This window comes from Zophobas morio, unplaced genomic scaffold, assembly GCF_036711695.1.
Source record: "Zophobas morio isolate AGI-343-1 ecotype UQ-CSIRO unplaced genomic scaffold, CSIRO_AGI_Zmor_V1 ptg000021l, whole genome shotgun sequence".
Classification (NCBI taxonomy): Eukaryota; Metazoa; Arthropoda; class Insecta; order Coleoptera; family Tenebrionidae; genus Zophobas; species Zophobas morio.
The window spans coordinates 14617071-14689159 of NW_026972126.1; the positions used below are offsets into that span (position 1 = coordinate 14617071).

The 72089-nt window shown below is 32.2% G+C and overlaps 1 protein-coding gene across 3 annotated transcripts; it reads left to right on the forward strand.

The window, feature by feature from the left end:
* The first annotated feature begins 2813 nt into the window (after positions 1-2813).
* Positions 2814-31122, forward strand: LOC135132294 (protein 5NUC-like). 3 transcript variants are annotated; one of them, XM_064060341.1, is made up of 3 exons: positions 2814-3294; positions 29573-30936; positions 30993-31122. In XM_064060341.1, exons 1-3 carry the CDS (start codon positions 2932-2934, stop codon positions 30994-30996), a joined length of 1731 nt encoding a protein of 576 aa, XP_063916411.1. In that variant the 5' UTR covers positions 2814-2931; the 3' UTR covers positions 30997-31122. The 3 variants fall into 3 exon arrangements, with proteins under 3 accessions (XP_063916411.1, XP_063916410.1, XP_063916409.1); XM_064060340.1 differs by having other exon boundaries at positions 30978-31017; XM_064060339.1 differs by having other exon boundaries at positions 29573-31017.
* Positions 31123-72089: the final 40967 nt, after the last annotated feature.

The following is a 72089-nucleotide window of genomic DNA, read 5'->3' on the forward strand; positions in this document are numbered from 1 at the left end:
TAAAAATCGAAACAACCAAAAGTTGGAAAATCGATAGACTGAAAAATCTAAAATTGCAAAAGAAAAAAATTAAATAACTCAAAAGTTAAAAAAACCGAAAATTTGCAAATCGAAAAATTGAATAATCGAAAATTGAAAAATTTGGCATTGAAAAAAAAAAGAAAAACTGTAAAATCAGAACATTCAAAAACCGAAAAATTGAAGAAAATAAAAAACAAATGAAAATTACAAATGGAAAATTGAAGATATGATAAATTGAAAAATTAAAAATTGAAAACTCATAAAATTACAAATTTAAAAATCGAAACAACCAAAAGTTGGAAAATCGAGAAACTGAGAAATCTAAAATTGAAGAAAGAAAAATTAAATAATCCAAAAGTTGAAAAATCGTAATAACCAAAAGTTGGAAAATCGCGAAACGGAAAAATTAAAAAGTCTAAAAGTTGAAAGATCAAAAACTTGAAAACAGAAAATTGCAAATTGAAAAATTGAAAAACTGAAAAGCTTGGCATTGAAAAAAAAAGAAAAACTGTAAAATCAGAACATTCAAAACCCGAAAAATTGAAAACATGAAGAAAATAAAAAACCGAATTAAAAAATTGTAAATGGAAAATCGAAGATACGATAAATTGAAAAATTAAAAACTGAAAGTCATGAAATTACAAATCTAAAAATCCAAACAACCAAAAGTTGGAAAATCGCGAAAATGAAAACTCTAAAATTGAAAAAAAAAGAAAAATTAAATAATCCAAAACTTGAAAAATCGAAAAATTGAAAACTCATGAAAAAATCGAAAATTGAAAAATCTGGCATTGAAAAAAAAAAGAAAAACTATAAAATTAGAACATTCAAAAACGGAAAATTTGAAAAATTGAAAAAATGAGGAAAATGGAAAAACGAAATGAATAATTGCAAATGGAAAATTGAAGATATGACAAATTGAAAAATTAAAAATTGAAAACTCATGAAATTACAAATCTAAAAATCGAAACAACCAAAAGTTGGAAAATCGAGAAACTGAAAAATATAAAATTGAAAAGAAGAAAAATTATATAACCCAAACGGTGAAAAATCGAAAAATTGAAAACCGAAAATTTGCAAATTGAAAAATTGACGAATTTGACATTGAAAAAAAGAGATAAACTATAAATTCAGAACATTCATAAACCGAAAAATTGAAAAAAAACAAGAAAATAAAAAACCGAAATGAAAAATTGCAAATGGAAGATTGAAGACACGAAAAATGGAAAAATTAAAAATTGAAAACTCCGGAAACTACAAATCTAAAAATCGGAACAACCAAAAGTTGTTAAATCGGGAAACTCTAAAAAATTTAAAATAAAATCTAGAAGAATTGCATATCGTTCAATTCAAGACCCTTGAAAAACGAAAAACAGAAAAATTGCATACGAAGCATTGAAAAATCGGATAACTGAAAAATAAAGAAAATAAAAAACCAAAACAGAGATTACAAATCGAAAAATGTTTCAAAGAAACGGGAATCTTCGACCAATTTTTTTAAATATTTTTCTCTTTTTCAACACGAAAAACTCCATTCAAAATACCAGATAGTTAGATTCCAGATAATTTGTCAATCGCAGACCTATGTAATTAATAATGATCCAGTTGATAATTATATGGTAATTAAATTGATAATAATTAATAGAATTTAAAAGAAAGCGCAAGTGTAGTTAGCGTTGACCTTCACCACTGCCGGCCTTACTAATAACAAAAAATGTGTCTAAGTTTGTTTAAACAGAACTTTTTTATGACATAAGTTAAAAAATGCCGAATTTGAATATTTTTCCAAAATCTGGATGTTTATGGTGAAAACTCAAAGCGGATTCATAAACCACAAGTACAGGACTGTGTTATTTTGTAAAATGTCAACAACAGTTACTATGCACAATTTTGAGGTGGCGCGATCAAGAGACGATTAGACCAATTTTGGTTAGCGTTTAACGTGTACACGATATTCCTAACGAAGTAGGGAAGCAGATGAATATCGTGACAACGGTTTGTTGAATCTTTTTTTCTATTTAAATAAAAAAATTACATTATTGAAAAAAGATCAAATTTACATTTAAAAAACAATTATTTTACAACAAATGTTCGAAATGTTATCCATTTACTTCCTGGCAAGAGTAAATAGTCGCACAAAGTTTACAAATGAATTTGTCAGCATATTAGGAGGAAATGAGTAATCACATTTAATATTCTTTCTTGGAGTTCTTCGATGCTTTGTGGTCTATTAAGATAAACTCGATTTTTTACATAACCCCATAGAATAAAGTCAAGTGGGGTTAAATCGGGTGACCTAGCTGGTCACTCAACTGCGCCCCTTCGTCCTATCCACCTTCTAGAAAAAAGTAATGCCGCAGATGGATTCTGCAGGTAAATTTGGGTTTCCATAGTTGGGGAATATTTGCCTAAGTCGAGGAATAATACTTTGTTGCAAAAATTTGAGGTATTTGTTAAAGTATAGAGCCTGAGTATTTTTACATATAGCCCAAATTTCATGAAGATCCAGTTAAACGTTCCCGAGATATTCAACTGCTTCCATTCTTTTTAGCCACTCTGTATAAAATTTGATAACAACCGGTCTACTAGTTTCGGATATTATTTTACTGCAACTTTTTGTCACAGTAGGACAAGTGTTGACATTTTCTTCTGAAATTATTTGACACTGACAATCCACCAAATGCACAACAAAAGCTACACCGCCTCTCGGTCGACTTATATTTAGCCCGAAATCCGCACCTCTCGCCGTCACCGCTCGTAATGAACTTGCGGCATAACGATGCAGGCCAATCTAAAAATCCATCAGTCATTCAATTGTGAGCACCAGGTCGTGGTGGCATCGCAGTTCCAGCGAGCAGTCCGCTCGAAGGCTGCGGTACGACCGGTCGCACGCGACCGCAAACCGCCGACATGCGGCCGCTTTACCTGCTCCTGACAGTGCTCCTAGTGGTCGGCGCGTCCGCCGAAGACGCCTTCCGCCTCGTCATCTTGCACAACAACGACATCCACGGCCGCTTCGAGGAGACGGCCCGGAACTCGGGCACCTGCAAGGACAAAACGCCCGCCGGAGGGGCGAAGGATGCGGACGGGTGCGTCGGAGGATTCGCGAGGACGGCGCACGAGATCCGGAAGTACCGGGAGGCGGCGAAGACCGGGGGCAGTCCGGTGCTGTTCCTGAACGCCGGGGACACGTACGTCGGCACCCCCTGGTTTGCGGTGCACAAGTGGAAGATCAGTGCGGAGTTTCTGAATGCTCTTAAGCCTGATGCTGCGGTAAGGGAGTTTTGATTGCGGATTAGGGGTTGAAAGTTCGAGTCATTTTCACGCGGTTGTGGGGTTTTATGATGAAATGGATAATAATTAATTATTATGGGGACCTTGTCGGTTCGACAATTTGGGTTATTTTGTAAGATTTCGAAAAAAAAAAAACGATTAACCGCAACAATATTACGTGACGCTAGAAGATGACTTTGTAAGTACTTAAACTAGTTTTTTCTGAGTTGGTTGCACGACACACACAGGATTAAAAAATATTTAGGAACGCTATATTTGGTTAAATATCAAGGTAATCCGTATTCTTCTTACGTTGAATAAATTTAGCTTGGAAACTATAGATGTTTCAACGACCTTGACACAACTATGGAAAAACGGTCAATCATATGGAAATCATTAGGGAAATCATTAGACGCTTGTATTTTATTCCACTTATTTATTAACAACGCCATAAAAATTTATACATCCCGTATATACGAGGGGAATTTAATAAAAAAATGTGTCGAAGATTACTTCCATAGAACCTCTCTCGCTCCTGACGTGCAGCCCAACAAATCCCGTTTCTTCGAAAAATTGCTTTTTTTGCGATTTTTGTTTACTGATAATAATCTCTATAAAGGAAAAACCAGTGGCGTAAATACCACTTTCGCAGCTTTTTTGACTTGGATTTTCAAGTCTAAATTTTTCAGTTTTCCGATTTTCCAAATTTTGAATCTTCCAATTTTTTTGACTTTGCAATTTTTCGATTTTTGCATTTTTCGATTTACAATATTCGGTTCGGTTTTTTATTTTCTTTATTTTTCCAATTTTTCGGTTTTTCAATATTCTGATTTTTCAGTTTAATGAATTTTATATTTTTTCTTTCTTCAATTTTTGATTTGCAATTTTTGTACATAGTTTGATATAATATTTTTAAAAATGTTGCACTTTTCCAATTTTACGATTTTAGAATGTTTCCATTTTTTATTGTTCGATTTTTGAACTTTTTCCTGTATTGGATTTTTCAATTTTTAAATTTTTCGATGTTTCCATTTTTTCTGCAGCCAATTTTTTGTTTCAGTTTTTTATTTTCTTTATTTCCAATTTTTCGGTTTTTCAATATCCTGATTTTATATATTTTTTTCAAAGTGAATTTTTTCGGTTTTTGGATTTTTCAGTTTTTCGATTTGGAATTTTTCGGTTTTCAATTTTTCGATTTTTCAACTTTTAGATCTTTTAATCTTTCGTTTTTTTCAGTTTTTTGTTCTTTCAATTTGTGATTTGCGTCATTTTTCCAATTTTTCGGTCTTTCAATATTCTGATTTTTCAGTTTAATGATTTTTATATGTTTTTTTCCTTCAATTTTTGATTTGCAATTTTTCTACATAGTTAGGTATAATAATTTTAAAAATGTTGCACTTTTCCAATTTTATGATTTTAGAATGCTTCCATTTTTTATTATTCGATTTTTGAACTTTTTCCTTTATTGGATTTTCCAATTTTTAAATTTTTCGATTTTTCCATTTTTCATTTCGTCAATTTTTCGTTTCAGTTTTTTATTTTCTTTATTTTTCCAATTTTTCGGCTTCCAATATTCTGATTTTATATATTTTTTTCAAAGTGAATTTATTCAGTTTTTGGATTTTTCAGTTTTTCGATTTGGAATTTTTCGCATTTCAATGTGTCGATTTCTCAACTTTTAGATCTTTTAATCTTTCGTCTTTTTCAGTTTTTTGTTCCTTCAATTTTTGATTTGCAATGTTTCTAGCTTAATGTAATAGTTTTAAGAATTTTTGCAGTTTTCCAATTTTACGATTTTAGAATTTTTCCATTTTTTTCGTTACTCGATTTTTAAACTTTTTCCTTTATTGGATTTTTCAATTTTTAGATTTTTCGATTCTTCAGTTTTTCATTTCTTCAAATTTTCGATTTTAATTTTTGCTTTCGGGTTTTTCTTTTTCAATTTGCGTTTTCCAACTTTCTATTTTTTTGTTTTTTTTTTCATTTTACGACATGCAATTCTTCGAGTTTTTATTTTAAAAGTTTTCAGTGTTTCTGTTTTTCAACTTTTGAATTTTTCAATTTTTAGACTTTCAGTTTTTCGTTTCAGCTTTTCATTTTCGTTATTTTTCCAATGTTTCGGTTTTTCAGTATTCTGATTTTTCAGTTTAATGATTTTTATATTTTTTCTTCCTTCAATTTTTTATTTGCAATTTTTCTACATAGTTTGGTATAATAATTTTAAAAATGTTGCACTTTTCCAATTTTATGATTTTAGAATGCTTCCATTTTTTATTATTCGATTTTTGAACTTTTTCCTTTATTGGATTTCCCAATTTTTAAATTTTCGATTTTTTCATTTTTCATTTCGTCAATTTTTTGTTTCAGTTTTTTATTTTCTTTATTTTTCCAATTTTTCGGTTTTTCAATTTTCTGATTTTATATATTTTTTTCAAAGTGAATTTTTTCTGTTTTTGGATTATTCAGTTTTTCGATTTGGAATTTTTCGGTTTTCAATTTTTCGATTTTTCAACTTTTAGATCTTTTAATCTTTCGTTTTTTTCAGTTTTTTGTTCCTTCAATTTGTGATTTGCAATTTTTCTAGTTTAATGTGATAATTTTAAGAATTTTGCAGTTTTTCAATTTTACGATTTTAGAATTTTTCCATTTTTTCGTTACTCAATTTTTAAACTTTTTCCTTTTCTACATTTTTCGATTCTTCAGTTTTTCATTTCGTCAAATTTTCGATTTTAATTTTTGCTTTCGGGTTTTTCTTTTTCGATTTGCGTTTTCCAATTTTGTATTTTTTTGTTTTTTTCATTTTACGACCTGCAATTTTTCGAGTTTTCATTTTAAAATTTTTCAGTTTTTCTGTTTTTCAACTTTAGAATTTTTCAATTTTTAGACTTTCAATTTTTCGTTTCAGCTTTTTATTTTCTTTATTTTTCCAATTTTCGGTGTTTCAACATTCTGATTTTATTGTTTTTTTCAGTTTTTGGATTTGGAATTCTCCGTTTTTTAATTTTTAGAACTTTTCAACTTTTAGATCTTGTAGTCTTTCGTTTTTTTTTCAGTTTTTTGTTCCTTCAGTTTTTGATTTGCAATTTTTTTAGTTTAATGTAATAATTTTAAGAATGTTGCAGTTTTCCGATTTTACGATTTTAGAATTTTTCATTTTTTAAACTTTTTCCTTTATTGGATTTTTCAATTTTTAGATTTTTCGATTCTTCAGTTTTTCATTACTTCAAATTTTCGATTTGTAATTTTTCCTTTCGGTTTTTTCAGCTTTTTATTTTCTTTACTTTTCCAATTTTCGGTTTTACAATATTCTGATTTTATAATTTTTTTCATTTTTCGGATTCTTCAATTTTTGGATTTGGAATTTTTCGTTTTTTAATTTTTCGATTTTTCAACTTTTAGATCTTTTAATGTAATTCTTCCAGTTTTCATTTTAAATTTTTTCAGGTTTTCTGTTTTCCAATTTTTGCAGGTTTCAGTTTTTAGATTTTTTAATTTTAAAAGTTTCAATTTCACAATTTTTCAATTTCAATTTTTCAATGTGCAATTTCGTTTCGGTTTTTTATTTTCTTTAATTTTTCCATTTTTCGGTTTTGCAATGTTTTGATTCTATGATTTTTCAATTTTCAATTTGAAAATAACTTTTAACTTTTTAATTGTTCTTTTTTCAATTTTCGATTTTTTCAATTTTTCGTTTCTTCAATTTTTGATTTGCAATTTTTCTAGTTTTAAATGATAATAATTTTTAACTTTTTCAATTTTACGATTTTAAAATCTTTCCATTTTTCAATAATTGAATTTTAAAACTTTTTCATTTAGTCGACTTTTCAATTCTTCGATTTTTCAACTTTTAGACCTTTTAGTCTTTCGTTTTTTTCAGTTTTTTGTTCCTTCAATTTTTGATTTGCAATTTTTTTAGTTTAATGTAATGATTTTAAGAATTTTGGAGTTTTCCAATTTTACGATTTTAGAATTCGTTACTCGGTTTTTAAACTTTTTCCTTTATTGGATTTTTCCATTTTTAGATTTTTGATTCTTCAGTTTTCATTTCTTCAAATTTTCGATTTGTAATTTTACCTTTCGGTTTTTTATTTTTTCAATTTTTCTTTCTCGATTTGCATTTCTAATTTTCTATTTTTTTATTTCTTCAGTTTTACGACATGCAATTCTTCGAGTTCTCATTTTAAAATTTTTCAGTTTGTCTGTTTTCCAACTTTTGAATTTTTCAATTTTAAGGATTTCAATTTTTCGTTTCAGCTTTTTATTTTCTTTATTTTTCCAATTTTCGGTTTTTCAATATTCTGATTTTATAATTTTTTTCAGTTTTTGGATTTTTCAATTTTTGGATTTCGAATTCTCCGTTTTTTAATTTTTTGACTTTTCAACTTTTAGATCTTTCAATGCAATTCTTCCAGGTTTCATTTTTAAATTTTTCTGTTTTCTGTTTTCCACTTTTTGGATGTTTCAGCAAAACTTTCAACTTTTTAAATTTTTTTTCAAGTTTCGATTTTTTCAATTTTTCGTTTCTTCAATTTTTGATTTGTAATTTTTCTAATTTTCAGTTTAAATATGCAATAATAATAATTTGTAACTTTTTCAATTTTACGATTTTAGAATTGTTCCATTTTTCAATTATAGAATTTTAAAACTTTTTCATTTAGTCAAGTTTTCAATTTTTCGATTTTTAATTTTTCAATTATTCGATTCTTCAATTCTTCATTTCACATAATTTTTTATTTCCACTGTTCGTTTCGGTTTTTTAGTTTCATTACTTTTTCAATTTTTCATTTCTTCAGTTTTACGGTTTGCAATTTTTCAATTTTTTTTGTTTCTTCAGTTTTACGTTTTCATTTATAAATCTTAGTTTTTTTATTTTCCAATTTTTTGATGATTCAATTTTTAGATTTTGCAATTTCATGAATTTTCAATTTTTAATTTTTACATTTTCACATTTTTTATGTTTCAATTTTTCGATTTTTCAAGTTTTTCATTCTCAATGTTTCGTTTTGGCACTTTCATTTTCTTTATTTTTTCAATTTTTGGATTTTTCAATTTTTTGATATGCAATTTTTTGGGTTTTCATTTTTTTCAATTCTTAAACTTTCAGTTGTTTTTAATTTTTTCTTTTTTTCAATTTTAGATTTTTCAGTTCCTCGATTTTTCAATTTTTCGTTTCTTCAATTTTTGATTTGCAGTTTTTCTAGTTTTTAATAATAATAATCATTTTTTACTTTTTCAATTTTACGATTTTAGAATTTTTTCATTTTTCAGTTATTGGATTTTAAAACTTTTTCATTTATTCGATTCCTCAAATCTTCGTTTCTTAAAATTCTCGATTTGTACTGTTTCGTTTCGGTTTTTTAAGTTCTTTGCTTTTTCAATTTTTCACTTCTCCAATTTTACGATAAAAAATAATCGAGCTTTCATTTATAAATCTTACAGTTTTTCTATTTTCCAATTTTTGGTTGTTTTAGTTTTTATATTTTGCAACTCTTCGATATGCAATTTCACGAGTTTTCAGTTTTTATTTTTTCTTTTTTTCGTTTTTAAAATTTTTCAATTTTTAGATTTTTCAATTTTTTTATTTCGTTTTGGCTTTTTATTTTTTCTTTTTATAATTTTTCGGTTTTTTAATGATCAGGTTTTATAATTTTTCTTTTTTTTTAATGTAAAATTTTTAAGTTTTTGGATTTTTCAATTTTTCGATTTTCATTTTTTCGATTTTTCAACTTTTAGATGTTTGTAATTTTTTTTTCAATTTTGGGTTTTTCAGTTCCTCGATTTTTAAATTTTTCGTTTGTTCAATTTTTTATTTGCAATTTTTTAGTTTTCATTTTAAATATATGTGTAACTGTAATTTTTCACTTTTTCACTTTTTCATTTATTCGATTTTTAATTTTTTGTTTTTTAATTTTTTTATTTCTCGACATTTAATTTTTCATTTTTTCTATCACTGTTACAGTTTCTTGATTTTATAGTTTCGAAAATTCTAAAATTTTCCGATTTTACAGTTTTTGGGTTTTCCAGTTTTTCAGTTCGATTCGTTTTTTCATCTTTCCAATTTTTCATTTTGATTAATCTTTTTCAATTCTAAGTTTTTCGGTTTTTAGTTTTTCAATGTTTCAATTTTTGGTTTTTTCAGTCCTTGCAGTTTTTTTTCAATTTTCGATTTTTCCGTTTTTTGCGATTTTTTAGTTTTTCAATTTTTCATTTTGCGTTTTTTCAATTTTTCTGATATTCAACTTTACGATTGGGAAAATTACAAATCATGAATGGAGAAACGAAAATATATAAAATGAAAACTTCGAAAAATCTAAAATCTGGAAATCAAGAAGTTGAAATCAAAAATTTGAAAAGTGAAAAATTGGCACTTGAAATCGAAACATTGAAAATTAAAGAAATCGAAAAATCGGATAATTGAACATCGAAGATTGAAAATTTGAAGAATTTAAAAAACAAACAATTATATATGAAATCGAAAGAAACATTGAGAAAATAAAGGAAATAAAAAAACAAAAATTGTGGTACAAAATCGGGAAAATGAAAAATAAGAATCAAGAACTTGTAAAATTGAGGAACCGAAAAATTAAAAAATGGAAAAACATAAGAATTGTAAAATTGAAAATTTTCAAACGAAAAATTATAGAACCGAAACACTGAAATATTTTTAAAATAATATACAGTAAGATTCAAAATATTTCACATGAGGAACAGGCAGAGAAAACAAATTTTCATGTATTTGTCTCACACCAAAATAACGTTCTGAGTATAGTACAACTTCCAAGAACGTTTTTTTGGGGAAATTTTATTTCCCTGTGAAGTTAAAAACTGTAATAACTGGGTAAATAAATGACACTGTATATGCTCCGTTTACCGAACAGATGGAGTATCACGTGCACTTCACGTGCCTACAAAGTAAGCGTTCCAAACTTACACAATATCACGAGATAAGGATAAAAATATAAACATTCACATAATAAAATTTTAATGGACACTAAAATAACGTTCGGAATATACAACTTCAAAGAACTTTTGTTTGGGGTTCCATAGGTCCTAGGGTGCCGAATCACATAATAAAGGTGAGAAAACCGTTGCATAGAGAACGAGAACAGCCGACGAAGGGTCGATCATAAATAACTTTCGGGGTGCATTCCTGTAAATTGGGGTTGATGATGGACTCTGCCGGTGATTATTGTGGATATATTTTTTTCTAAAACACCGAATTTGTTTGGTTGTGTTTCAGGTGCGAGGAAAGTTCTAACTGGTAACGAATCAAAATTGATTTTTATGTCATGTGTCATGTCTAAAAAAATGACCCTATAAAAATACTGAACTTGGCATTGTATTGTGGTAGAGTGAATGGTTAATTAAGTATTTTGAATGGATAAATTTACAAATATTCGAAGGCAATAACCATAACACCAATTTCGTTTGTTTAATAAAACAGTGTATAAAAATGAGCGCAGGGGTTTTAATTTTTCAGCGCTAATTATTTTTAAGGTTATGTTTAATCTATTCTTTTCATTTTGTTTTTATTATCGATTTGAAACTTACCTCGGAATATAAACATAAAATTGTTTGTTTTTTCAACGCAGTAAGGCACACTTACTTATCAGTTTTACAAAAAAAAAGTAATAATGCAACACCTAGCTGAAATAAAAATATTTTCGTTTTGTCAAAAAGAACTTGATTGTTGGAGGGCTCATTAACTACATAAATAATACATATGGGGTTAAATTATTTGTCTATGAAAATATCGAATTTTGTCCTCTTCACCAAAAATTTCTCCTCATGGTTACGGATTATGACATTTTGATATATTTTTTTCTTTATAAGGAGTTTTTAGATAAGTCTTCAGTGCTAATCTTTGTTAACACATAGTAATAAAACTGCGATAAATGTTCTTAAACGATTATTATTTTGTTTTTCGAATGTGAGTCAGACAAATCTGATTATCTCCAAAATGCAAATTTGCGTAATCTTCCACAATTTTAAGGTCAGATTAAAAAAGAGCGTGACAGATATCATTATGTAATTGTGTAACTGAATCCATGATTATGAATTTTAAATAAATTTTCAAAATATGTGTCTTAACATATCTAAAATGGTTAGATTTTTCAATACTTTGACAGATAATGGGATAGAACAGGAAATAAGATTTAGTTAAAGGGAGACTCTTTTTTTTTGAGTACAGTATTTGCTGTTTGATAATAGTTATTTACATTATAAATGCGGTAGGTTACATTTTACAATGCGAAGATTTAATATTGAAACACGAGGCAAAGCCGAGTGTTTTAATAAATCTGAGCGTTGGAAAATGCCTACCGCATGAATAATGTATACAACTTTTTGGCCGATGACCTAGTGGTGCTTGTTTTCGTCAATTTTTACATTTTTACTTCCCGAGCATAAGCAAAGGAAGTATTGTAATCGAGTCCGTCGGCCGACTCTCTACTTTTACGTTTTCTCGATCTTTCATGACCCCTAGAAGACGAAGAAATAGGTCTCCCATTTCCGTCTGTCTGTCCGTCTGTCCGTCTGTCCGTCTGTCCGTCTGTCCGTCCGTCTGTCCGTCCGTCTGTCCGTCCGTCTGTCCGTCTGTCCGTCCGTCTGTCCGTCTGTCCGTCTGCCGTCCCGGATTTTTATTAGACAGATAATCTCCGAAAGTACTCGACCGATTGTTGTGAAGTTTTGTACTTATATTAAGAATATCATGTAGATGGTAAAACGCTAACCAAAATTTGTCTAATCATCCCCACCACTAATGCGATGATGTCACTTCAAAATTGTACATAGTAAATGGGTTTTCAATTGTATAAAATAACATAGTCCTACACATGTAGTTTACAACTCTGAATCGACTTTTCACCCGAAACGTCCAGATTTTTGGAAAAAAAATCAAAATTATAAAACAACATTTTGAAATTTAATTTTTAATCTGCTAACCAGAATGCTTTGAAATGTTGCAGATGTTTTAAGGCTATAAAGAGCATCATAAATCTTTAGTCAAAAAATATTTGCTTATCCCCTCCAATAACTTGATGACGTCAGCTCAAAAGTTTGTGGAATAAATCATATCTAAAATGTACAAAATATGATGAGTCTGTACTTGTGATCTATCACTCCATTCATATTTTTTGGATTTGCATATACAGGGTGACTCAAAAAAATTAATGAATGCGTAAATTTATTTTACTGATTTACTCAGAAACTACAAAACCGAATGCTTTGAAATCTTGCAGATGTTTTAAGGTTATAAAGAGCATAATAAATGTTTAGTCAAAATATATTTGCTTATCCCCTCCAAAAACTTGATGACGTCAGCTCGAAAGTTTGCCGAATAAATCCTATCTAAACTGTAAAAATATGATGAGTCTGTACTTGTAATTTATCACTCCATTCATATTTTTTGGATTTGCATATACAGGGTGACTCAAAAAAATTAATGAATGCGTAAATATATTTTATTGATTTAATCCGAATGCTCTGAAATCTTGCAGATGTTTTAAGGTCATAAAGAGCATAATAAATGTTTAGTCAAAATATATTTGGTTATCTTCTACAAAAAACTGATGACGTCAGCTCAAAAGTTTGCCGAATAAATCGTATCTAAAATGTACAAAATATGATGAGTCTGTACTTGTGATTTATCATTCCATTCATATTTTTGAATTTGCATATGCAGGGTGACTCAAAAAAATTAATGAATGCGTGAATTTATTTTATCGATTTAATCAGGAATTACAAAACCGAATGCTTTGAAATCTTGGGAATATTTTAAAGTTATTATAATCATGGTAAACTTTTGTTCAAAATGTATTTGTTCATCCCTCCTAAAAAAATTGATGACGTCACCCTTAAATTTTGCTGAATAAATCCTATCTAAAATGCAAACAAAGTTTGTACTTGTGATTTATCATTCCATTCATATTTTTTAGATTTTCTTAAGAGGTGGTTCAAAAAAATTAATGAAGTCAATTTATTTTATTGATTAAATTAAAGGCAACACTTATTATTAGTATTACACCCCAACGAACCCAATTTGGTAGACACAAAATTTGTTAAAGGAAAAATTCGGTTGAAACATAAGGATAGCACGCTTATTTACATCGACTTTAACATTACAGACCTGCATTTGTTTTATGCGCTCACTTGGTTCCGCGAATGTGAAATAGACATGTTTATAATCAACCAATTGTGAATTTCACCGTCAAGAATTAAAATAAAACCCAATGTTTTATATAATAAGCGGAAGTCGAAGCAATAAAACCGATGGTCGTTTTGTTTACAGTTTCTCTGTTTGACTCTCACGTATGCTGTTACGCCTGTCATCTTAAATTAAGAATGTTTATACATACACGATTTTCAGTTGCCTCTGATACGTATACGTGAGTAAATTGTTTCGTTATTTTATTGATTATTACAAATCAATATTCAAAACGACCCATTTCATTTTCCCGAAAATTTGAGAATATAATAATTTTATTCTTAGTATTACACTACATCTATCCCAACTGATATACGTGTCCTTGCAAAAATGTTGATGACGTCATCGCAATTTTTTTTTAAATTCCCACTACAAAAATGTAATGAGAAAAAAAACACAATAGGCATGCAGTCGTTTCCGACAGCGAGGGAAGTACTGTCTAAACTCTTTAGACCAATTTTTACTTCCCGAGCGTAAGCAAAGGAAGTATTGTAATCGAGTCCGTCGGCCGACTCTCTACTTTTACGTTTTCTCGATCTTTCATGACCCCTAGAAGACGAAGAAATAGGTCTCCCATTTCCGTCTGTCTGTCCGTCTGTCCGTCTGTCCGTCTGTCCGTCTGTCCGTCCGTCTGTCCGTCTGTCCGTCTGTTGTCACGGATTTTTATTAGACAGATAATCTCCGAAAGTACTCGACCGATTGTTGTGAAATTTTGTACTTATATTAAGAATATCATGTAGATGGTAAAACGCTAACCAAAATTTGTCGAATCATCCCCACCACTAAAGCGATGACGTCACTTCAAAATTGTACATAGTAAATGGGTTTTCAATAGTATAAAATAACATAGTCCTACACATGTAGTTTACAACTCTGAATCGACTTTTCACCCGAAACGTCCAGATTTTTGGAAAAAAAATCAAAATTATAAAACAACATTTTGAAATTTAATTTTTAATCTGCTAACCAGAATGCTTTGAAATGTTGCAGATGTTTTAAGGCTATAAAGAGCATCATAAATCTTTAGTCAAAAAATATTTGCTTATCCCCTCCAAAAACTTGATGACGTCAGCTCAAAAGTTTGTGGAATAAATCATATCTAAAATGTACAAAATATGATGAGTCTGTACTTGTGAACTATCACTCCATTCATATTTTTTGGATTTGCATATACAGGGTGACTCAAAAAAATTAATGAATGCGTAAATATATTTTATTGATTTAATCAGGAACTACAAAACCGAATGCTCTGAAATCTTGCAGATGTTTTAAGGTCATAAAGAGCATAATAAATGTTTAGTCAAAATATATTTGCTTATCCCCTCCAAAAACTTGATGACGTCAGCTCGAAAGTTTGCCGAATAAATCATATCTAAAATGTACAAAATATGATGAGCCTGTACTTGTCATTTATCACTCCATTCATATTTTTTGGATTTGCATATACAGAGTGACTCAAAAAAATTAATGAATGCGTAAATTTATTTTATTGATTTAATCAGGAACTACAAAACCGAATGCTTTGAAATCTTGCAGATGTTTTAAGGTTATAAAGAGCATAATAAATTTTTAGTCAAAATATATTTGGTTATCTTCTACAAAAAACTGATGACGTCAGCTCAAAAGTTTTCCGAATAAATCGTATCTAAAATGTACAAAATATGATGAGTCTGTACTTGTGATTTATCATTCCATTCATATTTTTGGATTTGCATATGCAGGGTGACTCAAAAAAATTAATGAAGGCGTGAATTTATTTTATCGATTTAATCAGGAATTACAAAACCGAATGCTTTGAAATCTTGGGAATATTTTAAAGTTATTATAAGCATGGTAAACTTTTGTTCAAAATGTATTTGTTCATCCCTCCTAAAAAAATTGATGACGTCACCCTTAAATTTTGCTGAATAAATCCTATCTAAAATGCAAAAAATACGATGAGTTTGTACTTGTGATTTATCATTCCATTCATATTTTTTAGATTTTCTTAAGAGGTGGTTCAAAAAAATTAATGAAGTCAATTTATTTTATTGATTAAATTAAAGGCAACACTTATTATTAGTATACACCCCAACCAACCCAATTTGGTAGACACAAAATTTGTTAAAGGAAAAACTCGGTTGAAACATAAGGGTAGCACGCTTATTTACATCGACTTTAACATTACAGACCTGCATTTGTTTTATGCGTTCACTTGATTCCGCGAATGTGAAATAGACATGTTTATAATCAACCAATTGTGAATTTCACCGTCAAGAATTAAAATAAAACCCAATGTTTTATATAATAAGCGGAAGTCGAAGCAATAAAACCGACGGTCGTTTTGTTTACAGTTTCTGTGTTTGGCTCTCACGTATGCTGTTACGCCTGTCATCTTAAATTAACAATGTTTATACATACACGATTTTCAGTTGCCTCTGATACGTAGGTATACGTGAGTAAATTGTTTCGTTATTTTATTGATTATTACAAATCAATATTCAAACGACCCAATTCATTTTCCCGAAAATTTGAGAATATAATAATTTTATTCTTAGTATTACACTACATCTATCCCAACTGATATACGTGTCCTTGCAAAAATGTTGATGACGTCATCGCAATTTTTTTTTAAATTCCCACTACAAAAATGTAATGAGAAAAAAAACACAATAGGCATGCAGTCGTCAAGTTTCCGACAGCGAGGGAAGTACTGTCTAAACTCTTTAGACCAATTTTTTTAAATTGTGTGGAATTTGTAAGGAGGCTTTCCCTGCGTCAAACGTCAGATAAAATTAAAATCGTGACAGATAGTTCTATATGACTGCTGCTTATGCCACCAGATGGCGCTCTCCAAACTCAATAAAAAAATCAATTGCTATTATTTTAAAACATTTAATAGATGCATTTATGCGGTATCTTATTTTGGTGAACACAAGCTTTGTTAATGATGAGGTGTCTATTTTTTTATAGGTTTTATAACTCTGAAAATTTCTGTGTTTATTACCGCACTTAATTTGGTAAATGACAGTTCAATGTGTAAAAATCAAAATACCATGGCTATCTACGATACGTAAATGTCAGTTTTACAGTTGTCGAGGCCAAAAAAGCTCCTACAACACCGGAAACTTAAAAAATTCTCAAAATTAAGTAAACTAACGTGAAATTACAACTAACCGTTATTTATATCCTAACTAAATAACAGTGGCGTAGAGGGACGATTACAAAAATTCATTATATTTTATTTTCAAAAATATTCTAGACTTTCGTGTATGTCTAGAAATTTACAAATATTATTTCATGTGCGAACATTTAATTTCTCATTTCGCACACCTCATTTTTCATTTTGCACATCTTATTTCTGATATCTTCTCATTCCTACATTCATGTTCTCGTTTTTCATTCCTCACATCTCATAGATGTAATGAATCACATTACATTACTCATATTTCCTATTTCCCATTTGTCATTTTTCCCACTTCGCTTTTCTGATTTCTCATTTCATAATTCCTACTGCGCATCTTCTACTTCTCATTTCCCATTTCACTTATCTCATTTCACATTTCTCACATTTAATTACCTCAAGTCTCAGATTTCACTTCTCGTGATTTATAAAACGAAATCAAAAATGGGGACCGAGAAATGGGTACTGAGAAATAGGCAGGGGATTGTTAATCGAGAATCGGGAAATGGGAAATCAGAAAATCGGGAAAAATTAAAAACGAAGAATGGGAAATGAACTCTTATGAGAAATCAAAACGAAATGTGAAGATTGAAAAATGAGATGTGAGAAATGAGCAGTGAGAAATCAAGTATGTGAAATGAGAAATGAACTGTGAGAAATGACAATGAAACGAGTTATGAGAAATGATGTGTAACGTGTGGGGTGTGAGAATGAGAAATAAGAAATTGAGATATAGGAAACGAAATGAGATGTGAGAAGGAATGAGCAGTGAGAAATGAGATATGAGATGAGAATTCAGATATGCAAATGAAAATGAGATGTGAGAATGAAAAGTGAGAAATGAGAAATGAAGTGTGAGAAATGAGATGTATGATAAATGGGAAATGGGAAACGGGAAATAAGAAATGCGAAAATGAGAAATGAGAAATTATATGTGGGAAATGAAAAATGAAAAGTGCCGATTGCGGGCTGCGGAATGGCAAATGTGAAATGGGTAATTAAAAGTGACAAATAAAAAATGAGATGCGATCAGAGAAATGAGATGCGAGAAATTAAATGTAACATGAGAGGAGTGACAACTGAGAAATGCAAAATGAGAAAAGGAAAATGGAAAATAGTAAGATGAGGTACGAGAAATGATAAATGAAGTATGGAAAATGAGATGTGAGAAATGAGAACTGAGATGTGAGAATGGGAAATGGGAAATGGGAAGTGGGAAATGAGAAATTTGAAATGAGATATGATAAATAAGAAAAGAGAAATGAGGAGTAGGAAACAGGAAATGAGGAACGGGACATAGGAAATGGCAAATCGGACATTGAAAATCGTAAAATAGTGTGCGAAATGAAAAATGAGATGTGATAAATGAGAAATAAAATGTGAAAAAAAAATGTGATGTGCGAAATCAGAATTAGGATTTATGAAATGAAATGTGAGAATGAAGAATGAGAAATTTAAAATGAAAAATGAGATGTTAGCAATGAGAAATGAGATATGCGAAATGGGAAATGAGAAGTAAGAGATGTGAGAAATGAAATATGAGAAAGTAAGAGATGTGAGAAATGAAATATGAGATGTGAGAAATTAAATGTGACATGTGGGGAATGATAAATTAGACATGGGAAAGAGGAAATGGAAAGTAGGAGATGATAAATTTCAAGTGGGACATGAGAAATGCTAAAGCAGATGTGGGAAACGAAAAATAAGATCTGGGAAATAAAAATTGAGATGTAAGAAACGAAATGTGTGAATGAGAAATGGGGAAGAGGAAACTTAAAATGAGAAATGTAGTGTTAGAAATGAGATATGCGAAATGGGAAATGGAAAATGCGAAATTAGATGTGAGAAATTAAATGTGACATGTGAAGAATGAAAGATGAGAAAAGGGAAATGGAAAGTAGGACATGAAAAATTGAAAGTGGTACATGGGAAAAGCCAAATTAGATGTGGCAAATGAAAAATGAGATCTGGGAAATGAGAACTGAGATGTGAGAAATGAGAAATGGAGTGTGAAGAATGAAAGATGAGAAACGAGAAATAATAAATGAAGTATGGGAAATGAGAAGTGAGAAATGGGAACTGAGATGTGAGAATGGGAAATGGGAAGTGGGAAATGAGAAACCGGCCATGGGAAATGGCAAATGGGACATTGAAAATCGCAAATTAGTGTGTGTAATAAAAAATGAGATATGATAAATGAGAAATTAATTGTGAAAAATAAAAAATGTAATATGAGAAATGAAAATTGAGATGTAAAAAATGAAATGTGAGAATGAGATACACAAAATGGGAAATGAGAAATGAGAAATGTGAAATTAGATGTGAGAAATAAAATATGAGATGTGAGAAGAGAAATGTGATATGAGAAATTAAATGTGACATGTGATTGACATGTAAGAATGGGAAATGGGAAATGAGAAATTTGGAATGAGAAATGTTAAATGATAAATAAGAAAAGAGAAATGGGAAATAGGAAATGGGAATCAGAAAGGGAATATGGAAAATGGCAAATGGGACATTGAAAATCGCAAATTAGAGTGAGAAATGAAACATGAGATGTGAGAAGTGAAATGAAATATGAGAAATGAGATATGCCAAGTGTGAAATGGGAAATGTGAATTGCGACATGAGAAATGGGAAATGAGAAATGAGATGTGATAAATGAGAAATAAAATGTGAAAAAAAATGTGATGTGCGAAATCAGAATTGAGATTTATGAAATGAAATGTGAGAATGAAGAATAGGGAATTTAAAATGAGAAATGAGATGTTAGAAATGAGAAATGAGAAGTAAGTGATGTGAGAAATGAAATATGAAATGTGAGAAATTAAATGTAACATGTGGGAAATGAAAAATGAGACATGAGAAACGGGAAATGGAAAGTAGGAGAATGATAAATTTGAAATTTGAAATGAGAAATAGTAGATAAGAAAAGGGAAATGGGAAACGCGAAATGAGAAACGGTAAATGAGTAATGGGAAATAAGAAACGGGAAATGAGAAACGGGAAATTCTCAACAACAAGCAATCAATTTTTGATTCTGATCACATAATAGGCGTTAACTGTTTAAAATTATTTGAGACTGCCAAAAAATATAAATTTCACGAAAATTAAAAAAAAAAAAAATAACACAAAACTGTTTGAATGAGCTCAAATCATGGACCCATTCCTAAACGCGTCGCGCAAAATTTTGAGATTTTTTTTTATGTTTTCGGTGTTGTAGTGAACAAACTTTATTGGGTCATCATGTACAGAATAATCAAACAGATTGGTTTAAACATTCATTAGATTACCCATTTATCAATGCTAAAATAAAAAAATTTAAACAAAATTAGAGAATTTGTCAAAACTAATTTCAGAGTCAAAATGTTAACGACAAACGATTTAGATTGTCGTCGGAAGATTACAAATATTGCATCATGCAATTATCTTTCTCATTATCATTACAAATGATACAACATAATTTTTGTTTTTATTTTATAATTATTTGTCACAAAAAAGTGGAATATTAGAATTATTGTAAATAGTGCTGACATCACTTTTCTCAAGACAAATATTTTATGTTTGGACAACGATTTCAAGATTAATCAATTTTACCACGTGCTAATGCGGTGCTTTTAACTTTATTGATCTACAATTTTTTTATCAATAACGATGTTTTGTGTATTCTTTGAGGGTTCACAAGGTAACAACAAGCGGATCGTGGCACTCTTGAACGCCGATATTTACCTTTTTTGAACAAATAGATAAGAGAATTTTGTCGATCCACAACAACAACAAAAAAAAACACTGAGAGTTGAGCACTTGTATTATAAGAATTATTTTTATTTTTTATTTAATTGATGAAAAACAGGAAACAATACACCTTTGTAGTTTTTATCATAGGATTATTGCTGAATTTAGTCAACTAATCCAGATAAGTTACAATAGAGACACTCTAACAAAGAGGACGTGTTTGTGTCCAGCTGTTTTATTTTTCTTTTTAACTGTTTGTTTTTCGTTTCCACTCTTTTAGGTGAGACATACATTTTACAAGTCAACCATTTTCTTTATTGCGAAAACATCAGCAACTCGAAGGTTTTTTTTAATCTTTTAACAAAATTATCTTAATAGCAGGAATTAAGTGCTTTTATTGTTTCTTTGTTACCTTTTAGTATTTTCAGTCTGGGTCTTGTCGTAAACAAACGCATACGTTGAGTAGATAAAAACGTGCAACCATACGTCACTTGTATATAAATAGATAGTTTATTATAAACTTTTGTGTTTTTAAAAGGCAAATGTCACACCTAAAATACATTACCTATATTTTAAAAATATCAAGTACAAACTTTACAAATAAAAAAAAAACTACTCGGACAACTTTATAAGCGAATTTCGTTTCCATTTGTCATATAAGTTATCTCAATCAAGCTGTGTTATACCACATGTTTTCAAATTGAAGATGTTTTGCACTAATCTATCTATATGAATTTAATTAAATGTCAAGTTCCACACTAATTACTGTCGGCGGGAACTGAAAAGGCACGTCATCGTACAATTCGGTCGATTAAAAAAATATAAAAAAATGTTCTTTTAACGAGAAAAGTTACATCATAATTTCGGCTATTGAAAATTATTGCGTTTAAACGGCGTAAAGTATTTTAGACACAATGTTGTTAATTTCCGGTTGATGATAATAGATTTTGTGTAGAGTATAATAGTTTGTGAATTTGAAAGGTGCCCGACATTTTCTTCTTATTAAGAAAGTGGAAAGCTATTTACAATTAAAAAAAGTATCCATAACGAATTCAGTTGTGATTGGAGAAAGAAGGCGAAAATAACATTGAAAATAACCATTTAAAAATACCATTGGTGATGAAAGTTGGTCCTTCGTGTTCGTACTAATCAACGAGAGTGATGATTTTTTCTAATTAAAGAGGAACTGTTAAAATCAGTATTTGTTTTGATGATCGTATCTACGTGTGCAGAATTTAATGAAGAACAGGTGTTGGTTAATTCCTTTTAAATGCTCATTATCATAGTAATGACGATATTATTTTTGTCCGTGGAATTCTGGATTTTAATATGCATAAGATAACCTATTTAGCGCATAGCTACAATTTTATAATTGTGTTATCATTGCCTCGTTACAAACTTCGAAGACATATGATTTCATTTATGGTGAAAGGGTGAAGGTTACAAATAACATTTTTGTTATCATTTGCATATAATAATTAAAAATGCAGATAATAATTTAAAATATTACGTTTTTTCGGAAATCGCACTACTTTTTTATTTTTATTCTTTTAATATTTTCTTCTTTTTTAGTTTTTTTAGTGTTACGATTAACGGACTTAAATAATGTACTATTCTTAACAGTATAAATGTCATTTTCAGCAAACTTTGCACCATATGGTGTACATGTTTTGTACTAATCTATTTGGATTTAATTAAGTGTCCAGCCGGACTAATTGCTGTCGGCGAGACCGAAAAAGTACATGTCATCGTACAATTTGGCCAATTTAAAAAATACAGAAAAATGTTCTTGATGGCTAAAGTTGCATCATAATTTCGGATTAAAAATTATTGCGTTTAAATGGCGTAACTTATTTTAAACCTACATTAAAGTCAACTTCCGCTTTACATTAGAAGTTTTTGTGTTTTCTTAGTAATGTTTATTGTTGTCACAAGCTGTGTTCTTATCTGGAGAGCGCCAAAAATACTGTGTTTAATTTCTAAACTATCAAAGACACCTAGAAATATTTCTATAATTATTTGAAAGAGTTTACATATTTTCAAAAATTAGTTGGATAATCATTTTGTTTAAACATTTTCAAATGGCATTATCATAGTTATAAAGGTGACTATTGTCTTTTAAAGACTTTATTTGCCTTTGCGATAGTTTGTGTGTTTACCTTATCAAAGTACAGGTGTTACTTACTTCTTATAAATGCTCACTATCGTAATAATGACGATGTTGTGGAATTATTATGCCACGATAACCTATGCTATGGCAATTTTGTTATCATATCGGACATTCTTTTGATCACGAGTTCGTGTAAAGATATTACCAGAATTTTTTCTGCATAGAGGTGAATAAATGTAGAAGTCATTGTCAAAAATCGCAGTTATTTAATTAAATTGGTTTACAAATATACAAAAGGCAATTATTGATTATTGATTGATATTGATTGTTAGTTTGTTGTTGCTATTCTCTGAATGAGTCAAAGTATAATTAACCTTGTACCGATTCATTAAATTTATTTGCATGAACATATTGGAACATTACGATATAAAATTAAAAAGTAGCAGGTAATAGTAGCACTTCGTGTGCTATTTATGAGGAAAATTTTTGCCACTCGAACCGCAGTCGAGTGTGGCAAATCATTAAAATGTAATCACTGCTTATTCAGTAATTGTACATTATGAACTAGCCCCAAGGAAACATAATTGTTTTGACATTTGCGGCTTCCAAAGCTGTCTTATTGTCACAGTAAGACGTATTTAAAAATGAATACATTACACAATAGGTGCAAAAAAAGCTATTATGGTTATATTTTGCACAGAGCGGGTATAATTTAACCTTTAATTATAAAATTCGCAGAAGCGTGTGGGTGGGGAAATTGATATAATATGTAAAGTTGTTTGTAGAAACATTATGACATTGTTGGGTATTGTTTACAAGGTATTTTGTTCCAGGTGTGGAATTTATTAATATTAGTTATGAAACTTGGCATTGGAATGAATTTATAATATGTAATAATTAACAGACAAAGGAACAAAAAACCACGAAGAGCTGAAGAAAATGTTTATTAACGTAGGAACTGTATGGACAAAATTAAGTTCACACGATCTTGAAAGCTTTTTTTTTCTAATTTTCCAAATCACTTATTTTTTATTTTTTATTGTTTAAAAAAAAATTAGATGTTAAAATCCAGTGTTTTTTGAGTGTATGAAAAAATAAAAAAAAACGGAAAATTTTTTATATGCACAAGTCAAATATAAGCAATCTGCAGCCTCGCGGGATGGGGATAAGTGCGTCGCTCAAGGCAGTCTTCTCGTCACCAGTTGCGGAATTGCGGTTCTCTACGGGATCCGCTCGTCGTAGAAGGAATTGCGTCAGTCGGCGTAATCGTGATAATGACCGTAGGTGCAATTCGTACAGGGGAGGATTACCTAATCCGCTATAACATGTTTTTTCAAAAATAAATAAATAAAAAATAAATAAAAATGCGTTTTTCAAAATATATGTTCCAAATGGACACGATCCTATTGTCACAACACAATTAATTACCGAAATATAAACAATTTATATGCGAAGGTGTCATGACTTTTGGACTAAAGTGACGCTGCATTTCTTAAAAAAATTAACCAAAAAGGTTTTTGAATTACCCTTCACTGATGGAAGTGTATATGTATAATACAAATTAAAAACACAGTTCAAAGTTAATTTTAATTTATTGATTTCATATGGAATAACTCGATTTTTGTTTTTTCATTTTAAAGATTTGGTCGCATACATTTGTTTACTGTGACAGAAGCAGCAAAAATATTGTCTATTGTCTATTGTTACTGTCTAAAATTTTCAGTACCCCCCCTTTACCCAAAGACATTTTTTTTCTGATTTGGACTTTGTTTCATTTTTTGCAACATTTCTTAGAAAATTCCAACCACTTTTCCAGAATTATCAAAATGAAATAGGTATGAGAATTTTTGGAATATTTTAAAAATTTGGTTTTGAAGCCAAAAATTTCGAAAATCTTATTCTTGTCATCAGGCTATGTTTTTTAAATCACCTCGTCCATGGCCATATTCAAGAATTTTTTGTGGATATTTTTTTGACTTTGAAAAATTACCTGAAAAGAGTTTTTGTTGATTTCTACTTACAGAAGGTATTTTCGTCTTCATTTCTTCGAAAATTTCAATCACTTGTCCAGACTCGCTAAGATGAAATATGGCAATTTTTGGATATTTTAAAAATTTGATTTTGAAACCGAAAATGACGAAAATCTTGACCTGGATCCATCAACATGTTATGTTTTTCGAATTCGTTCGTCGAGAGGCATTTCTTAGAATTCTTTGTGTATTTTTAGGCAATTTTGCCACAAGCTAAAATTTTCAACCTTCTGAAATTTTTTGTCTTTTCCGAAAATTTCCAGAAGATATTTTTTTTTATTTTCACTTGGGGAAATATTTTTTGGCACCAATTCATCGAAAATTCCAACTACTTTTCTAAAATCATCAAAATGAAATATTGCCATTTTTGGAATAAGTATTTTAAAAATTTGATTTGGAAAGCGAAATTTTAGAAAAAAATTATGATTTAAAAACCTTAATCACTCTAAGTTTTTTAATTACCTTATCGATATCTGTTTCCAAGAATTTTTTGTGGATTGGATTTTTTTGGCACTATACAAGTTCACTTTTTCGAAATTTCCGAGCACTCTCAAAATTTACCTGAAGAGAGATTTTGTTGGTTTCGGCTTGCATAAAGTATTTTTGTCTTCAGGTCTTCGAAAATTCCAACCACTTGTCCAGAGTCGCCAAGATCAAATATGTCAATTTTTGGATTTTTTAAAAATTTGATTTTGGAAAATTTCGAAAATCTTGGCCTGGATCCATCAACATGCTATGTTTTCGAGCTAGGTCGTCGAGATATATTTCCGGGAATTCTTTGTGTATTTTTAGCTAACTTCGCAAAAAGCTAAAATTTTCCCCCTTTTGAAATGTTTGATCCATTTCTGAAAACTTTCAAAAGTTTCTTAAAGATATTTTTTTGGTGATTTCCACTTGAAGAAGTCATTTTTGGCAAGAATTCATCGAAAATTCCAACCTCTTTTCCAAGAAGATCAAAATGAGATAATGCCATTTTTGGAAAATGTATTTTAAAAATTTGATTTTGAAGCTGAAATTTTATAAATCTTGATCGGAAACCATAATCACGCTATGTTTTTTAATAACCTCGTCAATAGCTATGTGCAAGGTATTTTCGTCTTCATTTCGAAAATTTCAGCCACTTTTCCAGAATCGCCAAGATCAAATATGTCAATTTTTGGATTTTTAAAAAATTTTATTTTGGGAACCACAAATTTCGAAAATCTTGGCCTGGATCCATCAACATGCTATATTTTTCGAGTTAACTCGTCGAAATGAATTTCCTAGAATTCTTTGTGTATTTTTAGACAACTTTGCAAAAAGCTAAAATTTTCCTTCTTCTGAAATTTTTTATCTATTTCCGAGCATCTTGAAAATTTTCTAAAGATATTTTTTTCTTAATTTACACTTCTAGAAGCCATTTTTGGCAAAAATTCATCGAAAATTCCAGCGACTTTTCTAAGATCACCAAAGTGAAATATTATCTTTTTTGAAATATTTTAAAAATTTGATTTTGAAACCGAAATTTTAGAAATCTTGGGTTGGAACTACAATTACAATCACCCTACGTTTTTAAATCGCCTTGTCGATATCTATTTCCAAGAATTTTTTCTTCCGAGCACTCTTAAAAATTACCTGAAGAGAGTTTTTTGTTGATTTCGACTTGTAGAAGGTATTTTCGTTTTCAGTTTTTCGAAAATTTTAACCACTTGTCCAGAATCACCAAAATGAAATATGGGAATTTTTGGGTTTTCTAAAAATTTGATTTTGAAACTGAAAAATTCCAAAATATTGCTTTGGATACATCAACATGCTTTTTTTTGAGTTAGCTCGTCGAGATGTTTACCTATTCCAGAGTTTTTTGTGTATTTTTAATCAACTTTACAAAAAAATAAAATTTTCAATACTTCCTCAAATTTTTTATCTATTTCCGAGCACTTTCAAAATTTACCTAAAAATATTGTTTTGTTGATTTCCACTTGGAGAAGTCATTTTTGGCACCAATTCATCGAATTGCAATCACTTTTCTAAGATCATCAAATTGAAATATTGCAGTTTTTGGAATATCTATTTTAAAAAATTTGATTTTGAAACTGAAATTTTAGTAATCTAGGTCTGGAACCATAATCCGCTGTTTTTTTAAATCACCTTGTCAATATCCATCTCCAAGAATTTTTGTGGATTTTTTGGCACTTTACAAGCTTATTTTTTCGAAATTTTTGAACCTTGTCCGAGCACTCTCAAAAATTACCTCAAACGAGTTTTTGTTGATTTCGACTTGTAGAAAGTATTTTCGTCTTCATTTCTTCTACAATTTAAACCATTTGTCCAGAATCGCGAAGATGAAATATGGCAACTTTTGGATTTTTTAAAAATTTGAATTTGAAACTGAAAATTTCGAAAATCTTGGAACCATCAAGATGCCATGTTTTTCGACTTTGGTTGTCGAGATGTATTTCCTCGAATTCTTTTTGTATTTTTAGGAAATTTTAAAGATATTTTTTTGATTTCCACTTGGAGAAGTCATTTTCGGCAACAATTCATCGAAAATTCCAACCTCTTTTCCAAGAAGATCAAAATGAGATAATGCCATTTTTGGAAAATGTATTTTAAAAATTTGATTTTGAAGCTGAAATTTTATAAATCTTGGTCGGAAACCATAATCACGCTATGTTTTTTAATAACCTCGTCAATAGCTATTTTCAAGTATTTTTTGTGTATTTTTATTGGTACCTACTTTACAAACTCACTTTTTCGAAATTTTTGAGCCTTTTCCGGGCACTCTCAAAAATTATCTGAAAAGATTTTTTGTTGATTTCGACTTGTAGAAGGTATTTTCGTCTTCATTTCGAAAATTTCAACCACTTGTCCAGAATCATCAAGATCAAATATGTCAATTTTTGGATTTTTTAAAAATTGTATTTTGGAACCACAAATTTCGAAAATCTTGCCCTGGATCCATCAACATGCCATATTTTTCGAGCTAACTCGTCGAAATGAATTTCCTAGAATTCTTTGTGTATTTTTAGACAACTTTGCAAAAAGCTAAAATTTTCCCCCTTCTCAAATTTTTGATCTATTTCCGAGTATCTTGAAAATTTTCTAAAGATATTTTTTTGTTAATTTACACTTAGAGAAGCCACTTTTGGCAACAATTCATCGAAAATTCCGGCCACTTTCCTATGATCATCAAAATGAAATACATATTTTCTTTTTTGAAATATTTTAAAAATATTATTTTGAAACCGAAATTTTAGAAATCTTGGGTTGGAACTACAATCACCCTACGTTTTTTAACTCGCCTCGTCGATATCTATGTCCAGAATTTTTTGTCGATTTTTTTGGCACTTTCCAAGCTCAATTTTTCGAAATTTTTGAGCTTTTTCCGAGCACTCTTAAAAATTATCTGAAGAGAATTTTTTGTTTGTATTCGACTTACAGAAGGTATTTTCGTTTTCATTTTTTCGAAAATTTTTACCACTGGTCCAGAATCACCAAGATGAAATATGGCAATTTTTGGGTTTTCTAAAAACTTGATTTTGAAACTGAAATTTTAGTAATCTTAGTCTGGCACCATAATGTATTTTTTAAATCGCCTCGTCAATATCCATTTACAAGAACTTTTTGTGATTTTTTTTTGTCATTTTACAAGCTTATTTTTTCGAAATTTTTGAACCTTGTTCGAGCACTCTCAAAAATTTCCTCGAACGAGTTTTTGTTGATTTCGACTTGTAGAAAGTATTTTCGTCTTCATTTCTTCTAAAATTTCAACTATTTGTCCCGAATCGCCAAAATGAAATATGGCAACTTTTGGATTTTTTAAAAATTTGATTTTGAAACTGAAAATTTCGAAAATTTTGGATCCATCAAGATGCTACGTTTTTCGACTTAGGTTGTCGAGATGTATTTCCTCGAATTCTTAGTGTATTTTTAGGAAATTTTAAAGATATTTTTTTGACTTCCACTTGGAGAAGTCATTTTTGGCAACAATTCATAGAAAATTCCAACCTTCTTTCTAAGATCATCAAAATGAAACATTGATATTTTTGGAATATTTTAAAAACTTGATTTTGAAACCGAAATTTTAGAAATGTTGGTCTGGAACCATAATCGCGCTGTTATTTTTTAAATCACCTTGTCGATATCTGTTTCCAAGAATTTTTGGATATTTTTTTTGACACATTGCAAGCTCAATTTTTCGAATTTTTTCAGTCTTTTCCGATCATTCTCAAAATTTACCTAAATTATCTGAAGAGAGTTTTTGGTGATTTAGAAGTGCAAAAGTTATTTTCGTCTTCATTTCTTCGAAAATTTCAACCATTTATCTAAAATCGCAAAAAAAACTATATACTTTAATTTATTTTTTTGCAGACAAACAAGTTCACAAATTAGGGGAGATTTTGGAACAAAATTACTTTAGTTAATTACTACTAAAGTTAATTTTTAGCATATACATATCGGAGGCACCGAGATTTTTTTATAACAATATTTGTCAAATAAATATTTTAGCTTAGAGTAGAATTAATTCAAGAACGAACTACTTTATATTTCCAGTTTTTATATCTTTAAATATTACTTATATTTATCATGGGAATTACAAGATTTAGAAGACTGATAAGTAATAATTTAGTGGAATAAACTGATAAGTGGTAAAAATACAGGTGTATGTTCTAAAATAAGGTGGAATGAACTTCCTAAAACCATTTGGAAAATAGCCAAGCATTTGTCATCTTAAAATCGTAGATGCCTCTGCTGTTCACTTAAATTATTATGGTGTGAGAACTGATGAGAGATTAAGTTACTACAAAAATCCATTAAAGCAAAAAGGGTGTTAATTACCTAGGAAATTGCCTCATTTAGTTAGACTCACTAAAGACAAGAAGTGGCAAAGTGCTTGATTTTATAGCAACAGTTTGAACAAAGGTATGCGGCACAATTGTAACGAAATTTTCAAGCCATTAAGATTTGACTTAACTTAACAACATTACACCATAATAGTTTTAAAATTCTGCTTGTTAGTTTAGAATCATAGTACAACTTTTTTATATTTCTTGTAGTCACTGGGCAACCACGAATTCGACTTTGGCGTGTCAGCCCTCGCTCCCTTCGTCGAAGCCGCCGAATTTCCCCTAGTAGCCGCCAATCTCAACTTCGAAAAAGAGCCTTCACTCAACAAAGTCAACAAATCAGTGGTACTGGAAGTAACAGGCCGAAAAGTAGGCATCGTGGGCCACCTCACCCCCGACACTACCCTCATGTCGTCACCCGGAGGCGTCATATTCCTCGACGTTGTCGACTCCGTGAAAAAAGAAACCGAACAACTGGCCAAAGCAGGCGTCAACATAATCATAATTTTGGGGCATTCGGGGTACGAAATGGACAAAAAAATCGCCGCGGAAGTACCTCTAGCTGACGTGGTTGTTGGAGGCCACACTAACACGTTTCTGTGGAATGGGGCGCAGCCAGACACCGAAAAACCCGAAGATTTGTACCCAAAGGTTGTGGTACAACCAAACGGGAAAAAAATACCGGTGGTGCAAGCGTACGCCTACACGAAATATTTGGGGCTTTTGAACACCACGTTCGACAAAAACGGCGACTTGGTGGACTTTAAAGGTCAACCAATTTTTCTGGACACTGATATCCCTCAAGAAACAGATTTTTTGAATTTGTTGGAAAAGTACCGACCGGAAGTTATCGCGTTAGACAAAATGGTGGTGGGAAAATCTACAGTACTGCTGGATGCTACTTCCAACAAGTGCAGACATGTTGAATGTAATTTAGGTAACATGATTGCGGATGCTTTTGTGTACTATATGGCTGCACAATACGCCGGTCCCGGATGGACTGATACCCCCATAGCGTTGGTAAATGGTGGTAGTGTTCGAACAACCATCGACCCTTCAGTTAGGGGCGGCAATATCACCAGGGGAGAACTCATGGGCACTTTACCCTTCGAAAACCAAGTGATTACCATAACTTTGAACGGCTCCTCCTTAATTAAAACTTTAGAAATAGGTGCAAGAAGTAACGGAGAGACTTCTAAAGGAGAGTTTTTGCAAGTTTCTGGTCTTCGCGTGGTGTATGATTATAGTAAACCGAGCTATTCTCGAGTAGTGTCGGTGAAAGCAAGGTGTGGAACTTGCAGAGTTCCAATTTATGAACCTGTTGTTGCAGATAAATTGTATAACATTGTGACTCTTAGTTTCCTGGTGGGCGGCGGCGATGATCACTATATTATAAGAGATGCAGATAATAAGAAAACTCAAGATTTGGCAGACGTTGACACCGTGGTTTGGTATCTCAGTAAACAGTCGCCGGTTTACCCTGAAGAACAGGGTAGGATCGAGTTTATTGAACACAAGGAGAGTGACAAATCTTTGGGTAGCCGGAGGATAGGTCCCACGGTTTTGTCCTTAATGTTAGTTCAATTATTATTTCGTTTTTTTATAAATTAAATAGTACTTAATATTTTAGGTAATAAAAGAATTTGAAGGAAGAACAGTTTTAATTTTCTCTTGCTGTGATAAATAAAGCTAGAGAATTGAGTGAAGCAGGTTATGCAACCAGTTATACAGTTTCCAGTAAACTATTTTTTATCTTTGTATTTGCTTGTTTTTTATTTATAGATAAACCACGATTGTTAAAGTTAAATGTATTTAAAAACAATACGCGTTATTCGGCTGTTGATTCTCATTTGGAGTTCTACAGTTAAACTTGGTGGAAGATTCGTATTTAAAAAAATTTCCAATAAAACCGGCGACGTTCAGCAACAAAAAACCTTTTTGTTGCGATTTCATTCTGAAAAGCTTGTTAATCAGTTAAGTCGAGCGTGAGTTGCTGAAATTAAAAAAAAATAGGATTATTAGATTTTCCAGGTTCCTATGTATACACCGGTCGTGGCTTCCCACGCATCCCTGCCACGTTAGTTGTCTGAACAGCCAAATGTTATTTTCTTTTATTTTCAACATCGTCAGACAGGTTTCACAAGTCAGTAACAGTTAAAAAAACGTATCTACAGTACGACAGACAGGTAATATTGCGAAAAATCAATAAACTTGGAAACATCAAGAGTATAATAAGAAATATCACCTCAGAAAATACGGTAGATTTAATGAAATGTTTTCGTAAAGCGAGACGTCAACACATAAATTTCGAGTGATTTGTTTGTTTTTTTTAACTCATTTAAAACTTGAAATGCACTTAACGAAAATGCTTTTAGGGAGGTAAGATTTTGCATTATTTATGACTAAAGTTTCGGGTTGACCCGCCTCTGGTGGGTAAATGCGTTAAATTTACAGGTCGTTCTAAAAATATGTAGTATTTTTACGTAAATGTAGTTTTTATTTGCGTAAATGTAGGTGAACCACCGGGATGTAATGTCGTTACAGATTTTTACAGTCAAAGAAGTTTTGCGAGCTGTGAATATAAGTCTCGACTGGTAGGGGGCACCACCTTCGCGTATAGTGGATTTAATTTTTAATCAACTTGACATTTCTACAATCTCCCTGTTTTTTTCTCTAGGGTTACAAAAAAGTTTCTTAATTAATTAGTTGTATGATTTTTTCCAAACTTTCAGAATTTGTAATTAGATTTTTTCAATAACAAGACCCTAAACACGCGAGATTTCGAAGATTCTTTCAGATTCTTCCTAAAAGAAGGCGCCAAGGGCTCCCAAGATTATTATTTCAAAGTTTATTTAAAGACGAAACACCAACAGCTCCCAAGATTTTGGAAAAAAAAAAACATTAGGGATTAACAAAATACTGTATCCATTGTTCTCAAATCAAGACACTAAAGATTCTCAAGATTCTTTCAAAAGCAAAATATTAGGGGCTCTTAAGATTCTATAATTTTTTCTTAACAAAATATCAACAAGTTCCAACACTTTTTCTAAAACAAAACATCTAATAGGTTCAAGATTTTTTTCAAATTCTTTAAAAAACAAAACATTACAGGCCTTCAAACTACTGTTCAATTTTTTCAAAAACAGGACACCAAGGGCACCGAAGATTCTTTCAGATTCTTTCTTTGTTTCAAAAACAAAATACCAGAGGTCCACAAAATCGCACAATTTTTTTTCAAAAAGTAGAAACCCAAAATTGTTTCTAAAATGAAACATCTAGGGCTTCCGAGGTAATTTGAAGTTTTTAAAAACGAAACATCACGACCTTCTAAGATTTTCCAGAAAAACAAAACATCAGGGGCTCCCAAAATACCTACTATCCATTGTTTTCAAGAACAAGTCACCAACTCTTCTCAAGATTCTTTCAAAAATGAAACACCATGTGCTCCCAAGGTTTTATGTTTTTTTTTTTTCACAAAACAAGGAAAAATTAAGAGTTAGTTTTCAACCATCATAGGTGATAGGTGCGTGATTGTGCGATCCCCGCTTTCACCTGGTATTTGGTGAGCCCTTTCCAATTGTTAATTTGCGAATTGGATTATTGTTATTCCTGTTTGATGGTGTTCATATTTTTGTATTGATATTGGTGCATCTTTGGTTGTTTTCTGGGAATTCAGTACTTGTTTTCCCAGTAACAAAGTTTGGATATCAATTCGAGTTTTATCGTAATTTTTTTGCGCTGATAACGGATATTTTTGCGGAGGTGAAGTACTGTGGCATTATACTCGCCCCAAGGGCGAGTATAATTTATTGAATCTAAACAACATACGCCCAGTCGAAATGGAGACGCCTACGACTTCATTTCCGGCAAGGGATCAGGCTATAGTTCTAAATGCAATTAAAGATTTAAAACTTATTGATTATGTCGTGGCTGTAGGGGATATAGTTGCGCCTAAAAATGTCATATTCGCGTCCCATATGTCGAACGATAGAGTATGCATATATTTAAAAGAAAAATCATATGTTGACTTAATCATTTCAGATCATCAAAATATTGTCGTTAAGGAAAATGCAGTCAGTGTGCGCCGGCTTATAAACCCCGCTAAACGTATTATCTTTTCTAATGTGTGTCCTTCGATCCCTCACAAGATTGTTGAGGATCTCATCAAAAGATTGGGTTTTACCTTAGTATCTAATATATCCTTTTTGAGAGCTGGCATACAAAACAGTGAATATAATCATGTTTTGAGTTTTCGTCGTCATGTTTATGTCCAGCCTAATGATTCAGTTGAACTTCCATCTTCGTTGATATTGAAGTATGATGACACGAACTATCGTATTTTTCTAAATTACGACGACGTTTGCTTTAAATGTAAGCAGGTTGGTCATTTCGCACAAGAATGTCCCTCAACCTCAGGTACTTCAGATACTTCTTCTTCCCCTATTTTACAGGCAAATGACACTTCACTTGAGAAGTCGAATAAGAGATCTAATAGGGATGTGGACAAGGACCGTCCCGATGACGAAGAGGAAATGGAAGGTTTTCAGCCGCTAGATCTGAGTAAAGAGTTATCTTGTGAGGTGGAAAATGTTTTAAGCTCTAGACAAACCAAAAAAATTAAAACTAGTCACTCCACTGAGAGTTTAACTCCGACCTCTGATTTGATCCAGCCCGCTAAAGATTTAATAGATAACGCCCAGTACCCGCTAAATTTTGAAGAGCTAACCCGATTTGTGGAGAAAGCTGTTGGTGAATTGGATATCTTAGAGTTAATACGAAAATACACGACTGACGTAGAAGGGGTCTCTGCTATGCTATTCGATATTTTTCCGCTGCTTACTCATAATAGCGTCCGCAATCGTATTAAAAAAATTAGACTTAAAATTAAAAAGGCGCTTGCTAGGCTTGCAGATAAAACATGTAATAAAGCTACGGATACTGTGGCTGGCCCCTCAGGCGGTTCCTAATAGGGATTCGATTTCGTTTCTTTTCTTTTTCCTTTCAAATTCAATTTTCAAAATAATTCATCTGTTAAATATTTTGTTGGCAATTTAGTATACACTAATATAGCTTCCCTGATGGCAAAATATGACGACTTCTCTGTGCTGGTGCAATCTTTGAAACCGACTTTTATAATGTTGTCAGAGTCGTGGTTAAGCCCTGCGATTCCTGATACATTAGTGGCTATAAACGGTTACACTCTTTTTAGGAACGACCGGGACGGCAGAAGGGGTGGCGGTGTGTGTATCTTTGTAGCGGACTTGATTTGTTCCAGTTTCACAATTAATATCTTAAGCTCGGAAGTCGGCAATAATGAAGCACTATTTCTCAAATTATCGAACAGTAGTATCTCATTTGTGTTAGGATGTATATACAGACCCCCAGACTCTGCAATTGGTGATGATAGAAAACTCTTTACGTTTGTGTCAAAAATTGCCGATAGCTGCGACAGACTGATTATAGCGGGAGACTTTAATTTACCTGACATAACCTGTCCTCTTGATCATAATGCTAATTTTGACGCTCCTTCCCAGTTGTTGCGTGATGTACTGATAAACAGTCATCTAGAGCAAATTATTACTAAACCGACCCGTTATAGAACGAACCAAACACCGTCAACCCTCGATCTAATTATCACCTCGGACGATAAGTTACTAGCAAACTTGGATTATCTGGATCCTGTTGGTAAATCTGATCACGTGGTGTTAAAGGTAGAAGTGCAAATCTGTTTTGAAAGACGAAGGAAGATTACCTCTACTTGTAGGGTTATTACGAATTATGAGCTGGTCAACAGAGATCTGTTCAACACTGACTGGTCCACCATTCTTGTGGAACCATCTGTAGAAGACAATTGGACTAGATTTAAGAAACAGCTTAATTCTGTGGTGACCAAACACACAGTTTCCGTAGTAAGAAAACAGTCTTCAAATAAACCATGGATCACCAAACAGATTCTCAAACTTATTAGAAAAAAGAGGGCGCTGTGGCGATGTTACAAGCGCACTGGTAGTGAGAGTGATTACAAGGCACACAGAGTGTTTTCAAACAAAGTTTCTGCTACTATAAGAGATGCCAGATGCAACTATGAGAAGCGCATTGCTGCTTTAAAAGATGTGAAATGTTTTTACAAATACGTGCGGTCTTCCTTAGTTGGGCCTGTGAAGACCCCTCACCTAAGAGACGTAAGTGGACGTGTCACTGAGGATAGTCAATTGGTCGCTAATTTGTTTGCGGACACGTTTGCTAAAGTTTTTACAATTGACACAAATTCTAATCTCCCTACTGTACAGACACCCCCAAATTCCACAACTATTACTTCCGTTGAATTCTCTGAGGTAGCAATAGCTAAAAAGATATCTAAACTGCGCATAACCAAATCTCCTGGACCAGATAGCATTACCGTGAGTCTTCTCAAAAAGTGCCAATGTTTGTGCCAACCTTTAAAGATTCTAATGGAGCAGTCATTTGAGTCGAGGACTCTTCCTCTTGAATGGAGGTCCGCGGTGGTGAAACCCATATATAAAAAGGGTGATAAGTTTGTTGCTGACAATTATAGACCTGTCAGTTTAACGTCTCACGTAGTCAAAATCGCTGAATCCATTGTTTATGATGTGTTGATAGAGTTTATGATTAACTGTAATATACTCCCTACAGAGCAACACGGATTTGTGCCTGGTAGGTCTGTTACTACAAATTTACTCTGTAGTCTTGAGGACTGGACCAAGACGCTTGATTCCGGCGAATCAACTGATGTTCTGTACTTGGACTTCTCGAAGGCCTTCGATCGAGTGCCTTTGCGACATCTTCTACTTAAACTCAACCATTTTGGCGTTCGTGGAAACCTTCTTCGCTGGATAGAGGCTTTTCTTTCTAATCGGTTGTTCAGTGTTAAAGTGGGTGACGTATTTAGTATGCAGAGAAGAGTGCTGAGTGGAGTTCCTCAGGGATCGGTACTTGGGCCCCTTCTTTTTGTGATCTATACCTCCGACATTAAATATTCTTTGAAATCCCCTTTTGTAATGTATGCGGATGACCTGAAGATCTATAATAAGAGTTGCAATTTCACTGTTCTGCAAAATGACTTAGATGTGGTTGCCAATTGGTCGTGTACATGGTTGCTGCCTATTAACTCCGCAAAATGCGTCGTGCTATATACTAATAGTAGCCGAAATCCAAAGCATGATTATCATGTGAATGGCACGCAACTGTTCAAGGTTGACGCTTATCGTGACCTGGGTGTAATGGTGTCATCCTCTCTCTTGTGGTCCGAGCACATAGCTGAAGTAGTTAAGAAGGCGAATAGAATTATATTTCTTATTAGTCGGACGTTTAGGGCTATTACAATATCGATGTTCATTAATTTATATAAAACGTTAGTTCGACCAGTTCTAGAATTTGCCAATACTGTATGGGCACCGTCTCTGAAAGGCGATATTGCATTATTGGAGGGTGTACAGCGTCGTGCCACTCGTTTGCCGTTTGGGAGAGTTCGCCCTTCATATGAAGGGAGACTGGCCCTAATGCACTTACCTTCCTTGGCTGATAGAAGGGTAAGGGGGGACATGATTACAACATTTCAAGCGCTTACTAACAACAACTCAGTAATACGGTCCTTTTTTAAGCTAGACATGCGTGGTCGGACAAGGGGTCATTCCTTTAAATTAGTTAAAGGTAACTTTAAAACAACAGCTAGACAGATATACATTGTTAACAGGGTGTTTGGTAAGTGGAATTCTTTACAAACGGAGGTTGTGTTGAGTGACTCAGTTTTAAGTTTCAAACGTAGCTACGATCAGTATAACAAAGTGTAGGTATTAAAGTTGCGCGGGCACAACAGGCTTAGGCCTCTGCCCGATCGCAGTTTCATAATAATAATAATAATAATAATAATAAAACATTTAAGGTCTCGAAATTTTTGTCAGATTCTTTTAAAAACAGAACACTTGCTTTTCAAAAAATGAAACACCAAGAGTTACCAACACTTTTTCAAACAACAAAACATTAGGGGTTCCCAATGTAGTATCCATTGTTTTCAAAAGTCAGATACGAAGGGTTTCCAAAATTCTTTCAAAAATAAAACATTAGGGGTCTTCGAAATTCTGTAATTTTAATTTTTTTAACTAAAGCCAAAGAATTTTCAATCTTCTTTCTAAAACAAGATATCTTGTTTTTACAAAAAGACACCAATGCTACTGAAAATTATTTAAAAAATTAAACACTAGGTGTCTCGAAGATTTTATGATTTTTTTCAAAAACTAATTAGCCGAGATTGCCAAGATTCTTCAAAAAAAAACATTAGGGGTTCCCGAGATTCTATGAGTTAAACAAAAGGCCAAGAAGTTTCAAGATTATTTCTAGAAAAACACATCTAAACTCCTGATTTTTTTTCAATTAAGACACCAAAGTTACCGAAGATCTTTCCATGCTACTCGTATTTAAAAAACTGAACACTTACCTCAGTTTGTTAAGATTCTTTCAGATTTTTCTAAACTAAAATACCAAGGGCTCCCAAGGCTCTCAAAATAATTTCAAATTTTTTGAAAATAAACTAAACACCAGGAGTTCGAAAAATTCTTACAAAAACGAACGAAATATTACGGATGCTCGAGATTATACGAATTAAAAAAAAACACCTAAAACTTCAAAAAATATTTCTAAAACAAAACATGTAAGCTCCTGAAATTTGCTCAAATTCTTTTAAAAACAAAAATCACAAGACCCCAGAATCTGTCCAAATTTTTTCCAAATCAAAACACCAAATCTACCGAAGATTCTTTTAGAGTTTTTCTAAATTAAAACACCAGGGACTCCCAAGATAATTTGAAAGAGGCTTGAAAACAAACCAAACACCAAGAGATCGTGATATTTTTTCAAAAACAAAACATTAGGGACCTTTGAGATCCTACGAATTAAAAAAAATACCAGAAACTTCCAAGGTTTCAAAAACTACCAGCCTCCAAGATGCTGTTAAAGTTTTTTCAAAATCAAGCCACCAAGGTTACCGAAGATTCTTTCAGATTCTTTCGAAAACTAAACACCCCAGTTTGCTAAGATCATCTTTCTAAATTAGAACACCAAGGACTCCCAAGATCATTTCAGTTTTTTGAAAACAAACCAAACATTAAGAATTTCCACGATTCTTTCTACAACAAAACATTTGAGCTCCCCAAATTTGTTCGAAATCTTTAAAAAACCACGAGCCCTCAAGATACTGTTCAAGTTTTTTGAAAATTAAGACATGAAGATTAAAACAACAAAAATTTCCAAGATTCTTTCTAAAACAAGCTTCCCAAATTTTTTCAGATTCTTTTAAAAACAAAAACTACGAGCCCTCAAGATGCTGTCCAAGTTTTTTCAAAATCAAGACACCAAAGTTACCGAAGATTCTTCCAGATTCTTTCAAAAACTAAACAGCCAGGTTTGCCAAAATTCTTTCAGACTTTTTTTAAACTAAAGCACGAAGAGCTCCTAAGATAATTTCAAAGTCTTTTGAAAACAAACCAAACACTAGGAGCTCAAAATATTTTTTTCAAAAACAGAACATCAGAGCTCCCGAGGTTCTATGAATTAAAAAAAAAGCACCAAGAAAATCCAAGATTCTTCCTAAAGCAAAACATTTGAGCTCCCCAAATTTTTTCGAAACTTTTAAAAAACCACGAGCCTTCAAAATGCTGTTTAAGTTTTCTCAAAATTAAGACATGAAGATTAAAACACCAAAAATTTCCAAGATTCTTTCTAAAACAAGCTTCCCAATTTTTTTCAGATTCTTTTAAAAACAAAAACAAGAGCCCTCAAGATGCTGTCCAAGTTTTTTCAAAATCAAGACACCAAAGTTACCGAAAATTTTTTCAGATTCTTTCAAAAACTAAACATCCAAGTTGGCCAAAATTCTTTCAGACTTTTTTTAAACTAAAACACCAAGAGCTCTTAAGATAATTTCAAAGTCTTTTGAAAACAAACCAAACACTAGGAGCTCAAAATATTTTTTTCAAAAACAGAACATCAGAGCTCCCGAGGTTCTATGAATTAAAAAAAAAGCACCAAGAAAATCCAAGATTCTTTCTAAAGCAAAACATTTGAGCTCCCCAAATTTTTTCGAAATCTTTAAAAAACCACGAGCCCTCAAGATGCTGTTCACGTTTTCTCAAAATTAAGACATGAAGATTAAAACACCAAAAATTTCCAATGTTCTTTGTAAAACAGGTTTCCCAAATTTTTTCAGATTCTTTTAAAAACAAAAACTACGAGCCCTCAAGATGCTGTCCAACTTTTTTCAAAATCAAGACACCAAAGTTACCGAAGATTCTTTCAGATTCTTTCAAAAACTAAACACCCAAGTTTGCCAAAGTTCTTTCAGACTTTTTTTAAACTAAAACACCAAGAGCTCCTAAGATAATTTCAAAATCTTTTGAAAACAAACCAAACACTAAGAGCTCCCAAGATTCTTTCAAAAACAAAACATTAGAACCCTCGAGATTCTTTGAATTAAAAAAAAAGTACCAAGAAAATCCAAGATTCTTTCTAAAACAAAGCATCTAAGCTCCCGAATTTTTTTCAAATTTTTTTAAAAACAAAAACCACGAACCCCCAAGATGCTCTTCAAGTTTTTTCAAAATCAAAAGACCAAAGTTACCGAAGATTCTTTTAGATTCTCTCAAAAACTAAACACCCCAGTTCGCCAAGATTCTCTTTCTAAACTAAAACACCAAGAGCTCCCAAAATTCTTGCATAAACAAAACAGTACGGTAACTCTATAAATTAAAAAAAAAAAACACTAAGAACTTTCAAGATTCTTTCTAAAACAAAACATCTTATCTCCCGAAATCTTTTCCAATTCTTTTAAAAACAAAAGCCACAAGCCCCCAAGATGCTAGCCAAGTTTTTTCAAAATCAAGACGCCAAACTTACCGAAGATTTTTTTAGAATCTTTCAAAAACTAAACACCCAAGTTTGCCAAAGTTCTTTCAGACTTTTTTTAAACTAAAACACCAAGAGCTCCTAAGATAATTTCAAAATCTTTTGAAAACAAACCAAACACTAAGAGCTCCCAAGATTCTTTCAAAAACAAAACATTAGAACCCTCGAGATTCTTTGAATTAAAAAAAAAGTACCAAGAAAATCCAAGATTCTTTCTAAAACAAAGCATCTAAGCTCCCGAATTTTTTTCAAATTTTTTTAAAAACAAAAACCACGAACCCCCAAGATGCTCTTCAAGTTTTTTCAAAATCAAAAGACCAAAGTTACCGAAGATTCTTTTAGATTCTCTCAAAAACTAAACACCCCAGTTCGCCAAGATTCTCTTTCTAAACTAAAACACCAAGAGCTCCCAAAATTCTTGCATAAACAAAACAGTACGGTAACTCTATAAATTAAAAAAAAAAAACACTAAGAACTTTCAAGATTCTTTCTAAAACAAAACATCTTATCTCCCGAAATCTTTTCCAATTCTTTTAAAAACAAAAGCCACAAGCCCCCAAGATGCTAGCCAAGTTTTTTCAAAATCAAGACGCCAAACTTACCGAAGATTTTTTTAGAATCTTTCAAAAACTAAACATCCCAGTTTGCCAAGATTCTTTTTGAGTCTTTCTAAACTAAAGTACCAAGGGCTCCCAAAATAATTTCAAATTCTTTTGAAAGCAAACCAACCATCAGGAGCTCCCAAGATTCTCTCGTTAAACAAAACAGTAGGGGCACCCGAAATTCTATAATTAAAAAAAACACCAAAAACTTCAAGATTCTTCCTAAAACAAAACATCTAAGCTCCAGAAATTTTTTCCAAGTCTTTTAAAAACAAAAACTACCAGCCCCCAAGATGCTGTTAAAGTTTTTTCAAAATCAAGCCACCAAGGTTACCGAAGATTCTTTCAGATTCTTTCGAAAACTAAACACCCCAGTTTGCTAAGATCATCTTTCTAAATTAGAACACCAAGGGCTACCAAGATAATTTCAGTCTTTTGAAAACAAACCAAACATTAAGAATTTCCACGATTCTTTCTACAACAAAACATTTGTGCTCCCCAAATTTTTTCGAAATCTTTAAAAAACCACGAGCCCTCAAGACGCTGTTCAAGTTTTCTCAACATTAAGACATGAAGATTAAAACACCAAAAATTTCCAAGATCCTTTGTAAAACAAGCTTCCCAATTTTTTTCAGATTCTTTTAAAAACAAAAACTACGAGCCCTCAAGATGCTGTCCAAGTTTTTTCAAAATCAAGACACCAAAGTTATCGAAGATTCTTTCAGATTCTTTCAAAAACTGAACACCCAAGTTTGCCAAAGTTCTTTCAGACTTTTTTTAAACTAAAACACCAAGAGCTCCTAACATAATTTCAAAGTCTTTTGAAAACAAACCAAACACTAAGAGCTCCCAAGATTCTTTCAAAAACAAAACATTAGAACCTCCGAGATTCTATGAATTAAAAAAAAGTAGCAAGAAAATCCAAGATTCTTTCTAAAACAAAATATCTAAGCTCCCGAATTTTTTTCAAATTCTTTTAAAAACAAAAACCACGAACCCCCAAAATGCTCTTCAAGTTTTTTCAAAATCAAAAGACCAAAATTACCGAAGATTCTTTTAGATTCTCTCAAAAACTAAACACCCCAGTTTGCCAAGATTCTCTTTCTAAACTAAAACACCAAGAGCTTCTGAGATTCTGGCATAAACAAAACAGTACGGGCAATTGAAATTCTATAAATTAAAAAAAAACACCAAGAACTTTCAAGATTATTTCTAAAACAAAACATTTAATTTAAGCTCCCGAATTTTTTTCAAATTCTTTAACACCACTAGCCATAAGTTTTTTCAAAATCAAGACACGAAAGTTACCAAAGATTTTTTCCGATTTAGAAGCATCAAAAGTCCTCAAGACTGTATCAGTTTTTTTCAACAGCAAACTTCCAAAATTCTTCCAAAATTCTTTATAAAATAAAACATGTAAACTCCCGAAATTTTTTCAAATTCTTTTAAAAAGTCCAGAATCTGTCCAAATTTTTTCCAAATCAAAACACCAAAGCTACCGAAGATTCTTTCAGAGTTTTTCTCAATTAAAACACCAAGAGATCGTGAGATTTTTTGAGATTCTACGAATTAAAAAAAATACCAGGAACTTCCAAGGTTTGCTAAGATTATCTTTCTAAATTAGATCACCGAGGGCTCCCAAGATAATTTCAGTCTTTTGAAAACAAACCAAACATTAAGAATTTCCAAGATTCTTTCTACAACAAAACGTTTGAGTTCCCCAAATTTTTTCGAAATCTTTAAAAAACCACGAGCCCCCAAGATGCTGTTCAAGTTTTCTCAAAATTAAGACATGAAGATTAAAACACCAAAAATTTCCAAGATTCTTTCTACAACAAGGTTCCCAAATTTTTTCAAAAACTAAACACCCAAGTTTGCCAAAATTCTTTCAGACTTTTTCTAAACTAAAACACCAAGAGCTCCTAAGATAATTTCAAAGTCTTTTGAAAACAAACCAAACACTAAGAGCTCCCAAGATTCTTTCAAAAACAGAACCCCTGAGATTCTATGAATTAAAAAAAAAGTACCAAGAAAATCCAAGATTGTTTCTAAAACAAAACATCTAAGCTTCTGATTTTTTTTCAAATTCTTTTAAAAACAAAAACCACGAACCCCCAAGATGCTCTTCAAGTTTTTTCAAAATCAAAAGACCAAAGTCACCAAAGATTCTTTTAGATTTTTTCAAAAACTAAACACCCCAGTACGGGAAATCGAAATTCTATAAATTAAAAAAAAAAAAAAACACCAAGAACTTTCAAGATTCTTTCTAAAGCAAAACATTTAAGCTTCCGATTTTTTTTCAAATTCTTAACACCACTAGCCCTAAGTTTTTTTAAAATCAAGACACCAAAGTTATCGAAGATTTTTTATGATTCAGAAGCATCAAGAGTCCCCAAGACTGTATCAGTTTTTTCAACAGCAAAGTTCCAAAATTCTTTATAAGTTAAAACAACAGTGTCTCCAAAATTTTATCATTTTTGTTTCAAAAACTAAAGACGCAGGATTTTTTCCAAAACCATAGATTCAAGGCCCTAAGACTGTTTCAAATTATTTTAAAAATAAAACATCAAGATTTTTTCAAGTTATGACTAAACAAAAAATCAAAAATCGGCGTCTGCAAGTCCAAAGATTCTCTCAGACTTTTTCCAAAATAAAACAACAGCGGTCCCCAACTTTCATCCAGCGAACGGAGATTTTTTATTTTACTGTTTTATTTTGAAAGAAAAATCAGAATAATATAAAAAATTACATGTAACTAGATGATTTAAGATTCTCGTAAATATGATAGATCAATAATTAGTTATTGATCTAATCATTTCTTCCAAAAACTGGATGATGTTACCTTGAAAAAATTTTTTTTCGAAATATAAAATTTGTTTTTGCGAATTTGATGTTTTTAATAAACCTTTTAAGTTAAAATACAGATATCTCTTACAATTTAGTTTTCTTTTCCCTAAAAATGTGAATGTCTATGGATTCATACTTTAGAAGTATAGGAGTGTGTTATTTCATAAAATTTAAATAACATTTACGATGTAAAATTTCGAGGTGACGTCATCACGTTATTGATAAGGATGATTAGACAGATCAGGTTAGTGTTTTACTATGTACACGATATTCCTAAGATACATATAAAATTTGACTACAATCAGTCCAGCAGTTTGGGAACTATCTGTCTAATAAAAATCGACGCAGGTGACAGACAGACAGAAACGGAAGAACTATTTTTTATACTCAATGGGTCATGAACGTCGAGAAAACATCGCCGGTTATAGAATCCACATCTACTTTTATTACAACATATAGAGATTATCGTAGAAAATTAAACTTATTAACAGTAAAAAATCGCATTTGATGATTTAATATGTATTTATAGACAACTTATTCGTTGAACGAATTGTATTTCGGAGGCGTGGGAAGTCTTCTCTAAATACTTTTAGGTCAATTTTTAAAATGAATTAACCTTTTCAAAACCCGCTGTTCCTCTTCTTTAACTCTAAAATTAATTTTTTTACAGACTCAGTGTTTCCAGCACAAAAGCAGAGACCTTCCACCCACGTTCGTCACTTTCTGATCACTGCTTCTGATAGCAGACAAAAATCGGCCAAATAATAACTGAATAAAAGCAAATCGTAACGAAATTAGTCAAAAACAGAAAAATATTCCACGAGTTGGTTTTACTAAATTTCGGCTTAAATTCTATTTTCGGCGCCTGTGTAAACGCATTTTCAGTGCTACATTCGCTCCAGCAACGCTCCGATCTATCAACACAAAAGTGTCACATTATTTCGGCAAACATAAAAAGTAAACCCTCCAGCAACCCACCCCGTATCCCTCACTCTTCATCAGACTTTCAATTAACTTTTAATACCGCGTTACTTCCATAAAGAAATATTTTTATCAAGCGTCGTTATGCCGCAACTTAAACCGCTCCATTACCCTCCAGGGACAATTTAAACCCCCCTATCGTTCCCGCTAAGCGCATATCTGGTTAATAACCGCCGCCCGAATTTACGCCGCCCAATTTGTTTTATTTAAATCACTTTAACGTGCTCAAACCGTCTCAGTAGCCTCCATCCGCCGCAGCCTTAACGAACTAATAATAAAAAGCCAGATGTTCGGATATGTTTCTGTTTTAACTAGGGTAACGTCCACCACCCCCCTTTACGGCTCCTAATCACGTTCATTGAAAAACATGTTGCGACCATATTGCGCCCAAATTTCGGCCCTGGAACACTCTTTGTCAAACTCGTGCCGTGAGTGAGTGCGATATCGATTGTGGTGATTTGACCATTTATGGAAAGGGCAGGAAACGCCGAAATGGTGCCCGAGGACGTGACGTCGGATAAAAGACGCGCCGTGGAGGTGTTCGGCGAGCATCTGAGTGCGAACAAAGGGAGGAAATTGACGGAGGAGGATGTGAAGGCGATGCTGAGGAGCGCGTTCCAGGGGTGCGATCTGGCGTACGTCGACGAGGCGAAGGCGAGTGCTGCAGAAGGGGACGAGGGTGAAAAACAATCGGAAAAGTAGCGGCTTTGTGAAAGTGGACAGGGGACGGCGAGGCAAAGCTTTGTGGTGGTGAGGGCCGCCGGCAATGTCGGCGGTTATCTATGCAAAACGTGTCGTTATCAAAGGCTGGGTAGGGCGACGCTAGATGGCGCCGCCGACTTGAAACGGACTCTAGTCACTTGTGCTATTTGTGTTTATTTGGTCTGTGTTAACGGGGATTTGTAATTTAAATGCGGTACAACGAATAAATAAATGTGGTAGTTTAGTAGAGTTTATTTTTAAAGTTATACGTGTACATAGAAGTAGTGTAGTTTGTGTAGATTAAGATCTTGGTAATTATTTTTATAGTGAAGATTATTGTTTAACGACAGAAGAATATTTTATCGAGAAATAAATACAGTTCATGTGCAAGTATATTTTGTTTAATTAATGTAAATATATCTAATAGGCAAGTAAGAACAGTAGTGGTTTGTATATTATTTCAGCACACGTGTTAACAGAACCGTTTTTTTAGAGGGATTTTTATAAAAAAAAAACTGCTGTGTTCCCAACATTTTGAGAAAATTAGATAAACCATTCAGTCAAATTTACTGATTCATTATAATGTACAAGAATTTCTCCGATTTTTTCAGCGAGCTTAGTTTTTGAAAGCAAAACACAGACATGAGGTCGCTAACACTCTTTTTCTACCGCCCACGTTTTTTGGTTTTCTAATAGAGCTATTAACGCACGCAAATGACGTCACAGCAGTTCGTTAATAGCGGAAAGGCGTTCTTTAATAGATCTGGTGTAATTTAGATCGGTAAGATTGGTAGCAATGACGAGAAATGCCAGGTGAATGTCAGTGGCAAATCTAAACTTAAAATTTCCCATGTTTCCGGACGCGTAACTTCTTCGCAAGACATTTTAACCAATTTTAAATTACAAAAACTCGAATTGGTTCGAATTACAATTGTTGTTGTGAAAATTACCTCAAATATTTCGTGGTTAGTGTCAGACCGACCCATCACCAACCACGACAAAAGTCCCCAGATTAAAAAAAAATGCAAATTTCAATTAAATTTTGGGAAAAAACGTGTGCGGTAGAAAAAATAGTATAAATAACTCGTTCATAAGGCCATTGAGGCACTCATCCTTTATATAACTCGCGGCTTCGCCGCTCGTTCTATAAACTTGGATTCGTGCCTCAATATTTGCCTTATGAAACTCGTTCTTTAATATACTATTCACAGATCGGATATTCAAGTGCAAAAAGTCATCAAGGTGGCTTTGATTTTTTGTAAACATTATTGTGAACCTAAAATTTAATCGATGGCTGTTGGCAACGCGGAATGATACAACCTAACCTCACTTTTGGGCATAATAAAATTAACGGTGTGGATTGATAAAGTACATGCGTTTTTCGCAACGTTTTTTCTACCAAAAAACAGCACCAACTTGATAACTTTTTCAACTAAACACCAGTTACTTTTTTAAATCGAAACAACAGGGACCTTCAAAGTCATTTAAATTATTTCAAAAACAAAACACAAGAGGCCTCCAAGATTCCATTCAATTTTTTCAAAAACAAGACTTTTTAGATTCTCTCTAAAATAAAACATTGTTGGCCCCAAAATCCTATGAATTGAAAGAAATTAAATAAATAAAATAAATCAAACACCAAGGTTTCCCAAGATTCTTTCAAATTGTTTCAAAATCAAAACACCAAGGGCCCTATTTTTCTCTATTCTTAGATCTATTTTTTCAAAATCCAATTTTTTAAAAAATAAAACACTATAAACTCCCAAGGTTCCATCAATTTGTTTTTCAAAAACTAGAAACTAAGAGTTCCCAATATTTTCTCTTGCTTTGTCTAAAATAAAACACTAGGAGCCCCGAAAATTTTGTCACATTCTTACTAAAAGAAAACACTAAAAACCAAAAGTTCTTAAGTCAGTTTATTTACATAGAACAAATTAAAGGCAACATTTTTCAGATTCTCTGTAAAATAAAACAGAATTGTTCCCAAAATTCGACCAAATTCTTTCTAAAACAGAACAGCAAAAGCTTCAAGATCATAGCTATTTTTTTTTCAAAGATTAGACACCTACGAGTCTCAACATTGTTCAGATTGTGCTTAAAATAAAACATTGAGGATCCCCAAAATTCTATTAAATTATTTCTAAAAAAAAATAATAATAATAATAATAATACTAAAAAAAACTAGGGGTTGCCAAGATTCTTTTAGATTCTCTAGAAAATGAAATACTAAGGAATTCGAAGTTCTATAAATTCTTTCAAAAACAGTAAAAGGAGTTCTTAAGGTTCTTTCAAATTCTTTCAAAAACTAAACACCAGAGGCTCCTAAGATTCTATGAATTTTTTCAAATATAAAATACTCGGATCTCCTAAGATTCTATCAAAAATAAAACACTAGAAAATCCATCACATTCTTTCTAAAATGAAAAACTATGAGTTTTTAAGATCCTACTATCCAATTTATGCATACAAAACAAACTAAGGACAAAATTTTTCAGATTATAAGTAAAATAAAACATAATAGGCCCCAAAATTCGATCAAATTCTTTCTAAAACAGAACAGCAAAAGCCTCAAGATCATAGCCATTTTTTTCAAAGATTAGACACCTACAGGTCCGGAGATTTTTTCAGATTGTGCCTAAAATAAAACACTGAGGACCCTCAAAGTTCTATCAAATTATTTCAAAAAAGAAAGAAAATTAAAAAACCACCAGAGGCTCCGACGTTTATTTTCGATTCTCTAGAAAATGAAACACTAAGGACTTCGAGGTTCTACAAATTCTTTCTAAAACAGCAAAGAGAGTCCTTAAGATTCTTTCAAATTTTGTTTCTAAAACAAGATACCACGGGCTCCTAAGATTCTATGAATTTTTTCAAATATAAAATACTGAGATCTTCCAAGATTCCTTCAAAAATACAACACTAGAAACCCCCAAAATTCTATCACATTCTTTCTGAAATAAAACACTAAAAGCTTTTAAGGTCTTATTAAATTTATTCATACAGAACAAACTAAGGACAACATTTTTTCAGATTCTCTAAAAAAACATAATTGGCCCCAAAATTCGATCAAATTCTTTCTAAAACAGAACAGCAAAAGCCTCAAGATCATAGCCATGGTCCCAAGATTTTTTCAGATTGTGTCTAAAATAAAACCCCCAAAATTCTATTAAATTATTAAAAAAAAGAAAATTATAAAACCACCAGCGGCTCCGAAGATTCTTTTAGATTCTCTAGAAAATGAAATACTAAAGAAACATTCTTTCTAAAACAGCACAAGGAGTCCTTAAGATTCTTTCAAATTCTTCCAGAACACCAGGGGCTTCTAAGATTATATAAATTTCTTCAAATATAAAACACCGGCATCTCCCAAGATTCTTCCAAAAATTAAACACTAGAAGCCCCCAAGATGCTAACAAATTTTTTAATAAACAAAACACTAAAAACTCCCAGTCGTATTTTTTTGTTCAAAAACAAAAAATTAAGAGCTCCCAAGATTTTTTTCTGACTCTGTCTAAAATAAAACACTCGAAGCCTTCAAAATTCTATCAAATTCTTTCTAAAATAAAACAGTAAAAGCTCCTAATATCCTGTTCAATTTTTTCATACTGAAGAAACTAAGGGCCAGATTTTTTAGATTCTCGCTAAAATAAAACACAATTGGTTCCAAAATTCGATAAATTCTTCTTAAAACAGTACAAGAGGTTTCTAAGATTCTTTCAAATTATTTCTATAACAATATACCAGGGACTCCCAGGATTGTTTCTAAAACAAAACAGCAAAAGCCTCAAGATTATAGACATTTTTTTTTCAAATATTGGACACCTATATGTCCCAAGACTTTTTCAGATTGTGCTTAAAATAAAACACTGAGGACCCCCAAAAAACCACCAGGGGCTCCGAGATTCTTTTAAATTCTCTAGAAAATTAAATCCTAAGGACTTCGAGGTTCTACAAATTCTTTCTAAAAGAGCATATGGAGTCCTTTGGATTCTTTTAAAATACCAGGGGCTCCTAAGAATCCATGAATTTTTTCAAATATAAAACATCAGTGTCCGCCAAGATTCTTTCAAAAATAAAATATCAGAAGCCCTCAAGATGCTATAAAATTTTTTCAAAAACACAACACTAAAAACTCCCGGTTATCCTGTTTTTTTCCAAAAACTAGAAATTAAAAGATTCCAACATTTTGTCTGACTGTCTAATTAAACACTAGAATTCTTTCTAAATAAAACACTAGAATCTCCCAAGGTGCCATCAATTTGATCTTCAAAAATTAGAAACTAAGAGCGTCCAAGACTTTTTCTTGCTTTGTCTAAATTAAAACACTAGTAGGAATCCTCAGAATTCTATCACATTCTTTCTAAAATAAAGCACTAAAAGCTTTTAACATCCTATCAAATTTGTTCATGTAGGACAAACTAAGGACAAAATTAGGTACAATTGTTTCTAAAACAGAACAGCAAAAGCCTCAAGATCATGGCCATTTTTTTTTAAAGATTAGACACCTAGGAGGTAAAAAAGATTTTTTCAGATTGTGTCTAAAATAAAACACTAAGGACCCCAAAAATTCTATTAAATTATTAAAAAAAAAGAAATATAAAAACCATCAGGGGCTCCGAAGATTTTTTAGATTCTTTAAAAAATGAAATACTTACTAAGGACAAATTCTTTCTAAAACAGTACAAGGAGTCCTTAAGATTCTTTCAAATTGTTTCAGAACACCAGAGGCTTCTAAGATTCTATTTTTTTTTTTTCACATATACAACACCGGCATCTCCCAAAATTTTTTCAAAAATAAAACACTAGAGGCTCCCAAGATGCTATTTAATTTTTTCAAAAACAAAACACTAAAAACTCCCAGTTCTATTTTTTTTCAAAAACTAAAAATTAAGAGCTCTCAATATTTTTTTCTGACTTTGTCTAAAATAAAACTCTAGAAGCCTCCAAAATTCTATCAAATTCTTTCTAAAATAAAACACTAAAAACTCCCAAGATCCTATCCAATTTTTTCATACAGAAGAAACTAGGGGCAAGATTTTTAAAATTCTCGCTAAAATAAAATACAATTGGCTCAAAAATTCGAAAAATTCTTCTTAAAACAATACAAGAGGTTTCTAAGACTCTTTCAAATTACTTCTATAATAAAATACTAGGGACTTCCAGGATTCTTTTTAAAACAGAATAGCAAGAGTCTCCAGATTATAGCCATTTTTTTTCAAAGATCAGACACCCACAGGTCCCAAGATTTTTTCAGATTGTGCCTAAAATAAAACACTGAGGACCCCAAAAATTCTACTAAATTCTTTCTAAACAAAAAGGGACTCGAAAGATTCTTTTGGAGTATCTGGAAAATGAAACACTAAGAGCTTCGAATTTCTACAAATTCTTTCTAAAACAGCACAAGGAGTCCTTAAGATTCTTTTAAATTCTTTTTTTCAAAATGTTTCTAAAATAAAACAGTAAGAACTCCTAAGATGCTGTCACATTTTTTCATACAGAAGAAACTAAGGGCAAGATTTTTCAGGTTCTCGCTAAAATAAAACACAATTAGCTCCAAAATTCGACAAATTCTTCTTAAAACAGTCCAAGAGGTTTCTAAGATTCTTTCAAATTATTTCTATAACAAAATACCAGGGACTCCCAGGATTCCTTCTAAAACAGAATAGCAAAAGTCTCAAGATTATAACCATTTTTTTTTCAAAGATTAGATACCTACAGTGCCAAGATTTGTTCAGATTGTGGCTAAAATAAAACACTGAGAACTCCAAAAATTCTATTAAACTCTCTCTAAAAAAAAAAACAGGGACCCTGAAGATTCTTTCGGAGTCTGTAGAAAATGAAATACGAGTACTAAGGACTTCGAATTTCTACAAATTCTCTCTAAAACAGCACAAGGAGTTCTTAAGAGTCTTTCAAATTCTTTCAGCAGACCAGGGGCTCCTCCTAAGATTCTATAAATTTTTTCGAATAAAGAACACCGGCATCTTCCACGATTCTTTCAAAAATAAAACACTGGAAGCCCCCAAGATGCTATCAATTTTTTTCAAAAACTAAACACTACAAACCACCAGTTCCATTTTTTTCAAAAACTAAAAATAAGGGCTCCTAAAATTTTTTCTAACTTTGCCTAAAATAAAAAACTAGAAGCCTCTAATTTTTCCATACACAAGAAACTAAAGGCAAGATTTTTCAGATTCTCGCTAACATAAAACATAATTGGCTCCAAAATTCGATCAAATTCTTCCTAAAACAGTACAAGAGGTTTTTAAGATTCTTTCAAATTATTTCTATAACAAAATACCAGGGATTTCGCGAATTCTTTCTAAAACAGAACAGAAAAAGCCTCAAAATCCTAGCAATTTTTTCCAAAGATTAAACACCTATAGATTCCAAGATTTTGTCTGAAATAAAACACTGAGGACATCCAAAATTCTACCAAATTCTTTCTTAAAAAAAAAAAAATAGTGGCGCTGAAAATTCTTTTTGATTCTCTAGAAAATGAAATACTAAGGACTTCGAAGTTCTGTAAAATGTTTGCTAAAACAGAACAAGAGATTCTTAAGATTCCTTCAAATTCTATCTGAAACAAAACATTATAAACCCCCAAGATGTTGGCCAATTTTTTCAAAAACAAAACACTAAAAACTGTCAGGTTATATCAATTTTTTTTTTCAAAAACTAGAAACTAAGGTCCCCCAAGATTTTTTCTGATTCTGTCTAAAAGAAAACACTAGAAGTCTCCAAAATTCTATATCAAATTCTTTCTAAAATAAAATCCTAAAAGCTCCAAGATTCTATCCAATTTTTTCGTGCACAGGAAACTAAGGGCAAGATTTTTCAGATTCTTTGTAAAACAGAACATAATTGGCTCCAAAAGTCAATCAAATTCTGAAATAGAACAGAAAAAACCTCAAGATCCTAGCGCCGAAGATTTTTTAGGCTCTCTAGAAAATGAAACACTGAATACTTCAATGTTCTGTCAAATTCTTTCTATAACAGCAGAAGAGGTTCTTAAGATTCTCAGATTTTTTCGAAAACAAAACATCAGAAGCCCCCAAAATACTGTCCAATTTTTTCAAAAACAAAACACTAAAAACTACCAGGTTCTATCTTTTTTTTTAAGCTAGAACCTAAGAGCTCCCAAAATTTTCTCTGATTCTGCCGAAAATAAAACCCTAAAAGCTGAACAACATTTTTTTAAAACAAAGTACCAAGGGCTCCGAATATTATTTAATATTCGCGAGAAAACAAAACACCATTGGTTTAAATATTCTTTAAAAAGCAAATTTTTTAAAAAGCAAAACACCAGGGGAAATATTTTCTCCTATTTTTTCAGGAATCAAACATTAGAGACCTCCAAAATTATATCAAATTCTTTCTAAAATAAAACACCAGGGGCTCTACGATTCTAAATTTTTTTTCAATATTTTCTATAGGAGCACAAGGGGTTCTTAAATTTCTTAGAATTCTTTTTAAAGCAAAACATTTAAAGTCCCCAACCATATTATGATCGAGAAAAAGTCCTCTATTCTAGTAGGCCATGAAATTTTGACATTTTAATTGACAGTTATTTGGCCACAACTGCCAAACTGAACAAGCTACAATAATTATGTCGCTTTTTTTTAATTTGAGGGGCGTCTAGTAGAACGTTTTTTTTACGAAAACACGATTTCTACAGTATGTAAATTAGGGTACAGACTTTACAATACATTACAGAATAGTTTACTAATAATTACTAATTTCCATAGAAGCTGCATGTGGTGCAACACAGTCGTGAATATTCATCTTCAATCAATTATGTATGTATAACACTTCCATAATCTGCAAAGTCAAATGACCTAAATCCAGTAAAAACGCTAGCAGAATGTACAGAAGAACGTGTTTTTGTTGAAACCGGACAATAAAATAACGATAATTTGTGTTCTTGTTCTCTAAAAAATCAATCGGAATCAGATCAGGTGATCGTGAGGGTCAAGAACTAAACAAAAGTGTACTTGTGGTACATTTTGTTTTTTTTTAATTTGTAATCATAACTATTAGTTAAAATTTCGCTCCCTGGTGTAATCACCAGCAAAAGCTCTGAATCACGAATTTCCCAGACTTTTAACCCTAGGCTCTACTTTGTCCAACATAAAAGAAATTTCCAAATTTCACCCACCTTTCCACTCTACACAACCATATTGCGCCCCATATCAGCACTGTAACGCTTTTTATCACGCTCGTGCGTTGAGTGGGTGCGATATTGATTGCCGTCGTAGTGATTCGAGCATTTATCGCAAAAGCAGGAAACGCAAAAATGCTACCAGAAGACGTGCCTCTCGATAAAAGAAGTGCCGGCGAGGTGTTCACTGAATATCTGACTGCGAATAAAGGCAGGAAATTGACGGAGGAAGATGTGAAGATGATGCTGAGGAGCGCATTCCAGGGGTGCGATTTGGCGTACGTCGACGAGGCGAAGGCGAGTGAAGGACGCAAGAACGAGAAACAATCGGAAAAGTAAGAGCTTTGTGTGGACAGTGGACGTCAAACATTGTCAAAGCTTTGTGGTGGTCAGTGCCGCCGGCAATGTCGGCGGTTATGTATGCAAAACGTGTGGTCGAAGCTGACAAGGACGCCGCTAGATGGCGCATGGTTTGATTTTATTTTAGTTAATAGTGAATTAATGAGTACTTACCTCTGTGTAATGTTAATGTATGCATAGACAATAAAATAAATTGTGTAAATTCATAGTTTTTAATTTATTTTAAAAATTATATGACTAGACATTGTTAATGAAGACTTTTGACTAGATTAAGATCTTACTAACTAATCACTATATTACATTTTTTGGATCTTAGCCCTGTGAAACACTGGTGTCAAGACATAATGTAGCGACAACTCGTATTACCATAACTACATAGCTACATTTTAAATTGACCGTTAATCATAACCTGAAAACACACTGACAGCTGACATTTAAATCACAGCTAACTTTAATTCACTTCATTGTCGAAATGATTAGTGTTAAATTAATAAAATGTTGTGAGTACACAAATTTCAATGTTTGAAAACTAGAAGCAATAAAAGTCAGTTGAGGAAGAAAAACGATGCAGTTCTGTAGTTAAACATAAATCATTCTCAATCAGGTGGACTCGTTTGGAATTTGTGTACTACTAGTACATACATGAATATAATAAATTCCGTAGCTTCAGAATATAAATTATGTGCACACATTTTATTTTCTCACTGCCACCTGTTGCATATATTGATGAAACTAAACTGCGGTTTAGTGGATTATATTTTTTATGGCAAGTATAAAGTTTGGATTACATAATGCATTTATGCAACTTCCTGATTAGAATTGTTACGCAACATTCTAAATCAGCTGCGTCAGCTAATTAAAACGAATAATTAATTTTTATTAGACGGGAGTGGATTTGGAAAAGAAAATGAATCAGAGGTGGCTAATAATATTACTTATGAAACGAAAATTGTATCAAAGACCAATTTTCAAAAATCGATGGCTGCTTTTATCGTGTTTTTATTGTTTTCTACGTTTCTATATCTACAAATCAAAATCTAACTAAGTAGCTAATAAAATTTGTTGGGTTTTACACTTTCGTATTACATGAGATTAAATTCCTCGTATAATTTAACAGATCCTGTGATATGAGGAGAGATAAACATCTTGATATGAACGCTTTCATGTCTGTTTAACGGTGCCGTAGGTCTTAGTTCCGAAAGCTAAATTTAGTAGGTTTATACAGCCTCGTAAAAAGTACGGAATCGATTAGATAGTCTGAAAACGATTTAAATTCCTTAGTTTTTAATTTCTGGGTCACGAGCTTAATTTAAGATCTTATGATATTTTTAGTAAGTATTCTCGCATAAAAGCGTCAATAGATAATTTTTTTGTAATTAGGTGAGAAAGTTTTCGGTTTTAGAGAAGATATTCAAAGTTATATTAGTCGAACGAAAAACAGACAAAATCTGTACATGAATCTATTTTTAAGGCTTAACACAACTTAGTTTTTTCAAATGGAATACTCTATATACTTTTACATATTATGTTTACCATCTTCTCGATTTTTGAAATGCTGATGCGACGTTGCCACGTCAATCACAAGTCCGTAAACAGTCCTTAACAAGTGTCATCGATTTAGCGCGCGATTTTTGAATCACTCTGTATGTAAAATTGGTGTTTATTGCGATTTTTTATTTTTAAGAAACATACTACTAAAAGGAAATGAACAAAAATTGAGTAAGATGCAGTAATAAGAGACAGGTGTTCTATTTGAAAAAACTGAAATATGGATATTTGTAATGTTTTGGATTTTTTATAAACACTGTGTATAGTAAAATTTGATTGAATTGCTACTATAAAAAAGCATGTACCTTTATTTGTCTCTTTATAAAATGTTGTATCGCAGATTTTAAAAATTTATTAAATATAGAGGGTGAGTTACCTAATTAATGAGGTCCTCAATACCTCATTAATTTATTAGCAGAGACAGAAAAACGACCAAATTTGTACGGTTCTTTAAGGACTATACTCTAAAATTATTCTTGACCATACAGAGTGTTCTATTTTTAAGACGTAACACATACTTAGTTTTTTTTAATGAAACACCCTATATATTTTTTCATATTTTAATTGACTTTTCGCCCCTCTTTACACCCACAGTTTACTTTTAAAATTCCGATTCCTATTTTCTTGGAATTTTTTTCCCTACAAAAAAATCGCAGTAGGCTTCTTTTTAAAGTCTGTCTTACGATATTTTTTTGGAAGGATAAACAAAAGTACGAGCTGTGTGGTATCAAATAAGTCAAATTTTAGTATACAGAGTGTCTATAACAAAGTAAAAAATCTCAAGAACTATCAACCTTGAATATAGAAAATACTCAGCAAAAAGGAAAGAGAAAAAAAGATACAGTAATAAAATATAGGGTGTTCCATTTGAAAAACTGAAATATCAATATTTGAAAAGTGTAACGTTTTGGATTTTTATAAACACTGTGTATATTAAAATTTGATTTATTTGATACCACAAAAAAGCATACCTTTATTTATCTCTTCATAAAATATAGTAACGCAGATCTTAAAAATTTCCCTACGAATTTTACGAAAAATTGTACAACGTGGCAACGTCCCATTGGAAATATTTCCTACAGGGTGATTCAAAAATGGCGTACAACGATACATTATTATAAAGTCGACAAAGCTAAGTTCAAGAAAAATCATTAATTCCTTAGGTCAATTTGACGTCCATTTACGAAAACAAAATATCGATTTGGACAGATAGATTAAAAGCCGAAAAATTATCCACTGTTGCTAGATTCATTCTGAATAATCTTTAAGTTTGTTGTAATTTTTGTCTTATTATGGATATTTGAAAACTGTGAGGTATTAGATTTTTTTTATAAACACTGTGTATATTAAAATCTGATTTAATTGTTACCATAAAAACCTTCCTTTAGATTTTAAAAACTTATGAGATATACAGGGTGAATCAATGAGCGCGCGGTCCTCGATACCTCATTAATTATTTTTAATTATACAGAGTATTCTATTTTTATGACGAAATACACAACTTGTTTTTTTTAAATGAAAACACCCTATATATCTTTACATATTTTGACTGAGCTTTTCTTAGCCTTTACAACCTCAGCATACTTTTCAAATTCCATTGCGAAGTTGCCACGTTATTCCAATTTTCTTGGAATTTTTTGGCAATGGAAGGGCTTTATAAAAAAATCGTAAAAGGCTTTTTTTTACAAACACTCTGTATATTAAAATTTGATTTAGTTGAAACCATAAAAGGCTTGGTTTTTTAAACCAAACACCCTATATATCTTTACGTATTTTGAATTACTTTTTCTTAGTTTTTACAACCACAGTATACTTTTGAAATTGCGATTCCAATTTTTTCAATCTTAAATATCGACAATATTCAGCAAAAAAAAAGAAAATATATAAAATAAAACAAGATGCAGTAATAACATATAGGATATTCAATTTGAAAAAACTGAAAGATCGATATTTGAAAATTGTAACGTTTTGGATTTTTTATAAACACTAAAATTTGATTTAATTGATACTACAAAAAAACACATACGTTTATTTATTTCTTTGTAAAATATAGTAACGCAGATCTTAAGAATTTGCTAACAAATTTCACGTAAAATTGGCTAGCGTGGCAACGTCGCATTGAAAATATTTCATACAGGGTGATTCAAAAATGACGCACTAACTCAACGGTATATTATTAAGTCTACAAGTCTAAGTACGAAAAAAAAAATCATTAAAAATTCCTTACGTCAATTTGATGTTCATTTACAAGAACAAAACATCGATTTATACAGATAGATTAAAAGACGAAAAATTAGCTACTTTTGGCAGATTCATTCTGAATAATTTTTAAGTTTGTTCTGATTTTTATCTTTTTGTGGATATTTGAAAATTGCCACGTTTTGGATTTTTTACAAACACTCTGTATATTAAAATTGTATCTAATTGAAACTATAAAAAGCTTGTGTACTTTTATTTGACTCTTTACAAAATCTTATACCGCAGATTTTAAAAATTTATGTATATACAGGATGAGTCTCTAGGCGTGAGTCTTTGAGGATTATACTCTAAAATTATATTTAACTATACAGAATGTCCCATTTTTAAGACACAACACACAATTTAGTTGTTTTAAATCAAACACCCTATATATCTTTACGTATTTTGATTAACCTTTCCTTAGTCTTTACAACCACAGTTCATTTTTCAAATTCCGATTTCAATTTTTTTGGAATTTTTTGGCAATGGGAGGGTCTACAAAAAATCGTAATAGGCTTCTTTTCAAAGTCTGTCTTTCGACATTTTTTTGGAAGGGTAAATAAAGATACGAACTGTATTGTGGTATCAACTAAATCAGATTTTAGTATACAGAGTGGCTATAACAAAGTAAAAAATCTCAGGAGGTATCAACTTTAAAAATAGAAAATACTGAGCAAAAAAGAAAAACAATAAAAAATAAAATAAGTTGCAGTAATAAAATATAGGGTGTTCCACTTGAAGAAACTGAAATATCGATATTTGAAAAGTGTAACGTTTTGAATTTTTTATAAACATTGTGTATATTAAAATTCGATTTAATAAAACCATAAAAAGCATGTACTTTTATTTCTCTTTCTTTTTTAAAAATATTGTATGGCAGATTTTAAAAAATTATTATATATACAGGGTGAGTCACTGAACGCGTAGTCCTAGATATCTTATTAATTTTTAGAGACAGAAAAACAAGTCCAAAATTACTTTTAATTATACAGAGTGTTCTATTTTTTAGACGTAACACACAACAGTCTTTTTTAATGAAACACCCTATATGTCTTTGATTGAACTTTTCTTAGCCTTTACAACCACAGTAAAGTTTTCAAATTTCGATGCGACGTTGCCACGTTATTCCAATTTTCTCGCATTTTTTTTTTGGCAAGGGAAGAATTTACAGAAAAAATGCAGTAGGCTTCTATAGAAAAGACTGTCTATAAAAAAGTAAAAAAATCTCAGAAACCGTCAACTTTAACTATAGAAAATACTCAGTAAAAAGGAAAGAGAATAAAGAATAAAATAACATGCAGTAATAAAATACAGAGTGCTCTATTTGAAAAAACTGAAATAACAATATTTGAAAATTTTAATAATTAAAACATTTTTATAGTAAACACTTTGTACATGAAAATTTAACAACAACAAAGGGCATATCTTTCTTTATCTCTCTATAAAATGTGGTAAGACGGATTATAAAAATAACCCTGCTGTGATTTTTTTAACCTTTCCATTGTCAAAAAATTTCAATAAAATTGGAACCACCTGGGAACGTCGCATCGTAATTTCAAAAATAAAATGTGGTTGTAAAGCCTAAGAAGTCAGTCAAAAGATATAAAGATATATAGGGTGTTTCATAAAAAATCTAAGTTGTGTGTTACGTCTTAAAAACAAAAGACTCTGTATAGTTAAAAGTAATTTTAGAGTATTGTAGAAAATATGGAGTATACCGTATAACTTTAGTCTTTGACTTTTTTTACATTTCTAATAATTAATGAGATATCGAGGAATGCGAGCTTAGTGACTCACCCTGTATATTTCAAAAATATATTACCCGAACAAAAAAAAAGTGTGCACATGAACTTAAACGAAATCAGAAACATGTCTCTTTTCAATGTTCTCAAATTTGAGTATCTCATGTATTCTTATATAATTAGTTTTATGGACAGATGTTCAAAATTGCAAAAACTTGATATTTTTTTAGAAAATTATATCAAATTCATTTATAATGTCGTTTGAGATTTAACTAAGAAAAGACAAAATTTTAGTCGTATTAAATTTAAAGTCTGTAGAAAATGGAGGAAACTGGACACTAAAAAAAATTAAAAGTTGAGATGTTTTTTTGAATACAGATGATTGAAAAAAAAATTCTTTAGTCAGCTATGGAACCGATTACTAGTCTCAAAATTATAGTGAAACATTGAGCACGATCAACCCGAGCAGGTATAAAAGCTCCCCGTTGGATTAATAATGTGAAATTATTTAAACTACTTTATTATTATATGAAATCTACTAAGATAAATATTGTTGATGACAAATCAATTGCTTTTTTTTTAATTATGTAAACAGAAAATTCACATGACGTATTTTACCCAAGTCGCCCGACACTGGTGAACGACCGACGATGAAACTGGCGAAGGAAATAAACTGAACCTAAAATATTAACTGGAAGAAACGAAAGTTCGGACATCAACTTAAATTTTTAAAACGGGCACGTCTTGAGTGGATCGTTTTACTTAATGCTTTTCTTATTCAAGTTGCGTTTGCCAAGTTTCATTTCATTTGGATTATGATCTCCCGAGACGTTAAAGAAATCGAAAAAAACATAACGCGATTATTTTAATGAACGTTCGAAAAGTGTCTACTTAGCATCTTTGGGTTATTATATATTGTTATTAACATTTAGATAATTCTGTTTCACCTTTATTACGCTGTGAGTATAATATGTATTAGTTTAGGTCGGTCTACTAATTCCACCATTATCCACAACAATAAGAGAAATGTGGCTACGGAACGCAATACTGCATTTAATTAATAATATCTAACTTCTATGTAGTGGCCTGAATGCAGTAACTAAGTTTGATTTAGCTCATTTCGGTGTATTCCACAGATTCTAGCAAGGATAAATGCAAATTAATTGATAGATTTTAGCTATCCAGTGCATCCAACAACGCAAAAAAAACCTGCAATGCATTAGCACTAGTAAGAAAATAAATAAACCAGCTGGAATTAGCCGCTTTCATTATGCCGTGACACCCTCTCTCGACGTAATTAAATTACACTACCCTCTAACGAATAAATTAAAATGAACACTTACAAAAAACCTACAAACTACTTAAAAGCAGTCTTGGAAATCGTGTAAAAATCATCGTAGATTGACTAGATACAGGAGACGTGGTTATAAATATGCAGACGTTACCCTGTTGCCGACAACCTCTGTATATTTTTTCCATTATTCGGAACGCTTGTTGATTCGAATACGAAATGCTTTTTCTTCTATTCTCTGTCCTGGAGGAGTTTCTCCGTCAGCCCCTTGACTATAGGATGATCTGGTGGTAATCCTTGAGAGGATAAGAAACGTATGGTTTCCATGGCACATGCGGCGTATCCTGCGGCCTCGGGGTCGTGGACTTCGTCGCTCCTTTCGAGGTTGGCCTGAAGTTCGCAGACTTTCTGGAGGCAGAGTTTCAGCATCTCGGTGACGTGGTCGCGACTCTGAAAACGAGAGGTGTCTCAGAAAACGGGTCGTAAACAAGGGTGTGAGGAGTTTAACTAAGTACGAATAATAAAAGTAAAAAAATCAGGTCGAATTAGTGTAGGTCAGGTCAAGTTAGATCAGAAACTATGTGACTAAGTTTATGGGGAATTTAACTAATTATAATTTAATTACCACACGAATAATAAAAAACAATCAGTTCAAGTTAGGTTAGGTCAGATCAGATCAACTGGTTACAGGTCAGGTTAGATTAGTAACTATCGAACTAGTTTACGAAGAATTTCACTAATTGTAATTTACTCATAAAATTATAATAAAATAAAGATCAGGTGAGGTCAGTAGAGGTCAGGTTAGGCTAGGTCAGGTCAGAATAGATTAGGTCACTTAGGTCAAGTCAGGGGTGACCTCAAGATCTTATAATTTCGTTTTTATTTTATTCAGTTTTGAAACCTATACTGAATAGAATATCGTACAGCATGTGGCAGAAATATAAAATTTCAAGACTTGTCTGGCAGAGTCTACTTTTTATAATTTTCTTTTTCCTGGCTCCATTTTCGTTCAGTGGGTGGTAGAAAGAACTATTCAAACTGAAACATTGCCTTATTCTTTGTATTTATTAAATCTAGTTGTTGGATAAAGCGTATTTGAACGTTCATTAGAGCAAAAATGATTATAAATATGGTTCCGGAATTCGGGCAGAAAAAATAGGTCTCATATTATTAGATCGATCTTCCCTCGCCCCTGAAGTTTAAGCAAGGAAATATAGTTAAAAAAAAAACTGCTGCACTCTTTTATTTACTGTACAAGCAATTCTATAAAATATAGAATGTCAGTTACAGTGTAAGAAAAAAAAGCAACCCAGGGAAGAATCGTTCTAACCATCCATAACCCGATCCTGTGCGTTGTTTTTATATTATTACAAATGATTGCTATAAAATTGTGGATTTTTTTTTGCGAAAATTTTAATATCGAGGGTAAAAAATTAAGAGGATTTCAATATATTTTCAGAACGTGATATGTCCGTGATTAATATCTTATTATTTATGAAAATTTCGCAACATAGTTTTCAACGCTGTTTTCAGCTCACAGAACTCCATAAGAAGCATGTATCGAAAAAGTTGATTTTTCTATATTCGATTTTCAATAAAAGAAATCGACAATGTTTTCCACGTAACGTATAGAGCTTTCTAAGCTGACAACAGTGGTGAAACCGCGTTCCGAAAATTCCATAAATAATTGAGATATTGAATCTTAAAAATGCGTGCTGAAAAATTTCACTAAAACTTAAAAAAAAATGATGATGGTAAACTGTTAAAGAAAAATTGTCGCTGTGTGATATAGAGTAACTTGTGGACATTTTGTATCTAAAATTTAGTATTTTAAATTTTTTTGTATTACTCGTCTTAAGGTGGATGCGAAAATTTTGAGGTAACGTCAACAAAATTTGTTGTGGAAATGATCAGGAAAATTTTGGTTAGCTTTTTACCATATATAAGATATGCTTGAAATATTTATAAAATTTTATATCTGCTCAGTTGTTTCGGAAATTAGCTGTCTAATAAAAACGACAGGTACACGATAGATAGACGATAGACAGACAGACAGACAGACAGACAGACAGACAGACAGACAGACAGACAGACAGACAGACAGACAGACAGACACAGACACGCATACAGACAGACAGACGGATGGACGGACGACAGACAGGTAGACGACGGAGAGATGGAAATGGGAGATCTACCTTTTTTTTTTATTTTAGGGACCACGGTATAAAGTTCTCAATTCTTTGTAGGAAAATCTGGATGTATAGAGAACAAATTAAGGCGAATTCAGAGCTAAAATTAAAATACCATTTACCATGCATTTGGTTAGCTTTCTACTATCTATAAGATATACTTAAAATATCTATCAAATTTTATATCTGTTCAGCTGTTTCGGAGATTATCTGTCTAATAAAAACAACATGTAGACAATAGACAGACAGGCAGACAATACAGACAGACAGATGACAGACAGACAGACAGACAAACAGACAGGTTGACGACGGATAGACGGAAATGGGAGATCTACTTTTTCCTTATTTTGGGAACCATGCTATAAAGTTTTCAATTCTTTTTACGAAAATCTGGATGTATAGGGGAACAATTAAGGCGAATTCAGAGCGAAAATGAAAATGCGATTTACCATGTATTTGGTTAGATATACTTAAAATATCTATGAAATTTTGTATCTGTTCAGTTGTTTCGGAGATTATCTGTCTAATAAAAACAACATGTAGACGATAGATGGACGATAGACAGACAGACAGTCGACAAACAGCCGACAGACAGCCTACAAACAGCCAACAGACAGACAGACGACAGACAGACAGATGATAGACAGTCGAGAGATAGACAGACGAGAAACAGACAGAGGACAGACAGACAGAGGACAGACAGACAGAGGACAGACAGACAGACGACAGACAGACATACGACCGACACACACATAGACAGACACAGACACGCCGACAGTTAGATAGAGCGACAGACAGACAGACAGCCAGACAGACAGACAGACAGACAGACAGACAGACAGACAGACAGACAGACGACGGACAGACGGAAATGGGAGATGTAATTTTTCCTTATTTTAAGGCCCATGCTATAAAGCTTTCAATTCTTTTTACGAATCTGGATGTTTAGGGAAAAAATTAAGGCGGATTCAGAGCTAAAATTAAAATACCATTTATCACGCATTTGGATAGCTTTTTACCATCTACAAGATATACTTAAATATCTATAGCATTTTCTATCTGTTCAGTTGTTTCGGAGATTATCTGTCTAATAAAAAGAACATGTAGACAATAGATAAACGATAGACAGACAGACAGACGACAGACAGGGAGATGACAGACAGACAGACATGCAACAGACAGACAGACGGACGGACGGACAGGTAGGCGACGGACAGACAGACAGACAGACAGACAGACAGGTAGACAGAGAGACGGATAGACAGGTAGACAGAGAGACAGACACAGGTAGACGACGGACAGACAGGTAGACAGAAATGGGAGATCTACTTTTTTCTTATTTTAGGAACCATGTTATAAAGTTTTCAATTCTTTTTACGAAAATTTGGATGTATAGAGAAAAAATTAAGGCGGATTCAAAGCTAGAATTAAAATACCATCTACCATGCTTTTGGTTAGGTTTTTATCATCTACAAGATATACTTAAAATATATTAAAATTTTATATTTGTTCAGTTGTTTCGGAGATTATCTGTCTAATAAAAACAACATGTAGACGATAGATGGAGGATAGACAGACAGACAGTCGACAAACAGCCGACAGACAGCCTACAAACAGCCGACAGACAGACATATGACAGACAGACAGCTGATAGACAGACGAGAGACTGACGAGAAACAGACAGACGACAGACAGACAGACATACGACCGACACACAGATAGACAGACACAGACACGGATACAGACAGATAGACGGATGGACGAACGGACCGACAGACAGTTAGACAGACCGACAGACAGACGACGGATAGACGGAAATGGGAGATGTACTTTTTCCTTATTTTAAGGCCCATGCTATAAAGCTTTTAATTCTTTTTACGAACATCTGGATGTTTAGGGAAAAAATTAAGGCGGATTCAGAGCTAAAATTAAAATACCATTTATCACGCATTTGGTTAGCTTTTTACCATCTACAAGATATACTTAAAATATCTATAAAATCTTATAACTGTTCAGTTGTTTCGGAGATTATCTGTCTAATAAAAACAACATGTAGACGATAGACAGACAGACAGACAGGCAGACAGACGACAGACAGGCAGATGACAGATAGACGAGAGACAGGCAGACAAGAAACAGACAGACGACAGGCAGACAGACATACGACAGAGACACAGACGACAGACAGACATACAAACAAACAAACACATAGACAGACAGACAGACAGACAGGCAGACAGACATGCGACAGACACACAGTCAGACGACGGAAAGACAGACAAACAGACACATAGACGACGGACAAACGGAAGTGGGAGATCTACTTTTTCCTTATTTTGGGGATCATGCTATAAAGTTTTCAATTCTATTTACGAAAATCTGGATGTGTAGGGAAAAAATTAAGGCGAATTCAGAGTTAAAATGAAAATTGCGATTTACCATGCATTTGGTTAGCTTTTTTAGCATCCACAAGATATACACAAGATATACTTAAAATATATTAAAATTTTATATTTGTTCAGTTGTTTCGGAGATTATCTGTCTAATAGAAACAACATGTAGACGATAGATGGAGGATAGACAGACAGACAGTCGACAAACAGCCGACAGACAGCCTACAAACAGCCGACAGACAGACATATGACAGACAGACAGCTGATAGACAGACGAGAGACAGACAGACGAGAAACAGACAGACGACAGACAGACATACGACCGACACACAGATAGACAGACACAGACACGTATACAGACAGATAGACGGATGGACGAACGGACCGACAGACAGTTAGACAGACGACAGACAGACAGACAGACGACGGACAGACGGAAATGGGATATGTACTTTTTCCTTATTTTAAGGCCCATGCTATAAAGCTTTTAATTCTTTTTACGAACATCTGGATGTTTAGGGAAAAAATTAAGGCGGATTCAGAGCTAAAATTAAAATATCATTTATCACGCATTTGGATAGCTTTTTACCATCTACAAGATATACTTAAAATATCTATAAAATTTTATATCTGTTCAGTTGTTTCGGAAATTATCTGTATAATAAAAAGAACATGTAGACGACAGCTAGATGATAGACAGACAGACAGTCAGACAGACGACAGACAGGCAGATGAATGACAGACAGACAAGAACAGACAGACAGACATGCAACAGACACACAAACAGACATACAATAGACACACAGACAGACAGACGGACGGACGGACGGGCAGGTAGGCGACGGACAGACAGACAGACAGCTAGACAGACACACAGACAAACAGGTAGACAGAGAGACGGACAGACAGGTAGACAGACAGACAGACAGGTAGACGGCGGACAGACAGGTAGACAGAAATCGGAGATCTACTTTTTCTTTATACAAGATATACATAAAATATCTATAAAATTTTATATTTGTTCAGTTGTTTCGGAGATTATCTGTATAATAAAAACAACATGTAGACGATAGATAGACGATAGACAGAGAGACAGACAGACGAGAAACAGACAGACGACAGACAGACATACGACACAAGCACACAGACAGAAAGACAGACAGATAGACAGACAGACAGATATGCTACAGATACAGAGACACACAAACAGACATACGACAGACACACAAACACAAACAGATCTACAACAAACATACAGACAGACATACGACAGACATACACAGGGTGAGACAGACAGATAGACAGACGGACGGAGAGACAGGTAGACGACGGATAGACAAACAGACAGACAGACACGTAGACGATGGACAGACAGACGGACAAACAGTACACAAACAGACGACGGACAGACGGAAACGAGAGATTTACTTTTTCCTTATTTTAGGGACCATGTTATAAAGTTTTTCATTCTTTTTACGAAAATCTGGATGTATAGGGAAAAAATTAAGGCGAATTCGGAACTAAAATTAAAATTCCATTTACTATTTCTTTAAATTTTTGGTGGAAAACATTATACAAATTTTGGTTAGTTTTTTGCCGTCTCACGATATAACTAAAATCAATAAAATTTTACGTCAGTCCAGTTGTTTTGGAAATTATAAATATCGACACAGACAACAGACAGATGACAGACAAACAACAAATGGACGACACACAGACTCAGACAGACAGACAGACAGACAGACGACAGACAGACAGACGATAGACAGACAGACCACAGACAGACGACGGGCAGATGGAAACGAGAGACCTATTTTTTCTTGCTCTACGAACCGTGTTATAACATGCAGATTTTTTTGCGAAAATCGGTATGTCTAATAAGGTAAAAAATTAGGCGGATTTAGAGATAAAATTTAAATAGCATTTACCATGCAAATTTTAAGGTAACGTCATCAAAAATTGTTGGTGGAAATAATCAGACAAATTTTAGTTAGTGTTTTGTCATCTACAATATATGCTTAAAATATTTATAAAATTTGACATTAGTCCAGTTGTTTGGGAGATTATCAGTCTATTAAATATCGACCTAGGCTACAGGCAGATGACAGACAGACAATAAACAGACGACAGACAGAAGCCAAACATACGATATACAGACGGAAACACGAGACCCTTTTTTTCATTTAGGGGCCATTAAACGTCGAGAAAACATGAAAGTAGCCGTTCGCCGAATGAACATAACTACAGTACTTTCCAAACTTAGGTATGGGATGTAAATTATGCTTCAAATGTTTGTGCGATCGATCCTCAAATAGACAAAAATAGTTCCAAATGGAATTTAATGCACAATGCTTTAAAATCTAAAATTAACCTTTTTTTGTATTATTTATAAAGGAATATTGTCCAAAAAATCTCTTTCGGGTATCTTTAAACTCACGGCAATTCTTTACAATACCATCAGAAAATATATATGTACATATATAATTTTTTGTTGCCTCTTGTAAATACAGCTTACTTTTTTTTGTAGCGAAATTTCTACTATTTTTGAGAATAAATATGAGTGGTAAGTAAAACTAGCAATATCATTCCATAAATAAATCCAGGTGGCTTCACTGGTCATTGTTTTAGGCGGAGTTGGTCCATTTGATTTATAAAGTTGTGGTGGATGAACTCCAAGAAATTGTCGGGGACTAAAAACTCTTTTAAACAAAAGAGAGCATTTTTAAGTAAAATTTTATTTAGCAACTTTTTGCAGGGACTACCATATTCACACATATGTACATATAATAATGTAACAAATTGCATATGTCTTAAGAATTTGGAGAAGAAAATCGACCGTCCCTAAAATAACATAAAATAAAAGGAAACAGAACCTAGAGCATTTCACGTGTAAAGCTAACTTTCGAGCTACATCGTTCGAACCATGTTGATACTATGGTATTTACAGAACAACTCTGTTTGTAGAACAATAGAACAACAAACAATTTTTCAGCAAGAGGTTCGAAGTTAATTTGCAGCCTACCATGAGACGGATGATTTCTCAAAGACTATTATTGATTTCGATTTTCTCTTTTAAAGAACAAAACAGCAGTTTTGACAAGTTTTGGTCTGAATTTCTTCTCTTGTATTGTCCAAGATTACATGAATAAACAACTAAAATTCGTCACCCATATACCGCGTGATCAAAAAGTTTTCACATTCGGTTGATTAAACTTGTCAAATTAAATTTCGAATGAGGTTATGTTACATATATAATTTTTGCGCAGGTATAGAATTAAAAAAAAAAAAAAAACTTATTAAATTCGAATAATATTTGTTTTTGCTTTTTTAGGAACTTCGGTTATTGGTCTACGACCCGTTCTCGGAATTCCTTGAGATGTATAATGTTTTACAATAATTACAACACTAATTTGGTTTTTTGTTCTTCCTGTTAATTATCTATGTAGACCAATTAATTTTCCATGAAACAGGTTTTACGACCAAGAATGGTAGTTATTTATGTAATACAGTTGTGTACAAAAATAAACGAGAGCGTATAAGACTTTTAAAAACTACTAAGATTTCATTTTCAACTGATAAACCTTTTTTGTAGTGTGGATAAGAATTGTATATTGTCAACTCAACAGTTTATGCAACCAATTAAACACGTAGAAACAATGGTTGAGATCATTGCTTACTTGTATGTATGTAGTAAACTATCTTCAACAACCTCTTCTTTTATGCGTTAAATAAATAAATCAGTTTTTTTTCAAATCCACTCGTATTATTTTCAAGTAATTTAACCTTTTCAGACACTTCTTGTAGTTGGCTATAAAGTAAAGCAACTTTATTTAGGGCAGTTTTTTGCCCAGTGGTGTGTGCATGTGAGGCCCATAGAGCGTTCATCGCCCCCTCGTGCTTCTGATAACCATTATCTCCACGATCCAGTCGATAAAATGTACTTCAGGCCCTTAATATATAAATAACTGTGGGTATATGTGGCACATACGTAATAAATTTCTGAACATGGATGTGTTTGTTTTATGAGGATGTTTTTTGTACAGGGAATTTCAATTTATTGTATCTACAGTCATAAAGTGTTGAATTTCGGTATTCTATGTATTATTTTATGTAATTACACTATCAGCAGCTACGCTGTCATTTTCGAAGATTAAATTAACACACTAATTACTTACATCTTACCTGCGGCTCAGTCAAATGTCACAGACGTTCAGCAAGTACTTTTTTTAATCAAAGCAAATTTGCGAAATGAGCGCGATTAAAACTAATTTTCAATTTCCTTAAGACGCTGGCAATTAAATGTTCCCGAACTTTTCTGCCGTTAATTGCTTTGCGAATATATTTCACTTACATTCTCACTTTACAAAAGAAAAAAAGATTCCAAACTTCATTAATTTTCTCTTAAAAATTTCGTTCTTAAATTCCCGTATTCGCGAACTTTTTTATTACAAAACGTTACAAAATAATTAGCCCAGCTAACGCCACATCACAAATCCTCACTGCTAATCCCCGTCCTGCGAGTTCGTACACTTGCTAAGTCATAAATCATTTAATTTGTTATACATGAAGACACATGAAAATTTATCGCCGATGATTAATACCAGAAATTATGTAAGTGTTGGTGCAACATAAAACAAAAAGAAGTCGGGCAAAACTTCCCTGTTTCTGATTTATCGCCGTCCGGAATTTTCCTTTTTTCCTGCGTGATTTTCATGCTGAAGAAGTTGGAAAATTATGGACTTAATGGCCAGGACGTCTGTATCAAATTAATATTTTTTGTGATTTTGTACGCCCCTTACGTTATTGCCCGAATGCCATTTTCATTTATTTCCAGCTTTGAAACATGCTCTCATATATATTTCGCTGATAACCATAATTTTCCGAGCGCTTGGACTTCGAGGGCTTCTATGGGGCATTCAGAATGACAATAATCGCTGTTTTTCTTCTGTGCGGACGGTTATTGCCGTGTATATTTTTCGAATTAAGTTTACGGGGAGTTTATTTTTGAAGCAAACGCTGATTTATTGAACTTTCGCACCACATACAAGCTGTTTAGTCTTCACGAGTAATAATATTCATTCTCACGTGCAAATAAACCTGCGCCGTGAAGGTTTAAACGCACTCTGGAGATCTATTGCCTTCATGCAAGAGAGACTAGCCAAGTCGAGAGTGAAATTAATGAAACACAAATTAAACTCAAAGTTGGCGGGCAAGATTTTCACTTAGGTGAGCTTTATTTTGGAGGATAAACGAACGGTGAAAAGCAGCGATTGTGCTTTAAACGCCGAATTTTAAGTGGAAAAATTGTTTACGCACTTTAATAGTATATTAAAGAACGAGTTTCATAAGGCAAATATTGAGGCACGAATCCAAGTTTATAGAACGAGCGGCGAAGCCGCGAGTTATAGAATACAGTGATGATTAAAATAAAGTTTTATAGTGTTACAGCAGATGTTTTGGATGTATATATAGGTAGTTATAAAACGCGTTGTCATACTGGTCAAAGTTCACAAAAATAGCAAACAATAAATAGGCAAAAATGCGCATTTTTGGATTCTACGCATTGTACGTTAAAACACATAAAATTTGTCAAAATGACGTTGTCATAACATTTGTCTGTCGTGTGTTACACGTCTTTACTCGTATGTCAAAAATTCTCAAAATTTACGAAAACTTTTGGTGTTCTGATAAATGGATTCAGTTGAAATTTTGTGTGCATTCTCTATTGCATGTTTTGAAGCAGGGCTGGCTGATGAAATACCCTGTATATACATACCGGGTGTCCGGCGGCAACATTTAATACAATTTTGAGGTTCTAGGTGTTCCTGTTTGGAAATAATTTGAAAGCCTCTAGTGTCTTTTCTTATAATAATTTAATTAAATTTCTTACAGGATACATCATTTCCTAAAATCAGTCTTATCTTAGCAGGTACTAGCCCCGCCCACCCACCCTCTCTTTTCTTAGAAGGTATCTCATTTGCCAAAATCATTTTTATCTTAGCAGGAATATTTTCAAAAGTCGGGCTGATAAAGATCTACATATCACAAAAATTTCAAAGCTGTCGTCCACAAATAACAAAATTAAGGTAATGGTCGATTATTCCCAGCAGGACATACTGAAATCATATTTTATATAATTTTTAAGTTTCTTTTTGCATATTTAACAAAATCAGGAAAAAAGTCGTAATGAACCGATTTTCTGCATTTTTTTGTAAGTTTTACGGCTATTGCTCGTCAAAAAAGCTTTATTCTCTTGGGCCAATGTATATGTATAGTTAATTATAGTCAATTAATATAATTATAATGGCAAAAGCAGTCACAAAACGTTGTGAAAATGTACTTTTTCTCAAGTAAATTTCCCATATAAGGTATCCAGAACCCCCACTATATAACTACTAAATTAAATTGAAAATCTTTTTATTTTAATATCACTGAATTACAAAATTATTTGAATTTAGAGCTTCGGTAAAGGCTATTTTTGTCCTCTTTATCACAATAGCTCCATGCAACCTTAAGGAAGACGCCAGACTCACACATTTTGACGAAATAATTATGTAATAAAGCGGAAAAACCTAAAAAATGTAGACAGAAATCACAGTTGTAAAATCTTCGACATTAACTTATCGTTTTATGTAATAAAACGGAAAAAATGTATTCTGAAATTTGTGTTTGAGGATGTGTGATTGAGGATGAAGGAGAGAAATCGTCGAAACACGTCCTAGTAAAGTTAGATATAAACTTAAGGAACTGTCTTAT

Excerpts from the sequence above, each read along its gene's own strand:
- LOC135132294 (XM_064060339.1), top strand. The coding sequence starts at position 2,932 with ATGCGGCCGCTTTACCTGCTCCTGACAGTGCTCCTAGTGGTCGGCGCG. Across the intron at positions 3,295-29,572 it reads CTCTTAAGCCTGATGCTGCG|TCACTGGGCAACCACGAATT; the intron begins GTAAGGGAGTTT and ends TATTTCTTGTAG.